The sequence below is a fragment of the Nicotiana sylvestris genome, chromosome 6 (assembly GCF_000393655.2).
Source record: "Nicotiana sylvestris chromosome 6, ASM39365v2, whole genome shotgun sequence".
NCBI lineage: Eukaryota > Viridiplantae > Streptophyta > Magnoliopsida > Solanales > Solanaceae > Nicotiana > Nicotiana sylvestris.
This window is the reverse complement of record NC_091062.1, coordinates 159,241,716-159,313,804: the sequence shown is the minus strand read 5'-3', so window position 1 is coordinate 159,313,804 and position 72,089 is coordinate 159,241,716. Positions and strand designations below refer to the sequence as shown.

Below are 72,089 nucleotides of genomic sequence, written 5' to 3'. Positions count from 1 at the left end.
ATAGCCTCTCTACCCTTCCGGGTAGGGATAAGATTTGCGTACACTCTACCCTCCCCACGCCCCACTTGTGGGATTTTACTGGGTTGTTGTTGTAAACATAAAGTAATTGTATTTTTCACTCATTTGTTCATCACTATTTTTATTTTTGTTTCAACATATGGATGATGTTTTTAAACAATAATTAATTTAAGATTATGCACAGTGGAGGGAACTTCATGGCCCGCAGGATTGTGAGCAAAAGCAGTCGAACTTTTACTGTTTTATTGTGTTTGAAAATGTTTAGGAGACGTGCTTATCCATTTCCGATTTCTGATATTAGTATCAAGGCTTTTGATCCTTGGAGATAAAGTAAGGGTATAACTGGAATATTGTGTGGTAAAAACTGGAACCGCCCCGCCGTAATTATCTGATAGTACAGAGGTAACCGCTCTCCTTTTTCTCTCACAAACTGTCTACATAAGGAAAACTAGCCATTTTCTTCAAACTTTTTTGGTCAATCTTCTTCTTCTTAGGAACAAATAGAGATATGGAACACCATGCTAGCACTAGTTCCAATTCATATCAATCTCTTGCTTTTTCAAGTAACTTTCTTCTTGATCATCGTCAACCTCCAATAGAAGAAGAAAAACCATCAACATTACCCATCTTTAACTCTACTACAAATGTCCCTTCAGACCATAATTTGCACACAAGTGTAAGTTACCAACCCCACAATAATAATAATAATCCCAAAAAGAAAAGAAGTAGATTCCTCAAGATTGGTAATTCATTCCCAATTACAAAGTCATCTTCTTCTTCTGGAGTTATTAAGCCTAAATGTACCAAAAAGCCTCCAGACCCAAGTGCACCAAAAATTACTCGGCCTTGTACTGAATGTGGTAAGAAATTTTGGTCATTGAAAGCCCTTTTTGGTCACATGCGTTGTCATCCTGAACGCCAATGGCGCGGCATTAACCCTCCTCCTAATTTCAGGCGACACAGCAATGACTCTTCTACTTCTGCTCCAGAATTTAGCCCTAGACGAAATGAAGTTTCTTCACAATCCCCCAAATCACTTTCCCATATGATTATGACAGACGAGGACCACGACATTGCTTCGTGCTTGTTACTATTAGCCAATGGTGGGTCAAAACCTGATGATAACAACGAGCGTGAGAATGTTGTGAGGGACAGGATTATAGTGGATGCATCAGCAGAGCCTTCAGCTTCTTCTTCAGGAGGAGGTACAGTCAAGTGTTGTCGATTCGAGTGTTCAAGTTGTAAGAAGGTGTTTGGATCACATCAGGCTTTAGGTGGACACAGGGCTAGTCACAAGAATGTTAAAGGTTGTTTTGCATCAGCTTCAGGTTCAGGACTAACACAAGCTCCTCTTATTCTAAACCCTAATGCACATGATCATATTACTACTAATTTGGATCTAAACTTTCCTCCTCCTGTTACATTAATATCAGGTGAAGATCAATATGATTCTTCGTCTTCCTATTCTTCTGCTTATTCAGGCTCCGCATTGGATTTAAGGTTGAGGCTATAAGGACTTCAACCCTATTACATAACTAGTCCTATATAGCTATATAGTAGCAACTGGCATATTGCTATAGTAGAAGCTGCAAATTTGGGGACAAATGAATTTACAGCTGTGATGTACTAATGTTCAATACACATTTGTGGTTACTAATGATATAATAATACTAGCTAGTAACTTCTTATGTGAATAGTAGTAGTAAGTTTAATTCTACTTTTTGATGTTGTTCATTTGGAGTACAACTATTTTGCTGAAAGCTTCAAATTATATGTACGGTCGCATATGGGTTTAACTTTTGTTTACTGAGACGTAAACCTTTTTTATACAACCAGGTTATAATTGCAAGTAACTATTCATAATAAATGGAATTGGTAACCTCGAATTCAACTGAAACTGTTAGATTAACTGGAGAAAGTGGAATCTTCTATAATATTGAATTGATCCTAATTTCAAAAGTTCGGAATTAAAAAAGGAGTGAGCTTGTAGAAGAGAATTAAATTATATAAAAAAAAAAGTATGAGAAGGCGCAGAGCAGAAGCTATGGGACATGAAATGGTCAAATGCTATTGAATGAGTCAACCTCATAGAAACAGTTCGTACGAAAGTCGTTGGTACTTGACTTTCATTTTATCCATTTAGAGGTCAGTTCGCAATCCTACCACATGTCCTCATTAATGACCATCTGTTATTTGTTGCCCAATAAACAACATTAACTATGAATTGAAAATGATAGGCTTAACATATGAGTTAAACACAAGGTGTGTCATTCCATAAAGTAAGTAAAGTAATCGTTTTAGGCCTCATATTTATGGGAGCTTTATTTTTTTAAACCTAATAGATTATGTATAAGTTTAAAAAGAGTTCTGTAAAGTGAAAACGTTTGATTTCTTTCTTTAACAAATACAGAGAAGAAAAATTTGCAACTGCTATAGTTTCTACCAAGGAAATTGCATTTGAAATGAATATTGAACCTGAATTTCGTAAGAAACGTGTAATATATAGGAAGTAACAATTTGATGCGAATGTTGATAATGAAATCTCAAAATCTTTCGAAGAGTCCTGTAGAGTTGATTGTTGGGGGTTTTATGTATTTAAGTATATTAAATACTTAAAAGAGGGTGAATGGGAAATGGAGGGAAATGAAATTTTTGAGCGAAATTTTAAGTTTCCCCCCTTGACAAAGGGACATTGTCCCATATTGGAAGAGGGAGAGGTTTTTTATGGGTATATAAGCAATTGCTCTTCTTCTAGCTCTTAAAGAGTTGAGAAGAAGGCAAGCTTCGCGTTGTCGTCGTCGTCACTCGGCTTCGACTTCGGTCGAAAGATTGATTGATTAATTTTTTGGACCAAATTTATTTGTTAATAGTAAAATATTAACAGAAATGTTATTAAATATTTGTTTTAATAACAAAATATTAATATTAAAAAAATATTAATATTAAATCCTCTAATCCGTTTTTCAGTGTGTAACTGAAAATTAAACTACCCTCTTCAATCTTCCCTCTTTATTTTCTCTCTTTATTGTTAAGTAAATAGCCATTTATGTTATGACATTTATGCTGTGGCCGTTTTGCATAAACAGCATTCTGAAGAGTTGCACCTCTTCATATTTCAGCCCAACTTTGGCTATAAATACAAGTCTATTCTGCTCAGAATTTCTATACGATTTTATGAGTTTCTCCACCTTCTTCTGCATAGTTTTAATATCAAACAAATCAATAGTAAGTGTGATTTGCTACCGAACTTTGTGTTTGCTGAAACACTGGGGTTTGAAGTACCACTACACTAGTGTGTAATTCGTTCTATCCCGGGAGGAAATAATCCATAACCTTGGGTATTAGGAGGGGATTAAATTCCTTAAGGAAATACTGTGAATTCAGTGGACTCGGATTAAAATTTTGTTTCTGTTTTTTATTTCTGTTTATATTCATTTATATTTTCCAGAATTATTTTATAAATACAGTTTACTAACAAGCTTAAGGAATTTAATATATTTTCTGTAGTTGTACTCACTGTTTCTAGAGAGTAAAACATTTGTGGTTTTGTGCTCTATTGGAGATTAAAATCTACGTGATTTTAACGTTTGTGTTATTCTTTTACAGAAATGACTAATGATAATGTGAACCAAGTTGTTCTAATGGTGATTGTCAATGCCTCAATGATCCGAACAACACCGGCAGCATTGGCACTGGCGGAGAAATCTGAAAAATTTTCCGAGATTGATTTCAAGCACTGGCAGCAAAAGATGTTCTTCTACTTGACTGCTCTAAGTCTTCAGAAGTTCATCAAGGAAGATGTTCCTGTGCTGTCCGATAAAACTCCAGAAACTGAACGCTTTCTCGTGATTGAGGCGTGGAAGCATTCAGATTTTTTGTGCAAGAATTATATTCTAAGGGGGCTGGACGATGCTTTGTATAACGTCTACAGTGGCGTGGAAACGTCAAAAGAACTATGGACTGCACTTGAAAAGAAATACAAAACCGAAGATGCCGGGTTGAAGAAGTTCATTGCTGCAAAGTTTTTGGACTACAAAATGGTAGATAGCAAGTCTGTTATTACCCAAGTCCAGGAATTGCAAGTGATTATTCACGATCTCCTTGCTGAAGATATAAATCAAATTAATACTGATATTGAAAGTAGTAATCTTAGTATTTTTACTAACAGAAATTTCATTGAAGGTCTTGTCATCAATGAAGCATTCCAAGTAGCAGCGATGATTGAGAAGTTGCCTCCTTTGTGGAAAGACTTTAAAAACTACTTGAAACACAAACACAAAGAGATGTCCCTTGAAGATCTCATTGTTCGATTGAGAATTGAAGAGGACAACAAAGCTGCTGAAAAGAGAGGCCGTGGAAACTCAACAATAATGAGAGAAAATATTGTTGAAGAGAACAAAAAGAGGAAGAAGGCTTCTGGACCAAAATACAACCCAAGCAAGAAGCGGTTCAGTGGAAATTGCTACAACTGTGGAAAAGCCAGACACAAATCTATGGAGTGTCATGCTCCGAAGAAAAACAAGAAGAAGGGTCAAGCAAACATGGTTGAAAAGCATGATGATGTTGATGACTTGTGTGCCATGCTTTCCGAATGCAACTTGGTGGGCAATCCTAAAGAGAGGTGGATTGATTCTGGAGCCACTCGCCATGTTTGTGCTGTTAGAGAAGATTTTGCTACTTATGCTCCTGTTGGACTCGATGAGACGCTTTCTATGAGAAATGCTGCAAAGGCCAAGATTGAAGGATGTGGGAAGATATTTCTCAAAATGACTTCCGGCAAAGTGGTGACTTTGAACAACGTCCTTCATGTTCCCGAGATTAGGAAGAACTTAGTCTCTACTGGACTTCTTGTAAAGCACGGTTTCAAGTGCGTTTTTGTATCTGACAAGGTAGTGATTAGTAAGAATGAAATGTTTGTAGGAAAAGGTTACCTTACTGAGGGCCTTTTCAAGCTGAATGTAATAGTTGTTGAAACTAATAATAAAACTTCAGCTTCTTCTTACTTACTTGAGTCAAATGATTTATGGCATGTACGTTTGGGTCATGTCAATTATAAAACCTTGCGAAAAATGATTAACTTGGAAGTATTGCCTAAGTTTGAATGCGAAAAATCAAAATGTCAAATATGTGTGGAATCTAAGTATGTTAAACATCCTTATAAGTCGGTTGAAAGGAATTCAAATCCTTTAGACTTAATTCACACAGATATTTGTGACATGAAGTCAATACCATCTCGCGGTGGAAAGAAGTATTTCATAACTTTTATTGACGATAGTACTCGATATTGCTATGTTTACTTACTTAATAGTAAAGATGAAGCAATAGACGCATTCAAGCAATACAAAAATGAAGTTGAAACGCAACTTAACAAGAAAATCAAAATGATAAGAAGTGATAGGGGTGGTGAATATGAATCTCCTTTTGAACAAATATGTTTAGAATATGGAATTATTAATCAAACAACGGCCCCTTACACGCCCCAATCCAATGGGATTGCAGAAAGAAAGAATCGTTCATTAAAGGAGATGATGAATGCATTATTGGTAAGTTCTGGTTTGCCACAAAACTTGTGGGAGGAAGCTGTTCTTACGGTTAGCCGAATACTAAATCGAGTACCCCATAGCAAAACACAATCCATTCCATATGAAAAATGGAAAGGAAGGAAGCCCAACTTGAATTATTTTAAAGTGTGGGGTGTTTGGAAAAAGTGCAAGTTCCTAAACCCAAAAGGGTAAAAATAGGACCGAAAACCGTTGATTGTATTTTCATAAGATATGCGAATAATAGTAAAGCATATCGATTTCTGGTTCATAAATCAGAAAATCCCGACATTTATAATAATACGGTTATAGAATCAGATAATGCTGAGTTCTTTGAATATATATATATATATATATATATATATATATATATATATATATATATATCTGTATAAAAAAGAATGTGAGTCGACGGGTGAAGGATCTAAATGACCTCGGGAAGAAACAAAAGAAAGTACACTTAATCAAGAGGATCCAAGACGTAGTAAACGTCAAAGAACGTCTACTTTATTTGGACAAGATTTTGTGACTTTCTTATTGAAAAATGAGCCTCAAATATTTAAAGAAGCTATATCTTCTTCGGAATCATTATTTTGGAAAGACGAGTCAATAGTGAAATAGAATCCATACTGAACAACCATACATGGGTATTGGTTGATCTTCCTCCTGGAAATAAACCATTGGGTTATAAATGGATCTTTAGGAGGAAAATGAAAGATGATGGCACTATTGACAAATTTAAGGCAAGACTTATGGTCAAAGGGTATAGACAACGAGAAGGTCTTGACTATTTCAATACATACTTTCCAGTTACAAGAATTACGTCCATACGAACGTTAGTAGCGTTAACTGCAATTTATGATCTTGAAATTCATCAAATGGATATTAAGACGACCTTCTTAAATGGAGAGTTGGAGGAAGAAATTTACATGGAACAACCTGAAGGGTTTGTGGTTCCAGGTGAAGAAAAGAAGGTATGTAGACTTGTTAAGTTCCTTTACGGACTAAAACAAGCACCCAAACAATGGCATGCGAAATTTGACCAAACAATGTTGTCAAATGGTTTTAAAATAAATAAATGTGATGAATGTGTGTACATTAAAAATGTTCCAAATCACGTAGTCATTGTTTGCTTATATGTGGATGATATGCTCATAATGAGTAATGACATTGCCAACATAAATGCTACTAAGCGTATGCTAACTAGCAAGTTTGATATGAAAGACTTGGGAGTTGCTGATTTAATTCTGGGAATTAAGATCCATAAGACTTCTTAAGGTCTGGCATTGTCACAATCTCATTATATTAACACAGTACTTGAAAAATTCAAGAACTTGGGTTTTAAAGTTGCAAAGACTCCAATTGACGTGAATCTTGCATTAGCAAAGAGCAAAGGCCAAAGCATATCACAATTGGATTATGCTCGTGTGTTGGGTTGCTTAATGTACATCATGAATTGTACACGACTAGATATAGCTTGTGCTACAAGTAAATTGAGTCGATATACTAGCAATCCATGTCAATCTCATTGGATGGCCATGAAACGAGTTTTGGGGTATTTAGTACATACCCAGGACTTTGCTTTGCACTACAGTAAATATCCTGCGATCATTGAGGGATACTGTGATGAAAATTGGATCACCAGATCAACTGATTCCAAGTCCACAAGTGGATATGTATTCACTATTGGTGGAGGAGCGGTATCTTGGAAGTCGTCCAAACATACTTGTATTGCCCGCTCTACAATGGAGGCTGAATTCATAGCCTTAGGTAAAGCCCGTAAAGAAGCTGAATGGCTCCGAAATTTCTTGGAAGATATTCTATTTTGGCCCAAACCGTTGGTACCCAATATGCATATATTGCGATAGTCAAATGGCAATTGGAAGGGCTGAGAGCATTATGTATAATGGTAAATCTCGTCATATACGACGAAGACATAAAACCATTAGGCAATTACTCTCTACAGGAATTATCACGATTGATTATGTAAAATCAAGTGATAATGTGTTGGATCCACTTACAAAAGGCCTAACTAGAGAGGTAGTTGAGAAGTCATCAAGGGGAATGGGACTGTGGCCAAGAACAAGTCATAGTGACGGTAACTCTACCTAGAAGACTGGAGATCCCAAGATATAGGTTCAAGGAGATCAAACAAAATCATTAATGACGGTTCAACATTGTCAACTAAACTTTTGGTCCATTCTCATGATAAGACAGTGTTCAGTACCAAGGATAAAGCATTAAGGCTTTTTAATGATTTCTAAATTTGATACGGGGTATATCAAATAGTGTATCTACGGAATGACACTTTTAGGAATCACCTATGTAAGTGTGAAGTGTTCGCCGCTTCAAGGAGAATCTTACAAGGCCAGTTCTCTATGCACTTATGAAACCAGGCGGTGTTCATGGCTAAAACGAACACAACAATGAGAACCAAAGATGGTTACGGGTTGGTTGTGTGACTTGTGGTTTTCTAGGTATACACCAAAGTTTGACGGTTCAAAGATATCAAATCTACCGATTGATCAAGTATATCCGACATAAGTTCACTACGGAAAGTTCAAAGAGAAACCTACTTATCCAGATGCAATTAATCCTTGCTAGCGAATCACACAGTTTTTCATGCATGTTTCCGTGATATAGCCATTCCCCATTCATATGGGGGATTGTTGGGGATTTATGTATTTAAGTATATTAAATACTTAAAAGAGGGTGAATGAGAAATGGAGGAAAATAAATTTTTTGAGTGAAATTTTAAGTTTCCCCCCTTGGCAAAGGGACATTGTCCCATATTGGAAGAGGAAGATGTTTTTATGGGTATATAAGCAATTGCTCTTCTTCTAGCTCTTAAAGAGTTGAGAAGAAGGCAAGCCTCACGCCGTCGTCGTCGCTCGCTCGGCTCGGCTTCGGCTTTGGATTCGGATTCGGATTCAAATTTGGATTTGGATTCCTCCAATCCGTTTTTCAATGTGTAATTGAAAATTAAACTACCCTCTTCAATTTTTCCTCTTTATTTTCCCTCTTTATTGTTGAGTAAATCACCATTTATGTTATGGAATTTATGCTGGGGCTGTTTTGCATAAACAACCATTTCTGAAGAGTTACACCTCTTCAGATTTCAGCTCAACTTTGGCTATAAATACAAGTCTATTCTGCTCAGAATTTCTATACGATTTTCTGAGTTTCTCCTCCTTCTTCTGCATAGTTTTAACATCAAATAAAGCAACAATAAGTGTGATTTGCTACCGAACTTTGTGTTCGCTGAAACACTGAGGTTTGAAGTACCACTACACCAGTGTGTAATTCGTTCTATCCTGGGAGGAAATAATCCATAACCTTGGGTACTAGGAGAGGATTAAATTTCTTAAGGAAACACTGTGAATTCAATGGGCTCGGATTAAAATTCTGTTTCTGTTTTTTTATTTCTGTTTATGTTCATTTATATTTTTCAGAATTATTTTACAAATACAGTTTACTAACATTGATTACTTTTATACATAATAGACAAGGCTATTTTTTCACTTCAAAATAGATTTGAACAATTCGAAGCATATGAAAATATTTTTGATTTTCTATTTGGCGGTAAAACCTAAGATCACTAGACGTTGAAAATTTAAAAAAAATAGTGCCTTAATCTTGAATGTTCCTTGAAGCATAATAATCAATTCGATATTGATGTTTTAGATTTATTTTCTGAATTAAAAGTATTAAGGAAAATAGTACAATTAGAAGATAACATTTTAATTGATACACTTAATCAAATAGAAAGATTTAATTTTCCAAATGCCTAAATTGCTTATGGAATAATGTTCATAGTTCATATTACCGCTGCTTCAACGAAAGAAGTTTTCAAAATTAAAATTGATAAAATCTTACCTAATAAGAACAATGTCACAAGAAAGATTAAATGGATTAGCTATATCGTCAATTGAGAAATACTTATTAGAAGTTATTGATTATAAGAAAAGTATTAATACCTTTGTATCTAAGAAAAGCAAAAAAAATATACTTCAAATAAAAAATAAAAGAATTAAAAAGTTAAGACCCTCATAAAGTTTGACTTTAGGCCATAAAATTCATCGGGCCACCACCTCAATCTTGTATCTTCAATGCTTAATTAGGCTTGAATGGAAAAGAACATGATTAAAGAATAGTACAAATGATAAGCCCACCCCAAAAAAAGGGGCAAAACTTATTCATTTTCAAGAAAAATGATAACAAAGTTAGCTGATACTTTGATAAACTTATTCATTTTCAAGAAAAATGATAACTAAGTTAGCTGGTACTTTGTAATTTGTATCGTACAAGTAAACAGTTTTATACATACCGAACTTTTCTCCTTCCTCCTAATACAAAAAGGAAAAAAGAAAAAAGAAAAAAAATTAAGATAAGCATTAATGTTATGAAACAATAAAAGAAGAAGAATAGTATTGCAGAGAAAAGCAGAGAGAGAATTCTTATTGATATTGGGATGAATTACAATGGAATAGAACCCTCTATTTATAGGGAGAGATTGGCTTAGCCACCAAGCAATAAACCCTAGAATCTCTCTAAATATAGACATTCATCTTAAATAGAATTCTATTTATAACACTCCCCCTTTAATGTCTATTCAACAGATAATGTGCCTCGTTAAAACCATAACAAAAATAAAACCCAGTGGAAAAAAATTCTAGAGAAGGAAAAAGAGTACACATATATAACAATACGCTTTTTGGTTGCCTCATTAAAAACCTTGCAAGGAAAACCCAGTGGGACAAAATCTTGTAAGAGAAAAAGAGTGCAACGTGCATTAACTCCCCTGATGAGAGTATCAATTTATATCCTTGAGTCTTCACATTCCAATCTTGTGCACCATCTTCAGAGATCGTTGCTAGAGATTTGATAAATAAATCAGCCATATTAACTTGAATGAATATATTGCATCTTGAAATCATCATTCTTGATAGAGATGTAATGTCTTCATAAACTTCCGTAGAATGGCCTTTTCGATATCTCCATAGAGGTATTCTCGCTATCACATTATCATGCTTATAGTTATAGCAAGATACATATGTGCACAAATTGCACTTAGGATGTGGTACTTCAAGACCAAGAATTGTATATGATTTAAGCGACTTAAATCCTTCATGGATTGTCATATAAGTTAAGTCATATAAGCCGTATAATAGACTTTAGATGCATATCAAGTTTTTATGTCATGCTAGATATATAAGATAAATAAAAGTGATATCACATACCATTGACTTTATACTTTTAAGTGTTTGAACTGCAAGTCCAAATACTTGTCTTTCATATGAAACCAATTCTATTCGAATTGCGTCTCTTCCATTTGGCCAAAATTTTTATGTCTATATTCGATAGACTTAAGATCCTCATCTATACTTAGCGCTATGATAGATGTCATCGACGAACATTTTATATCGATTCCAACATTTTTTCATAAAGACATAACATAGAGATCTCTTCATTCATATTTTCAGGTACCTGAATCTCTCATGAGATTTTATGAAGTGTTATGTCATGTGATCTTCTAGATCACTTTACCTCCTTATTATGATCACTTTGATCATTTGCTCATCTTCTTTATTAAGAAGTTTTATTTGAAACCGATTTGTCTATATGGTTTAAGCGTACCATAGACTTTGTCCTTCTAGGACTTAATAGGAGCATTTGCAATGAGAATATAGTTACTTTCTTTGGGTTAGCAAATGCGTCTAGCATACTTTGCAATATATTGCAGATGAATTATCTTTTATGAACTTCAAGTTCATATTATCGTATACAAATGATAATCAATTCCAAGTAACTTTTTTTCAACTGTTTATCATGTCTCCCCCTCATGTTAGAAAAACTAACTTGCTTCCTCAACTTTGAAAGTCCATCTTTGTGTGTGATGATGTTAATCAAAATATACACCGCACATCAATAATAATAAGATGGAATTATTTGATTCCTGACCCCGAACCACTTGTGAAGGGAGAATATAATATATTTTCGTATATGACCTATATCAAACTGATATAGATAACTTTGTTCTCATCAACAACAATTTAGCTATTAAGTGGAGGCACTCAATAAATTATTTTGCTAAACCAGCTGTGATGTAAACCAACTTATCAAGATGAACTTCTTGAATAAAAAAATCTGGAAATTATGCTCTAAATCAAATTATTGAGCAAGTTACCTCGCAAACACCATATTGCGGGTTAATAATAATCGCACATGTAACCATCTCATAGATGCATCTTATGTGGTATACATGGCAGGTGAATGGACCTATATTCACCTTTGATATTTCCAGAATTAATGGGATTCAATCCCAACTTTAGTTGGTCAATTAATTAATGAGAATAAGCAATATAAGAGAATTCGTAAAGAACTTTCTAGTTCTTTAATATTTACCCATGTGAATTCTCTATTATTTTTGCACATCATACTTAAATTGATATGGCTAAACAAGCTATGCCAACTAGATATCAATAAACTCCAAATTTATTATGATATGGATTTTATATAAATAAAGTTCTATTTTATTGTCGTATTCTTTTATTTGTGTAGTACAAACTGGAGAATAAAACGGGTAATTTTTCACATAAATATTATCCCACTACAAGTTGTAGTAATAGAAGATATTAAATCTTCCTTTATTTATAGTCTCGATATAACCAACCGCTTTCGCGAATACTTTAGAAACTGAATAAGTTTCTTTGAGACTTACTACAATACAATACCTTATTGGTAATCAATTGTGTTTCTCCAAAATAGTATAATTGGCTCTTCCAGAGCTCTCAATTAATTTTGTACTACCACATATTCATCAACATTCATATGGTCATATATCTCTTTCAAGGAGAAAGTTATACCATTATGGTCATGGTCAAAATTATATGCAAGATATGTTTCTTGCATTATTGTTGTCCTTTAATAATCACATTGCCAAAATATTTTGGCATACAATAGGTACGTGACCAATGACCATTCATGCCATAATAATGACATTATTTTCTTATATCATCTTAAACCTCCTTCTAAAGGTGAGTATGGTATATTCACTACCACTAGCACGTTCATATTCTTCCAAGAATGAATATGTATTCATAAATAAGATGTTGTCACATTCACATCATGAATGGACCATAATCATCTATATGTGCTTTATAAAATCTCATGTCAAATCGATGGAAAACATTACTTTCACAGAGTGAAGGATTATTTTGAGAATCCTTATTATTCTCATTACTCAATGATGACGATTATAATTTATTCGTCTATTGCCACATCCACATCAATTGATACATTCATAGTAGTAATTTTGTCTTCTTTCAGACTTATCACATACTGCTATCACATTCTCTAAAGGGATTGAGAATGGAGCAAATTCAATGGGATGAATTTTCAATTCTTTGCCCACAATCATACATGAATTTGATCATGGCAAGACACATAAATTTTACCACTTTGGGTGGTTATAATTTCTTTCAAACTCCATTAGAGTTGCAATCAAAATTTATCGTCTTTGCTTGTATTTAAAATCAAAGTATAGAATGTCAAGAATTTGAAAGAGAAAAGTAAAATACTTACCTTAAATCCAGAATTTAATCATGAAAGAAGTTCAAAGAACAATTGACAATCATTATGCTCAATCCCAAAGCTTCTACTCAATTGGTTAGAGTCTCGTGCTGATAACGTGTTATGAAACAATAAAAGAAGAAGAATAGTATTGCAGAGAAAAGCAGAGAGAGAATTCTTATTGATATTGAGATGAATTACAATGGAATAGAACCCTCTATTTATAAAGAGAGATTGACTTAGCCGCCAAACAATAAACCCTAGAATCTCTCTAAATATAGACATTCACCTTAAATAGAATTCTATTTATAACCATTAAAACTTTATTTCCTCATCATTGAAAACCCTACACATTTGTTGAATCATAAGCCCATGCACGCCAATGCACGAGATTCACTTGATTTCTTTTTAATATTGAGTTAAAGTAATATTTTATTTGTACATTATCTAATAAGGTGATACCAAGGGTGTGTTTGGTATGAAGGAAAATATTTTCTGAAAAATATTTAGTAGTGGCTTTAATGTTTTGAAAAATATTTTTGTCATGAACTCATTTTTCTCTAATTGGGGGAAAATATTTTCCCTACCATTTTCAAAAACTCTTTTTTCAACATTACTCATCCTATTCTTCAACCCCACCAACCCCCATTCCACCCATCACCCCATTACCCACCCACGCCTCACTCCTATAGTGTTTACCTATATTATATATTTTTTTTAAAAAAAATATTTTCTACTTACTAACCAAATACTAAAAAATATTTTTCGAAAAAAGTTTTTCACTTACCAACCAAAAATGAAAAAATAAGTAATAAAATCACTTATTTTTCAGGAAAATATTTTCCTTCATACCCAACACACGCTAAATGATAAGAAAAAGGTGAAAAATTACGTATTATATTAATTCTATATTCTAGAATTTGAGTACACTTGCATTGTACATATAAAAAAATCTCAAAATAACACACAAAATTCTAAAATGTTATTTTCTTTTATTGTAATTGTAAGTGGTCATATAAGACATTTCATTATTGTTTAATTAAGTGTTTATTGCTAGTTCTACTTCCGGAATTGCTAGGTCAACAGGTTAGTTAAGTAAGACAATTTTTTCGTAATTTTCTCATGTTTCAACTTTCACATCAATTCACTTAACCAGAAATTAATCAGTTAAACATTTTAGCTGATTTGATCTGGATTTTAAATTATGGTTTTTATTTTGTTCAACGCTTAAGATCACATCCAGCTATGGTTGGAATAGCTCGCAACTCCAACTACTATGCCATTTCATTGAGAGAACGTTTGCTCCAAATTTTGATTTATAAGTCACAAAAAAATGAACAAAACTCTTATACTTAACTAACACTAAACAGCTATCCAAATCTGAAGTTCTTTGGACTAGCTTTCTATATTCCAAAAATGCAAAAATAAAAATTTCGATGAAGTCACATATAGAACTCGCAGTAGTCTTAATCTGTTTGATCCATGCATTATGATTTGTTAATTAGGTTTATTTCAGCTCCAAAGTCCACATTGCAATTTTCTACAGAAATTTCTTCCGCGAGCAAGGCATTAAATTAACAATGTATATACGTACTATGTACCAACCATCTTGAAAATTTTCTGCCTTCCTAAAACCAAGTTTCAATTTTTATTGAACGACCTTTGACATTCTGTTTTTTATTGAACGACCTTTGACAATGAGGTATTTAAAAGCAGGATAATTATGAAAGAATTAAGGTTAATAAATCCAATGGACTAAACAGGCTAGTTTTTGCGTCAAAACAGCAAAAAGTACAACTTCAATTGCACCTCATACAACCACCCGTAGCATGATGTAATAACTTGAAATGCCAAAATTAAATATAAAGTAATTTTCTACTTAAGTTTTGTTACTTTTGGATTTCTGTCATATCGATATGGACTCATGGAATTAAGCATTTTTAAATCATTGTTTTCAAACCTTGGACACTACTGATACGGTATTATTTCATTTTATTTTCTTATTAACACGATGATATTTTTTGGACCCTTTCTTCCACTCCCCCCCCCCCCCCCAAAAAAAAAAAAAAAAAAGGGAAAGGCAACGCTTTACATGACTTCTTCTTCAGTTTTGTTAAAGAAGAAGTCAAATAGTAGTTGGGTTCTCTTTCCCTCTTGTGCTAATGACTTGTGTTACTTAATTCATGTCCCAAGTTGAAATATTCAAAGAAAGTGGAGGAAATTAAACAGAACGAAAAGAAGTGAAGTACTCTAAAAAGCAAAAAAATAAAATAAAAATAAAAATAAAAAATTAAAATAAAGCTTCATGCATGAGAGAACAAAGCCGCATAAAATTATAGCTAGGATATATTCTGCTGTTATTGGAGTTAATCATTCCATAGCCATACAATGGGTGAATTGATCTAGATTTTAACTACATATATGAAGAACCCTAACCAAGAAAATCAATGGGTTCTAAAAATAGGGTCTCTCTTAAGTAAGTCCACAAAATACTTATCTGAAGCATTAGGGGGAAAAAGAACAAAGATAATAAATATATATAGCTAGGATATAAATGTATACTCACTAGTGAACCATGTACAAATGAAGAAACTTCAAAGATTTTGAAGGGAAATCTTTTATTTTTTCCTCTTAATTTGTCCCTTCAATTTCTCATGGCGCGCGCTGTTTGAAGCTTTAGAGGTTGATACCATTGTGCCTTTTGGAAGGAGCAGAAGGTGGAATAGGGATTCCTTTTGGCAAAGACTGAGAAAATGATGTATGCGGAGAATTATTGTGGGAATTAGGCAAAGGCTTAACATTAAAAAGTTGTGAGTTCTTTGTTGCATTTGCATGGTGATAATCAGCCACGAAAATCAAAAGAAGATGAAGAGAAAGTAGTAAGACTAATATTGTTGTGTTTTTAAACCTTTTCAACATCTCGAAAAGCTCTTGTAGTTGCAGTTATGGTGAAAATAAAAGGAAAGGAGTTGGAGGGCGGCTAAGTGTTGAAATATATAGAAAAGAGAGGTGATGTTTGTTGTGGAAATTCTTTTTTTTTTTTAATAGTAAGTGGAAATGTCTTGTTTCGTTTTATGTGTATGTTTTTCTTTTGTATGTGTGTGGGGTTGATAGGGGTGCGATGTCGGGTGGGGTGTGACTTGTGTCTGAAGTTTACGGATTTGGCTGCTTTAGTAATTTCTCTTTATTTTCCTACTTAAAATTTAATAGCCAAATACATTTGCCAACATAATAAATGTCCATATATAGGATAAGGTCTGTAGTAACTAATGCAAAAGTAATTAACTTTATGCAAGCATATAGTACTTGCTAATTGATAAGTCAAACGAATATACAACACTAATCTTGATATAATAAATGATGATCTCACTAAAGCATCGTTAAATACATCTTTCTGTGATATTCAAACTATTATATATGCTACGGAAGCACAATGCAATAATATACTTATGTTAACTTAGCTTATCCTTCCGTGTTTATTTTGTCATCCCTACTAGCAGATAGGCTATTAGGTTATTATAATTATAAGGTTTTTTTTAGAGGTAAATCAATATTGTCGAAATTGCTTCTAGTTAATTAGCAATTCTTATGGTTGAACCAAGATGTTGCTTAATTAACCCATGAATTACGATATGTCTAAGAAGTTCTTTTGATATTTCTGTCACGACCCAAATACCTAATCCGTGGTGATGGCGCCTATCGTGGTACTAGGCAAGCCGCCATTTTGAAAACAATTTCAACATTTAACAGAAATGAGTTAAGACATTTAAAAATAATTGGAGTTTACATAACAACGGGGTAAACCCAAATATAAGTGCAGAATAATAGCCCGACATCGGGATGTCACTAAGTCATGAGTATCTACAAGCAGTCTAGAAACATAGTTTACAATAGTCTGTGCCAAAAGTTAAAACAGAAAAGAAAAGATAACAAGAAAGAAGAGACAAGGACTGCGGACGCCGGCAACTACCTCGTAAGTCTCCGATAGTCAACCACGCACGAGAACAACACCCTCTGTGACCGGGCTCACCTGGATCTGCACATGAAGTGCAGGGTGTAACATGAGTACAACTAACTCAGTAAGTAACGGAAACAAATAAGGAACTGAGAAGCAGTGACGTGCTATGCAAATATAGTTCATTTCAAAAATTTCAGTAAAGAGTGAACATGCTTTCAAATCCGGCAGTTTAAGTCAAACCAGTTCGAGCTCAAGTAAACCAGATATAAAACCTTTTAGAAATTTGTACAACAACGACAGATAACAACTAAGCGCAACAATAATTGAAAGCAAGTACAACCTCTCAAGGCAACATTCAGTCAACAGCTCAATCACTCGGCTCTCATCCCTCAATATTCACACTCAATAGGTGCCTACGCTAACTGGGGGTGTACAGACTCCGGAGGGGCTCCTTCAGCCCAAGCTTTATATCGCTGCGGCGTGTAGCCCGATCCAATATATAAATAGCCATAAGGCTCGTTGCAGCGTGCAACCCGATCCAATATAGATAAATAATCCTAAGGCTCGTTGCGGCGTGCAACCCGATCCAATATAGATAAATAGCCCTAAGGCTCGTTGTGGTGTTTAACCCAATTCATATGCATTCACATAGCTCACAGCTTGGCAATCAGCCCCTACCTCAGTCACCAACCTCTCCAGTCCCTCTAGCTCTCAGAAATCATATAAATCGGCCCAAACAGAGAAAAAAACATGTATCAACAAGAAACAAAAAGAGACGGAGGTATGACACGCAAGTAATATCATGACCGAGAACAAAATAGCAAATAACAGCTAATTCAACAAGTAGACGACCTCAACGGGTCCCAACAATGATATAATAAGGCCTAAACATGATTTCTAACATGAATTGCAGTCAAATTTCCATAAAACATAGAGAACATTTAGTTATACAGTCTCACGGGACGGACCAAATTACAATCCCTTCTGTGCACACCCATACGCCCGTCACCTAGCATGTGCGTCACCTCCAAAATAGTTATACAATACAAAATCTGGGGTTGCATCCCTCATGACCAGATTTATAACTGTTATTTACCTCGGTCCGAGCAAAACCCTACTCCAAAATATCCTTGTCTAGCGAGTCGGTCCTCCGAATGTCCTGAATCTAGCCACAAGCAATACAATACAATTAATATAGGCTAAATGAATCAATTTCACAAGAAAACTACTAAATTAGACCCCAAAATCCGAAATTGGCTCAACCTAGCCCCCCGATCCCACGTCTCGAAATTAGACAAAAGTCACAAAACCCAAAAGCTCATTTATTCACGAGTCTAACCATACTAAATTTATCAGAATCTGACACCATTTGTTCATCCAAATCTCCAAAATTCAGGCTCCAATTCTTAAGCCCTAAACTCCCAAATTTCACTTCAAAATCTCATTAATTAGGCACACAAACACGACCATGCATCCTCAAAACTTCATCATCTACAACAGTAACCTACTTGGCAGCACCTTGCCGCATTGTGTTCCTAAGGACAAGCAAATAAGGGTCATAATATTGCCTATCTCTTATGCGCTCAAACAAAGAAGATCGAGCAATTGTACAAGCTAGAACACAGGTGGGATCAGAAGCATCCAACCTCACGAACTGATTGGCCAAGGCCTGAATATCTAATGCAATCCGTCTCTCACCGACGAGAATGTACGCAAGACTGCTCATACTAGCTGACTTCTTACTCAAAGCATCGGCCACCACATTGGCCTTCTCGGGATGATACAAGATGGTGATATCATAGTCTTTCAATAGCTCCAACCACCTCATCTGACTCATATTGAGTTCCTTCTGCTTGAAAAAATACTACAAGCTCCAATGATCTGTGAATAACTCACACGACACGCCGTATAGATAATGCCTCCAAATCTTCAGCGCATGAAAAATGGTTGCCAGCTCTAGGTCATGAACGAGGTAATTCTTCTCGTGAACCTTCAGCTGCTGCGAAACATATGCAGTTACCTTGACATCCTATATTAACACCGCATCAAGTCCAATACGAGATGCATCACAATATACCGTATAAGATCTTGAACCTGTGGGCAACACCAACACGGGCACCGTAGACAAATCAGTCTTGAGCTTCTGAAAGCTCGCCTCACACTCTTCTGACCATCTGAACGGGGCACCCTTCAGGGTCAGCAGTCACAGCAGCCGAGGTCCTGTTATACTTGTGGTGATCCGAGGCACATTACTAGATTTTGCCCTCGTACATCGAGCAGTTCTCAACATCAAGGTTCTCGTGCCATGGTCCCGCCACCGGGTTCTTCACGGCTCACTCAGCCAGCTAGAGGTAGGGGTCAGACAACCAGAGGTGGTGGTCAGTCCATTAGAGGTGGAGGTCATACTGCTAGAGGTGGAGGCCAGCCAGCTAGGGCCCGTCTTAGAGATGCAGTCCAGAGTGGTGGGTCCCAGCCCCGATGTTATACTTTTTCAGCCAGGCCTTAGGCTGAGTCTTCTGATGCCGTTATCACAGGTACTGTTTCAGTTTGCAGTTGAGATGCTTCAGTTCTATTTGATCCGGGTTCTACTTATTTGTATGTGTCATCCTATTTTGCTTCATATTTGGTTGTGCCCCGCTATTCTTTGAGTTCCCCCTGTGTATGTGTCCACACTTGTAGGAAATGCTATTGTAGTAGACCGCGTTTACCGATCGTGTGTGGTCACCTGGGAATTGTGAGACTAGTGTGTACCTTTTACTTCTCGATATGGTAGACTTTGACGTTATCTTAGGTATGGATTGACTGTCACCTTATCACGCTATATTGGATTGTCACGCCAAGACGGTGACCTTAGGCTTGCCAGGGTTGCCTCGATTAGAGTAGGGACTCCTAGTCATTCTACCAGCAGGGTTATCTCTTATATGAAGGCTCGGCGTATGGTCCATAAGGGATGTCTAGCTTATATGGGTCATGTCCGCTATTTTAGTGCGGAGGTTCCTTCTATGGATTCGGTACCAGTTGTCCGTAAGTTCCATAGGTATTTCCTGCAGACCTGCCGGAAATACCACCCGACAGGGATATCGACTTTTGTATTGACTTGGTTCCGGGTACTCAACTCATTTCTATTCTGACAATTTCTCTAGGCAATATTTGGGCACTGTAATGCTAGTGAAGGACTCACGACAATATCCGAATATTCTAAATAATTGACTCATTGGCCAGGCAAAAATCTAGAAAATCTTCCCTGGTACGAATACCTAAAAGCTAAGGTGTAATTTGTTCACAACTTTCTAAGGTGTAAAAGCTAAGGTGCCCAAGAAGGGCACGTAAAATAGAATTAAAAAGAAGTGCAACTTTTTATCAAGCACAAAGATAGAAAAAATTGTTATTTGCGTCATATTAGGCTTCTGTATATTCATGTATGTATATTTTATCTATGTAGAGTTTTTAAATTAATGAGAATGATGTAGTTTATTATTAAGTATTTAAGATATCTTCGTTTAATTAAATCTAAATTAATAGTATGATTAAATGACTTACCAATAAATAAATTGACCAAAGAAAAAAGGAAAGGAGGAAAGGGAAATGCGAGCATTGAATGCAAGATATATATAGCAATAAATGTGGAGAGGTATGAAAACACGGAGCATTAAATTCAGGGAGAGCAAGAACACATGTTTTCTTGGACCAAGTTGCCTTTGAATCTGGTGGAAAAAAGAAATTCCAAAAGGAGTATATTCACATGAGTAATTGGAGTTATAATAAAAATATGTAGTGTTAACTTTATTATCTTTTCAAAATATGATATTCAAATTTTCCAAATGATTTTACTTGTATTTTATGCCAAGCATAAGTATGTAAGCAGCAAGAGTGTGGGAAACCAGGAGCAATAAATATTAGGAAATCTGTTGTATTAGCTTCGACATATTGTCCCTTCCATTTTCCTAACCAAATTTTAAAATTGGTTCCTGATCGAAAAGTGATGATAGAACCACTAGAAAATACAAATCACAAACAAACAACAAGGATCCAATTATTTGGAGTCTTAGAAATGGGAAGAGTCGGGTAGACGAAAGCCCTAATTAAACTGTATATAAGCTCATAAAAGAAGAGGCAATGATAAGTGCACAGAAATTTATATGCATCGGATGTTTACACCAATAGCTTAGTTGACCTCAATTTATTTTAAAAAATATTTTTTTAAAAGTGCCTTTGAAAAGGTATTTTGGTTGAGAACAATTTATATTTGGCTAATTAATTTGAGAATACTTTTAAGCAACAATTAGTGTTTGACCAAACTTTTAAAAGATGCTTCTAAATCTATTTTTCTCAAAAATGTTTTCTAAAAGGTGGTTTTTGGAGGAAAACAATTTTTTTCTGCTTCTCAAAAACTATTTCTGCTTCTACTCAAAGAGACTTTTACTTTTTCTAAAAGTTAGGCCAAATATCTTAACTTTGAAACAAAACATTTTAGGACAAAAAGATGCACGACCAAATAGGCTATAAACCAATGAATGTAATATATGTATTTTGATGCATATACACATTTATCGCTTAATTATAATCAAATAATATATATTATCACTTTAACTTTAACTGTTAAGCTAAGGTTGAATTGTTTGATTACTAAGTGCTCTCTTTGGAGTATTAATACGGACTGGTCCAAAGTTTTTTGTTAATAAGGGAACTTGCAGCCACTATCCTTCGGGTGCACATAAGGTAAACCTTGCACTTGTGTAATAGCTCACAAATCATACGGGAAGATAAACTTAGTCCAAATTTACGAGTCTTGTAGGGTGGTTTTCTTTACTAGTTAGTGGAATTATGTTCTATCAATGTATGATCACTGACTCAGCGGCAAAATTAAAGTTTACACATATGTGAATTCTAAGTTAAAAATGTAAATGGTAAAACATAAATTTGACTTATTTTTAATTGTGTAAATACATAGTGTATAATTTGACCCAAAAGTCGCAACCAAAAGTTCTTATAAGATTGAAAGCATTTGTCACAAGTATATCTATAAGTCGGTCTCACAAGATTTTATTGTAGGCAAACTATAAGAACTTTGAAACCTAAGAAAATGGAAAAAATATAATAAAAGGATAAAAGAGAAGGGGCCTAGAGACAAAGGGGCAAAGCAGAGTGCTAAAATGTTGGAATATATTTGAAATGGAGGAAAAGGGGGAGAGTGTAGTAGGGTTTGGTAGGCAAGTGGAACCCATTGAAATAAATGGCCGACTTGGGGTTAAACTAAAACTACTCAATAGTTGTTTCTTGGCCCTTTCATCTATTCTTCACTGTAATTTGAACAGGGAATGTTGTCTATTTGCTTTATCTGAGCTTCTTTCGTGCATTGTCTCTTTCACATATTTAATGCTGACATTTAATGAAGTTTGCAACCAATCAACAGAGATTTGCTAACCCTACCTAAATTGACTTCGTCGTTGCAATTAATATATCACTTGTTCTCTTTCTACCACAATGGTTCGACTAGAAATTGCGTATAATATATAGTTCAATGATTTTAGCAGGAAAAAAAGAAGTAATTTTGATGATCATTTAGGAAATTAACCTCAACTCTCAGATCAAAAAGGGGGAATTGTCTCTACATCCTTGAAACGATGAGAGGAAAATGATAGGTCAAATTGTCCTTAAGTTGTATTTCAGTGGTATGCACTATGCACCTTTTCTCATACAAATTGAAAATCAAATATTTTGTGAAGAAGACATTTAAATTGCATGTTATAAAGGAAAATTATCTTCATAATTCCGTTGTAAATTTTAAGAAGAACAAACAAACCAAAAAGAAATGTGATAGGAATAAATTACTTTACCAAAGAGCTGACTCTAACTCGATATTTTGGCATGCAACAGACTGAAATAATGAATGAATATTACTGTTTGACCACAAAATTTTAAGCCCTTTTAGTTAAACTAGTTTTGTAAAATAGACAAGGGATGAATCCGAGTTATTAGTAATGAATTCCAGATCTGAAATTAAATAACTTGGACGATGCAGGACCGTGTTCAGGTCAGCAAACACCGAGTTAATGCTCAATGACTATTGATAAATATGAGGATGAAAACATGCAATAAATGTGATAAATGACATTGAATGTAATAAGAAGGAATTTGTCACCCAAATATTGGATGAGATGGATGATTCCTTCCTCTGACTACAACGTGTGATAGCAGACAATGGAAATGAACTATGTGTTCTTGGATCTTGTGAACTCAAGAGGAATGTTCTGTAATGGAATCAAACAAAGGAGACAAGACAAGCTTTTTGTATATTCTTGATAGTCAACTCTTTACCAGGATCTTTCATAAAAGTTCCGAATCCCCTTTTGTTTTCTCTTTCTCCCTATTCATAAGGGATATCTCTAGAAAATCCTAAAAAAATACAATATGGGGGAATATTCAATAGAATATCCCTATTCATAATCCTAGGAATATTCTAATAGTTGTAGCTGTTTGCTCTCTATTCAACCTCAATACTGGTCTCTCCCTTTGAGCGACTCCTCGCCACTGGACGTGCTTGGTTTCGACCTCGGCCTCAGCTCGTCCGTCTGCATTCGCTAAACTAGACCAAATTTTGACCTATACAGTTAGTCCCTCCGCTTATTGAAGTTGTCCTCTTGGGAGTCCTTGATGAGCGAATTTTATCTGTATCTAATCACAAGATATTTCGCCGTGGCGAATGAGCCGAATTGGTCGGGGTCGCGTTGATGATGGGTCGACTCAAAGGTTGTGGTTGGCGTGGCTAACATAGGAGGACGTCATGGCCACACGCGTCATCATTATGCATCTTCCCGATGCAATGCACCATTTCCAGTGCCTTTGTTGCTTCGATCTTAGTGTCAATGACAGTTTCTTGCATCGATTTGGGTGCTATAATACCTTATAAATAGGGGAAGGGAGATTCAAAAATGAGACTTTTCGAAATTCATACTCCTTTGGTACTTTGCTTGTTCTTCTGCTTCTTCTCTAACCCTTGCTTCCGATTTACTTATGCTTTTCAGCTCTAGCTTTCTTGTTGATCAAACACTTTCTCATTGATACCCTTCTTCCAATTCTACTATATACATGTCTCTTGCAAAAATGACAAACTCTCCTTACACTTCTAATATAGTTTCCGATGACATCCCTTTATCGGCAGCTATGCCTTCTGGTAGTGGCGAACTCACGGTTGCGGAAGACGAAAGTTTTCCCACGGTGGAGGAGATAGTTCCTCGGAACCCGTCGGTTAGAAATGACTTTCAGAAAGAACCTACCCCTGCTCCTGAGCAGGTACTATCAGTCATGGAGTCGAAGAAAATATCGGACCTGCTGTCTAAATTCCGTATTCCTGCTCACGTCGATATTGTCCCGGCGGGGAGTGACTCAATACAAGTTCACTGACCTGGGTATTGCGCTTTCTACCAATACCCGTTTTTGGTGGGTTGCTCTCTTTCTCTTCCCCCATTCGCTGAGGCGTTCAGCCGCTTTTATGACATCTGCTCGGCACAACTTTCCCCTTACCTATATAAAGCCTTTTTGATGTTGGCAAAGTTCGCAGAGTTAGCCGGTTGCGAAGTCTCCATTCGTCATCTACTGCATCTCTTCTCGCCCAGTTTCTACAGGGGCACGCTGATTCATCTCCGTCAGCGTGGGACTAAAGGATTGGTGACAGGGATGGATGACAAGGCGAACTGCCAGTTCTAGTGCAATTACTTCTTCGTCAGGACCAAACACGTAGTGGCGGACCCAGCCGGGTTCCCTGGGCAGTGGACCTTTAATCGTAAGGGCCTTTTACCGTTCGTAATATATTTTGTTTATCTCTCTTCTTTTTGTTTCTGACTTGCTCATGTCTTTCTACTTTCAGCTGGTAAACGTCCACCTCCCTTGGTTCCTGATATCGAGGACTAGGTAACTCGCGTCTTACCTTATACTATGTGGATTCGCGACTGGATGTCCTTTAATAAGCGGTTCGGTCCCAAGCCTTTGACTAGTGAGTTTGATTCCCATTTCTACGACCCTTTCATTTTCATTATAGCTTACCACTGTCTTGTCATCATTCTTTGTTAAACATGATTTTCTCTTTGCACTGGTTGGCGAGCTTCCAAGAAGGCGAAGGCTCCGGTGCCCGCATTCCGCCAGGCAGTAACTTCGGCTGGAATGCAATATACTGGCTGAATCTATACGAGAGGGTCAAACTCTAGCTCCGCCGTTGGGTGATTCCGCCCTACAGGCAGGCATCACGTCGGTTGAGACCTCTGATCGCCGCGTCGTGCACCTAATTGATGAGTTGTCTTATGACGAGGGGGAAGCAGTATCGAGAAAAAGGCGGAGGGTGGAGACTAGAAGGGTTGGTGCTGCCGATACCGAGTCATAAAGGCCCATTGTTTTGGATGTGGCCCCCTTACCAGGCATTGAGACTGCTCCTGTGCCGACTATCATTTCAGAGAAAAGACCATCAGAGGTTGAAGGGACCTTCGATAGAGAACCTGCACAAGCAGCCAGGGTTGGCTCCTCATCAGCAGGCGGAAGGGATAAAACCATCCTCGTAGAAGATGATGGGTCGAGCTCCAATGTCGACCTTGAGGAGGTGCGGGCTTTTGAGGAGAGGTTCTCTCGAGTGGAGATAAGGACAGAGGGGCCTGCTCGGCACATAGTCATCCCCGTAGATTATGACCTCTTGGTCAATTCTGAACGAGCGGTGCTGACCTTCGCTCCTCTGTGTACGGATTCTAAGAATAGGATGTTGCAGACGCTGAAGGATGCGGATCTGTCGCTGGGTATATCTGGCATGGCCTTGCGAGTAAGTTTGCTTTTCCCATGTTAAGTTAGTTTATTTCGTATGTGTAATTTACTTCTGCTGACCTGTCTTCTTTCGTGTGTCAGACCCTCATTATGGAGATTGAGCGTGATCGATAATCGGGTCGATGCAGCTTTTACCCGAGAAGGTCGAGATCGAATCCATAGGGAGCTAGATATATTTGGAGTTGGATTCCTATCTAATCTAGAAATGTGTAGTGCTTTTAATTGCACTTCCAATCATTCTTGTTTGTTTGTTACTTCTAAATTTAATACTATTGATGTAAGAAATTAATCTAAATGGATATTTTTGTAGGGTTTTCTAAATAGGTAAAGAGGCACTAGGGAAGTGACTTACTCCTATGTGAGTATCTAACGGGATCTCAAACTTAGGGCAATAATGTTATAGCTGGGGTCATGATATAGCCAATGCACGAAGCTACTCACTCTACACCTCTCGGTAGTAAGAGTGACTTTGCCCTAATTGGCTTTCTTAAGCCCAATTGGGTGTTCAATTTGTGCAAGCAATGTTGGCTCAAGTCGGGTATTACTATCTCTAGGTTTAACCCTTTAATTGAGGCTATCAATCTCTTGAATACACCCCAATTCCTTGTTGGCCTGAAATTCCTAGACTTAGTCTCTCTTTCTCAAGAAGAGCCTAAGTCAAAAAGGCACAAATTAGTGTTTGCAACCACTAATCAACATAAAAAACATAAATCAGGCCAAATATCCATCACCCATAAACATCTAAGCCCTAAAATAAGAGACCCATTAAATACCCACACTAGGGTTGAGCTACAACCCTAGATAATGGGTTTAACTACTCATAATTGAAGAAAAAATCATAGATTGAGATGAAGAATAACCCATAAAATGTAATTACAAGATAAGAAACTAAGATTAATTGCTAAACTAGCTATAATATTTCTCAAAATAGGTAAAAGTCATCGTTCACGTGCTCACTACTGATAAGATGACCTAAAAATCTGAAAACAAAGTATTTATACACAACTAAATTTTCCGGACAAAAATGCCCCTAATGGAGGTACCGCTGACAGCGAAAAATGGACCGCTGTAGCAGTGAGGCTACCACAGCCGCATAAAATCCATCGCGGACCGCGGTTTTCAATATTTGGCTCAACTGCAGGTTCTCTGAACTCCTTTAAAGTGATCGCTGTGGCGGTGGAGGCACCGCTGCCGTATAAAATCACTGCGGACCGTGGTAGCTTGAATTCCAAAAATGTCAACTCTATGAATCCTTGACACTGTGGACAACGATTGTGGTGGGTCTTCTACGTCTGCGATGGATATTCGGCTATAGCGCTGCTTTGACTTGGTTTTGAACTTGTGCAGGTTTCACTCCTTTTTTGAGCTGGTTATGACATCCTTGTCCCTTTTTGACCAAACACTACAAACAAACACAACAAGTTAGCTTTTGGGGAATACTTGTACACATTTTAGTCCAAAACTCAAGCAATAATGAGCATAAACTAGACTAGAATCCCTAGTTATCAACTCCCCCAAACTTAAGTTTTTGCTTGTCCTCAAGAAAACAAAGTAATTCCCACCTCCTCAAGATAAAAGAAAGGAAAATTCAGCTGTCCTAAAGTAACCTCATCAAGAATCAATTGGGACTAACAATTACCCTGAACTCAAATGCATTATCAACAATACACAACCTTTTAGCACCCTGGCTATAGTACGACATAAACGCATCAAAAGTTGACTCAACTCATCAAGAAAACTCTTTCTGTTACATTGGTCACTGTGGAACCCAAACTCATACTCCTCAACTCTCCACAAGCAAACTTCACTTTTGGATTGTAGCACTCACAACGAGGATTGTAGAAAACACACTCATCTCTCTCAAAGGAAGGTCACAAGTCTGGCTCTAAGTACCATAAGCTTGCCCCTTATGTGAGTCACCACTAATGTAAGCTCACTCAACTCAAGATCATATTGGGCTTTTGTGGGAATGTAATGAAGGCTTTTGGTTCAGGGTAGGATATATTGGTCTAAGAAGGTTTCATCTTCCCTTAAGCACTTCATTTTCTTTATTTTGGCACACATTTTCTTGATTCTTTGAGTCATTTACTTCTTCTTCAGGGGCTAGAGAGACACACTGTCACTCTTTCTTGTTCATTTCAATTCTTTTTCTCCTTTCTAATGTTTCCATGCCTTTCATCTTTTTCTTTCGTTGAATCCCTTCATTTCTTCTACATTGTTCATTTGCTTTTTGAATTTTTGGCTTTTCTTTCTTTTTCTTTTTCTTTGCCTTTCCTTTTCTTCATTTTGTACATTTATCACTTTTGCATTCCTCATATCTCCCCCCAAACTTATTCTTTTGCCTTGTGCTAAGGAAAGATAGGGTGCCAAGAAAGGTTCATTTTAGAACGGATAAATGTTTGTACCATGGTTATTGAAAGAATGAAATCTAAGACTTAATAGGGTTGTCTAGGGATATCATCATTGGTAGGCTATGGACGTTTTCAAGTTTCAATTGGGATCAAAGAGAGCCTATAATCACTTCTCCAGCCGAGCTACACTTAAGATTTCGCCTAGGCAAACATTCAGGGAAAGTTCTAGACTCATTAGCACGGGACTTGGACTTGCAAAACAATACCTCACCACACAAGCTATAGGATTACTAAAGAAACAAAATCGGGGGTCCACAACAACCTTAGCTAAGATTTGAGCAACACACATGTTTCCGAGAAACCACTCGATAATTGTTTAGCCAACACAAGAGTCTTAAGGTCACAACTATCACCATCCTATACACAACAATTTGTTTTTAACCATAAGGTCAAAGGTAAATATGTTAGGCCCAAGTGAAGCTTTGCCTGAGGCACCATTGCTCACTAACTACTATTTACACAAAAACAAAAAGAAAAATAGACTCAAACCCTTAAGAAGGTTGTCATGCCATCCATAATCGAGAAGAGCCACCCGATTTACACAAACTCCACCTTTGGAAAGAATCGTGGCATTAAGAAAACCAAAACGTATTGATCACGCAAAAATTGTAAAATAAGAAGCTACGAATCGAAAAAGAAGCTATTAAATGAAACAAAAAAGCTATTAAGGAAATTACGAAAGAAGCTATGAAGTAAAATACGGAAAGTAAACTGAATATGTACAAAATGCGGGTTTAGATGAATATACATAAAAAGGGATGAATATATACATAAGAGTAATTTTATATACAGACCAAGATAGAACAACAACAACAACAACCCAGTATAATCCCACTTAGTAGGGTCTGGGGAGGGTAGTGTGTACGCAGAACTTACCCCTACCCTGGGGTAGAGAAGCTATTTCCAAATAGACCCTCGACATCCTTCCCTCCAAGAACTTCCCGCCTTGCTCTTGGGGAGACTCGAACTCACAACCTCTTGGTTGGAAGTGGAGGTTGCTTACCATCAGAGCAACCCCTCTGATAGAACAATAACAGAAAGTAAAATAAAAGGTAAAGTTATATACATACCAAAAGTGAAAAATAAGCATAAAGACGGAAAATAGTGTCATAATTACAATCTAACTACCAAATCAAAAATCAAGGTAGGGCCACCCCCCTCAAATGAAAGATAGCATTGTCCTCAATACTAACTAACCAAAAATAAGCTCAAAAAGTAAGATAGAGAGTGAAGTAACCTCCCTATGGATCCTCCGTCTGCATGGGCTCCTATGGTAGCATGGGCTCCTATAACTGAGTGGGGTCCTGTGTTAGCACAGAATCCTATGGCTGGGCACCTGGATCATCTGTCCCGGGGGCCTGTGGCTGGCCAGAAGTAGCACCCTCCGTCTCCTGCAACTCAATCTCAACATCATCCACCTGGGGGATCATCCTTCTCCTCTTTGGAGCTCTCTCAATCTCCCGCTCCGGAACTTGCTTTGTCTGAGCTGCTGGAGGCTGATCGTGCAATAATAACTCCAAAGGCAAATGGTCAGCTGCCTTCATCTTCTCCACTCTCCCCTCAGTTCCTGAACCGACTCCTTCTTGGCCCGCATCTTCTTGAGCTTCTTTGTGTACTTGCTCAGCTCCTTAAGTGTTTTCCCTTGATCAGCAAGAGCATCCATTATCAACTTTTGGTTATCAAGGAGCTTCTTCTGGTTGTCCAGAAGCTCCTTGAGAGTTTCCTATACCGAAGCTGACACCTACGGCTGTGAGGGCACTGACTGAGCTGCTACTAAACTAGAGAGTACAGACAGCTTAGAAGTTGCTGCCTGCATCCAGTTGTTGATACTAGAGAGTGTTTGGCTCAATCTGTGGGTAGTCAATAGGTATGCTGAGGAGGATGGAATATCTGGAGGAGTAGAAGTAGGTGGTCCGGGGGAAGGCTCTGGTATGGAAGTAGGAGACTGAGAAGAAGTGACTACTACTACTGGCTCTTCAGACTGACCAGTAGAAGTAGTGGCTTTGCCCTTGGATTCTTTGGCTTTGGGGTTGTCTGGACACTTGAGGCTGTACCATGAAAAGGGCATTTTTGGTTTCACCTTCACATCAAAGTTTCTTTTCTCCACCTCCTGATCTTCGAAGTACATTATGAGGAAGTTTGGGAAGGGATACGATCTGTCACCCTTATTGACCACCCTGGTGATCACCCTAGACATAACATTACCGATATTGATCGGGAACCCCGCCATAATAGCTGCCACTAGTATTGCCCTGGAGACCGACAAGGTGTTTTCATGGGTGGTGGGGTCTAGCTTGCTATACACAAAAGTCTCCCACCCTTTTGCCTCAAAGTTCATGGTTTTCCTCAAGATAGGGACCCCTGCTATCAACCATGCTGGGGTGGTGCCCGAGAGAGTCAAATATGATGCCAACCACGGATAGGCTGCCTCATCAAGTGCCACCTTCTCCAAGTACAATGCTTTATCTTCCTCATTAAATCCCAGGTATTCATTTATTGTCTTCCCATTAAACTTCACTTTCAAGTTCCGCACTTTAGTCACTTTGGTATCCTTCTTGATGTGGGAAGCATTGGCGTAAAACTCTTTGACTAAGTGCTCGTTTGCTTCTGACACCCTGCTGGTGAAGTAATCCCACCCCACTCATTCATTGAATTGTTGTTTCACGTTGGGGTTGTGTGGCAGGAGATCCCTCTCTATGAACTGGTGCTCATGAATAAGTGACCTTAGAGGCCACCACTCCCAGAACTTGTGATAAACCATCTCACTGACGAACCTCTTTAACAAATATCGAGGTTTCTAGTTCTTTCCACACACCCAGTTTGAGGCACACCCCCTCCCTCTTAATCCGGTATCCTAACATCTACATCCTATCCAGGTGACGAAGGTGTAGGTGAGGTTGAAGCTGAACTATCATTGCTTTCTGCTGAGCCCTCAAACGACTCAGAAGATACATGAACTGGAGCACGAGCAGTAGGGGAGGCTGGAGGTGTGGGTTCATCTCTCAACCTACGTCTCTCTGGGAAGTTGGGTACATATTCATGCACCAAATCAGACTCTGATGCCTCCCGGGAGGGCAAGTACTCACTTCCCTCAGAATGCGAAGCAGCTCTATCTACAGCTCTAATGGTTTTTCTGGTTTCCCTAATTGTTTTTCGAATCGCTGGGGTCAATTTAATAATGCCTCGTCCCCTACCTTGGAAGGACTCTGCTCTACCCTTTTATGTGTCACCAGCTCCTCTAGATTTAACCATTATTTGCAAGTACAATCAGTTGAAATTTGTTAGTGCAAATACTAGAAGAAGTAGTGTAGAATATTAGTTGACTGTGCAAGAACAAAATAGCAGACCGCGGACCGTGAAAAAGGATCGCGGCCGCAAAGGCTGCATTGCGGACAACAAAAAATCAACCGCGGCCGCGAAGATGTGGGATTTAGACTACCCACTCTCTAATTTAGTTGCACTGTAGACCGCGGAAAAACCTTCGCGGCCACGGAGAGGCACCTCTGCCAGCGGAAAATGCCACCGCTGATCACGGTTATCAAGATTTAATAATCTCACAAAACAAAGATGACTGCGGACCATGGAAAAACAACCGCGGACTGCGAAGGTTAAATTAGGGCTCAACACTTAGGGTTACTAAATTTTCATACATTTTGGCATTAATCAACATATTATCAATCCCGCTAGGTAGTTAATAACAATTTAAACTAATTGAAACATAATCTAATTAACACTATGGAACCCTAAGTCAAAATTGAAAGAAAAAGGATGAAGAAGAAGTAATAACTATCAATTTAAAAGAAAATAAAAACATAATTAAAGACTAAGGGTTGATTGGAATTACCAGATGTGAAATGTGAAACAAATTAAGCTCAGTTCTTGTGTTTGTGCAAATTAGGGCGTGAGTGAGCAGTAGTCTATGTTGTTTGAGAATGCAAAGAGCAAAAAGTGTAAAAGGGGGCCCTGAGGTTCTATTTATAGACACGCCTTGGGACCCACACATTCTTACCTACCACGACAGCGGTTGAATCTTTAGAGAACCCCCACTTTGGACTATTTAGCATTACTGACCGCAATCAAATTTCGCCCCCGCGATAAGGCCACATCGGACCGCAAAAAATGAAGCGCGGTCGTGGTCCAAAATTCAGAGTGTGACACATTTTTGCCAGCATCAAACATCCCTATTCATATCTTACAACCATTTAGTCCAAAACAAATCCTATACTAAAAGAAAAATCAAAGAAAAACAAGAAGAAAAACACATGGGTTGCCTCTTAAGAAGCGCCTGATTTAACATCGCAGCACGACGAAGGTTACCATCAATCACTTGAGATGGATCACTGCCACCACGTGGTTGTCATCAAACTTGCCAAGATAGTACTTGACTCTGTGCCCATTAATTCTGAAGATCTCACCATTTTTGTTTTTCAAATCAAGAGCACCAAACGGAGTCACAAGAACCATCTCAAAAGGTCCATTCCATTTTGACTTAAGATTTCCAGAAACAGTCGTAAACGGGAATTGAACAAGAGAACCAAATCACCTACTTTGAACTCCTTGCTACGAGCATATTTGTCATGTAAGTACTTCATCTTGTCCTTATACAAGGACGAGCTGGAATAGGCATGGAACCGAAACTCATCAGGCTCATTAAGTTGCTCCACCCGAAGATTTGATCCAACATCCCATTCAAGATTTAACTTCCTCAAAGCCCACATGATCTTGTGCTTTAACTCAACCGGTAGATGGAAAGCTTTCCCAAACACCAACCGGTATGGAGACATACCAATCGGAGTCTTCTAAGCAGTCCTGTAAACCCATAAAGTATCATCCAATTTCTTGGACCAGTCGGTCCTATTTTCATTGACGGTCTTCGACAATATGCTCTTAATCTCCCTATTGGAGACCTCAACTTGCCCACTAGCTTAAGGATGATGTTGATACCCAATTTTTCCCTATATATTTTCAATATGCAAAATATCTTCAAAATAGCATATATATGCATATATAAGCATATCCAAATATTTTATTATTTTTCCATAATTTTTAAAGATTTAAATTGATTTATTTTTCCCTCTTTTATCCACAAAATCTCAATAATTATTTCCAAAATTATTATTTTTGATGATTAATTTATTAAATTCTTATATTTATGCCAAAATATGGCTAAGGTGATTTTTTTACATATTTTTACAAATTCATTTAGTATTTTTAAAGCTAATTGCACATAATTATAATATTAGCCATTTTTAGGTTTAGATTTGTCTCATGTTTATAAAATGGGATCCTATATTTTTAAATTGTCAATTATATATTATAAATCATTTTAGTATCTTCAATTTGTTTTCAGAAATTTATTTACTATTTTTTATAAATTAAAAAGGGAAAAGTGGCTATTTAAATTTTAGCCCAAAATCCCAAATTAAACCCAATTTTCCCGGCCCAATTTCATTTTAAACTCGACCCCCAACCCAATTAAACCAACCCAACCTGGGCCGTTGATCATTCAGATCAACGACCACCATTACCCCTTACCTAAAATAAACCTAAATGACCCCTTACCCTAATTCACTTTTCACCAAACGCCGCCTCTTAATCCCTTCCCTTTCAATTCTCTCTGCAACCTCACATGAACCCTAGTCTCCACCATCTAATTCCACCTTAATCCACCTCAACCCCTGCCTAATCCATGGCCTCTCATGGCCATTTGAGATGTGTACCAGCCTCCTATGGCTCTTGGGTATTTGTTTCCGTGATTTCATGGCCAGACCTCAAAGAGATCTGGTCTAGTCCTTGCTCAACCTTTATCTCTGGTCTTTCTCCGGCCAGCCATGGCCATTCAAGTAAGATCCCTGACTTTTCCGGCTAGATCAGTAACTTTTCAAGGTCTTTCTCACCTTTTCTGGGTTCGCTGAAACCCTAGCTTTAAAATCTTTTGATTTTATTTTAGATCTATCTTAGATCTGTGCTTACTACGATCTTTTTAAGTGTTTTTGTTCTGAAGGTTCTTCAATTTTCTTTCAAAATGACTCTTCATTTTTTCAACGATTAGGGTTTCTCTTAACTTCTTTTAAAAGATCTCTTCTCTGATTTTGTTTTACGATTTTACTATGTTCAAACAACTTGTTATGCTTTCCTTCTACTTGATTCAGCATGTTGAAAACCTTAGTTCCTTTTTGGTCTCATCCGAGTTCTGAAACTGTTTGTTTAAATGTGTACTTGTTCGATTAAGTTCTTTGTTTCTGACTCTCTTCTCCTTGTTTGACTTAACTGATTTGAGTTCTTATCATCTCTTAAACTTGACTACTATCGAAGCCCTAATTTTTTAAAAGGGGTTTTCCTCACTTATTACTACTGTGAGACCTTTACTTGTTTTTAACTCTCTTACCTGTTACTATGTTCTTCTTCACTATTGATTCTATGTGACTACTTGACCTACTTGACTACTGTGTTTCGAATATTTTTCTTACTGCTGAATCCTAGCTTACCCTTACTGCTACTGTATGTTTGTGTTGCTTCTTTTTGTCAACATGACTGTTCATTCCTTGCTATTTATATGATGAGGTGCAAAATTAAGGCCCTTTCTTGATTGATTCCGACTCCCTCAATCTTACGACTGATTGCAAAGGGTTCCCTTATAAACCCTAATTTTTTACTCATTGGTTTAAAATTAATTGATTCCTTTCCTTTACTGTGATGTTTGATCTTGCTGAATCCTCTCCCAAAACTAAGCATATTTTGTACTTAGACTAGATTATTTACTTCATGCTTTTACTGCCCCTTATATGGCAATAATCAATCTGTCTCAAGCTGATTTCTTGCCTCAATTAAACCTGTTAGTATCCGTTAAGCAGTGATTCCTTAATTAAAGGGAATCACTTATGTTAATTGATTCTGATTGTAATTATTTCCATGTTTGTTTTAAGACTTTACTTATTACCTTATTTTTCACTCGCTTTCAAAACTATAAATACCCTCACTCTATTCTTTCAAAGACACGAACAATTTGAGTTCATAACACACACTTACACTCAAAACTCTCTCTTTTCTCTACTACTACTTGTGCTACTGCTTTGTCTAGCCGGCTAAAAGCCAAGGCTAGACCGTAGAATCTTGCTTACTTTTCCTTTTTGTACTTTGCTTCTTTACTGGTATATCCTAGTTAATTTTCAAGCCTCAACAACAACATGTTTTCTTTAGTTGCTCCAATTTCTTTCATTCTTGTCTACTCCTGCTTATGTTTCTGCAGTCAAGTTGCATTACTAGCATGCTTTAATATTCTCCCTTCCCTTTTAAATTAATTCTTTCCTATGTGTACTCTATCAGTCACTTGTTATGTGTTTGGTGAGTTATGAATCCCAAACCCCCATATCCCCTCTATGTGTTTGTATTCTTTGGCTGGTTTGTGGGCATGCCAGCATCAGCTATTGTTGTGTATGACCAAACCTGACCCCTACTGGGGTCATATGCTTCATGCAATGTATCCCCAAAACCCCTTGAACCCTTTGTGTGACTACTGATTCTGTGTGTTTGAGTTTTGTTCATTACCCCAACTGATTTCAAACACTTCTGCTCCTGATTACTTTCAAAATAGACTTGCCAGCCCAGTTTTAAACAAACTCTTTTTTTTTTCAACTATGTTATGCACTTCCACTATATTCTTAGAACCTAGGTTATGCCCCTCTTGTGTGAACCTTTCCTTGGGACCCTTGAGCTCCATCTGAACTTGGACACATAAGGGCTGGCCCTTTCATACCGTACTCATTTCTGTCTGATTATGCAAATCTGGGTGTACGCACTGCCTGAGATCCCATGAGGTCCTTAGGGAACTTTGACACACCCAAGTATGAGAAAACTTTGAAATTCTGGTACTGAAGTGGTTCATTACATAACTCGAACAGGAAGTCAAGATCAGGCTTTCCTTTCGGTGTAATTTTTGTATTTCTACACTTCTTTTGTAATTCAATCATTTGGGCTGTAATAATTTGTAAACATTATTGGGGATGGCTAATGAAAAGGGATGGGGTAATTATGCATGCTTTAGCTATTAGAGGGTAGATAACATGCATATAGGTGTATTTTTGATATGATTTGTTAGAGAACATGCCTATAGGATTTGCTTTGGTTTAACAAAATTCTGCCTGCTTTCACATAATTAGAAACCATGTCTATAGGATCTAAATGGCCTTTAATAGAAATCATGCCTATAGGAACTTCGCTTTGATCAAATAAATCCTGCCTACTCCACTTCATGTTCAATTAAATATCATATCTGTAGGATTTAAAATCAGTTGTAATAGAAATCATGCCTATAAGGTCTAAAACCAGTTTAGTTAAAAATATTTGTTGGATTCGTGCCTGTCTGAATCAGATTAAGTAACCTACTCTTTTCCTGTTAATCAATATCATTATAAAGCATGCATATAGGACCCAAATCGTCTGTTTAAAATTAATCACTACTTTACTAATCAATATAGACATCCTGCTCATAGGACATCACTATTACGCCTAGGCAAGCCTTAGGTAATTACTTAATAACAACTGGAATTGCCTTTGTTAATTACCAACTGCTACAACCAGTAGGTAGGCTTGATTCAGACTTCTTTTCTGAGTTATATAATGAATCTGGTTCTGACTTTAACTCTACTTTAGGATTTTAAAATTCAAACCTTAACTGTGTTTAAGCCGTGCTATTTATGTGAGTTGTTTGTGGAGGTATACATGAGCCTTATAACTTCTTACATGTTTCCAACTAAATGCAGTCCTACGTGTTTTGTATGTCGCCTTAGACTTTTACCTTTAAACCTAAGAGTCAGCCTAAAACCCTCCCTCTTATAGGAATAGTAGTCCTAAACTCCTCCGGGACTGATAGGAATGGGACGGGTAATAGCATGCGATAGAGGTCGAGACCAATCTACGCTTTAATACCTTAACGGGGTGGGAAGGGTAGATATGAATATGATGACCGGTGCGCTAATACCATGTGGATCCCCTCTTCTGAGGAGTATCATATCAGGTATTGCATTGAGGTGATCCATATTATAAACAAACCTAGGACCCCCTTTATTCTTTTTTACAAACATGTTTAGCTTATAACTCTTTCAAACATTGCCTTTCAATAATTGTTTTCAAACGCTTGTGTGTTTAACTTAAATCCCCTCTTACTTGAGCCTTTATTTGTTACTTGCTATTTGTACAAATTCACAAAAGAACTATCTGGCTGGGAACCACACTAGTGGATCGTGAGGGGTGCCTAACACCTTCCCCTTGGGATAATTTCAAGCCCTTACATCTCTGGTTATCAAACCTAGTTGTAAATATACTCTATAAGTGTCCTAATTCTCCTTAAACCATTAGGTGGCGACTCTCCAAAATACCCAATTCTCAAAAAGAGGAAATGAGTCACTACACCCCATGAATATCGAAACCCGAAAACTCCTCTCCTAACGGAAGAGGGGAAAAAGGGGGCGCGACAGATGGTAAGGGATAGAAACTTTGTGATTGACACCATACTTTGCAAGCAAAGTGTCAAATTCCTTATTGCAAAAATGAGACCCTCCATCACTAATGATTGCCCTAGGAGTGCCAAACCGAGTAAAGATACTCTTCTTGAGAAAAGCCACAACACTCCGAGCCTTATTGTTAGGTAAAGCCACGGCCTCAACCCACTTAGAAACATAATCAACGGCCACCAGAATGTATGTGTTACCACATGAACTTACAAAAGGTCCCATGAAGTCGATGCCCCACACATCAAATATGTCAACCTCAAGAATAGTGGTATAAGACATTTCATCCTTCTTTGAAATTCCTCCAGCTCTCTGTCACTCATCACATCTCTTCACAAGATCACCTGCATCCTTGTACAATGTAGGCCAATAGAATCCATAGCTAAGAACCTTTGAAGCTGTCATTGCCCCACCATGGTGACCACCGTAAGGAGAGGAATGACAAGCATCAAGAATACTCAGTTGCTCATCTTCCGGAACACATCTTCGGATCATGCCATCATTGCAAATTTTGAACATATAAGGCTCATCCAAATAGTATTCCAAGCTATCCTATTTGAGCTTCTTCCTTTAGTTAGAAGAGAGCTCGCACAGAATAATATCGGTCACAAGAAAGTTGGCAACATCCGCAAACTAAGGCATGCTATTCACAGATATGGAGAGAAATTGCTCATCAGGGAATGAATCCTTAATTTCAAGGCCATCACAAGGCCTCCCCTCCTCATCCAAGTGGGACAAGTGGTCTGCCACTAGGTTTTCACTCCCGTTCCGATCAACAATCTCAAGGTCAAACTCTTGAAGCAATAGAACCTATCTCATCAATCTCGCCTTGGAATCGTTCTTTGTCATCAAGTAGCGAAGTGCTGCATGGTCAGTATGATCTATCACCTTGGCCCCCATAAGATAAGACCTAAATTTCTCCATTGCAAACACAATTGCTAGCAACTCTTTTTCCGTCACCGTATAGTTCACTTGAGCATAATTCATTGCCTTGCTTGCATAATACACCAGGTGAAACATCTTGTTGACTCTTTGACCCAAGACCGCTCCTACCGCAACATCGCTTGCATCACATATGAGCTCAAAAGTTAAGCTCCAATTAGGTGCGGTAATAATGGGAGTGGTTGTCAATTTTTACTTGAGAAGTTCAAAAGCCTTCATGCATTCATCATTAAACATGAACTTGACATCTTTTTCCAATAACTTGCACAAAGGGTTCACTACCTTAGAAAAGTCTTTGATGAATCTTCGGTAGAACCCCGCATACCCAAGAAAATTTCTAACCCCTTGACTGAAGTAGGAGGAGGAAGCTTTGAGATCACTTCAATTTTAGCCTTGTCCACCTCTATCCCATGCTTTGAAATCTTATGGCCGAGGACAATGCCCTCCTCGACCATAAAGTAGCATTTTTCCTAATTAAGCACAAGATTGGTCTCTTTACACCGGGCCAACACCTTGTCAAGATTTTTCAAACATTCATCAAACGAGTCACCCACAACACTGAAGTCATCCATGAACACCACCAAAATGTCCTCCACCATGTCAGTAAATATGGCCATCATACATCGCTGGAATGTAGCAGATGCAGTACACAAACCAAATGGCATCCTATAAAAGGCAAAGGTTCCATACAGACAAGTGAAGGTTGTTTTCTCCTGATATTCCGGAGCAATCAAAAATTTGGTTGTACCTGGAGTACCCATCCATGAAACAATAGAAGGCCCGCCCAACAAGTCTATCTAGCATCTGGTCAAGAAAAGGCAATGGGAAGTGATCCTTACGGGTCACTTTATTCATCTTGCAGTAGTCCATGCACACCCTCCATCCGGTGATAGTCCTGGTGGGAATCAACTCATTTTGTGCATTAGTAACCACCGTTATACCACCCTTCTACGGCACACATTGCACCGACGAAGTCCAAGAGCTATCCGAGATAAGGTACACAACCCCTACATCCAACCACTTTATCAACTCCTTTTTGACAACCTCTTGCATAGCCTCATTCAACCTCTTTTGATGTTCCATGGAGGTCTTGGCATCATCTTCAAGAATAATCTTGTGCATGAAAAAGGCGGGGCTTATCCCCCCGATATCAGCTAGAGTCTATCCAATTGGCTTTTTCCATTTTTGGAGCACCACCAATGTGGCATCTACCTGCATGTTAGTAAGATAAGAGGAAAGAATAACTGACAAAGTTGAACTAGGGCCTAAGAATTCATACCTGAGGTGTGGAGGAAACGGCTTTAACTCCAACATGGGAGGTTTCTCGATTGAGGGCTTTGTTGGTGGAGTCTTTCTATTCTCAAGATCCAAAGAGAGCTTCCAAGGCTCATAAGAGTAAGAGCCCATTCCATGTAAAGCATTGACACACTCCACCCGACCTTCATCCTCATTTACATCAAGGCTCAACAACATTGCCTCTAGAGGGTCCTCCACATTGATCACTGCACTAGTATCATCAACTATCACTTCCATGACAAGATCTACGAAAGAGCACACTTCAGTACTGTTGGGCTGCTTCATTGACTTGCACACGTGAAAGACCACTTTTTCATCACCTACCTGGAAGGTGAGTTCCCCTGCTTCCACATCAACTAAGCCCTTCCCAGTTGCAAGGAAAGGTCTTCCCAATATGATCGGAACCTCATAATCAACCTTGCAGTCCAAGATCACAAAGTCAGCGGGCAAAATGAACTTGTCCACCCGAACAAGAACATCATCAATAATACCAAATGGCCTCTTCATTGTTCTATCCGCCATTTGTAACCTCATTGAAGTAGGTCGTGGTCGACCAATACTAGAGTTTTGAAGATGGAGTAAGGCATCAAATTGATGCTCGCTCCCAAGTCACTCAATGCCTTTGCAAAATCTGCACTCCTAATGGTGCATAGAATAGTGAAAGCGCCGGGATCTTCAAGCTTTGGAGCCATCAAGTACACAATTGCACTTACTTGGTGAGTTATTTTGATGGTCTCACAATCCATGGATCTCTTTTTAGTCACAAAGTCTTTCATGAACTTGGTGTAAACCGACATTTGTTCAAGAGCTTCCACTAATGGAACATTGATTGACAAGCTTTTCATCATTTCTATGAACTTCTTAAATTGGTTCTCATTATTTTGCTTCGCAAGCCTTTGAGGGTAAGGTGGAGGAGTCCTTGGCAAGGGAGCCTTAGCCTTGGGCACTACCATTTCCGATATGTCTATTACGTGTTCCCTAGATGGGTTCATATCATCTTGGGTTTTCACCTCATCATCATGAATATCAATCCTCACTTCCGCATTCACATTCTCTTCTCTCACTTGCTCATCAACTAAAGGAACATCATCATCTTGCACTTGAATCTCATCACTCACAATTTCCTTTTGCTTGGAGGTATTCACATCACCACCTAGACCACTTCTAGTAATCACTGCCATTGAATGGCTGGTGTTGTTCCCACCCTTCGGTTTTACTATCGTATCACTAGGTAGAGCCCCCTTAAGGAGAGTATTCAAAGGCCGTGAAATCTCGGCAAGTTAAACCTCCAAATTCTGAATTGAAGTATTGTAGGATGCCAACTGGGCATCAAAGTCGGCGTTCTTCTTCATCATTTGTTCAAACATCATCTCGATCCTTTCCATCTCATTGTTTGACGAGCTAGGACCTTGGGACAAAAATGAAGGTGGGTTGTTCGGTTGTTGATACAACGGAGGCCTTTGAAAGCCTTGCCCCCGATTCCCTTTGATTGCCATTGTTCAACCCCCTTGGTTGTTGTTTCCTCCCCAATTGTTGTTGTTGCCACTCCAGTTGCCCTGATTGTTCTGGTTGCCCCAATTTTGATTGTTGTTCCTCCAGTTGCTGTTGCCTTGTTGGTTTTGATTCCCCCAATTTCCTTGGGATCTCCATTGTTGTTATTGGTTAGGAGCATTGGCCCTTTGTCCTTGGTAATTGTTCACATACTGCACTTCTTCATTCTACTTATGATAGCCCTCATCTTGATTGAAACCACTGCTACCTTGGTCATATTGATCCGGACTACTTTGACCTTGTTGACCTCTTTGTCACCTCTTGTTGACCAACATGTTGACACCTTCCATAACATTAACTTGTCTAGGGGCTTGAACTTTTTGTAACTGAGCTTTTGCCAACTGGTTCATTGTTGTAGTCAACTCTGCTATTGCTTGGCCATGGTCATGGAGCTCTTTGTGCAAGTGAATGTCAGTGGGGTCACCCTATGGCACATTAGTTCGACTTTGCCAAGATGAAGAAGTATCAGCCATCTCATCAAGAATATCACAAGCCTCAGCATAAGGCAACTTCATGAAATTACCCTCTGCTAACTGGTTCACCACACACTGATTGGTCGTGTTTATACCCCGATAAAATGTCTGTTGAATCATTGCCTCAGTCATATCATTGTTGGGGAATTCTTTGACCATAGTTCTATATTGATCCCAGATTTCATGAAGGGGATCATTTGGTTCCTGTTTGACTGCTAAGATTTCATCCCTCAATGACGCCATATGTCCCGGTGAGAAAAATTTGGCTATGAACTTATCAGCCAACTCATCCCATGTAGTGATAGAATGGTTGGGAAGCCTCTCGAGCCAGTCCAAAGCTTTCCCTCTAAGTGAGAAAGGGAATAATCTCAACCACAATGCATCCTATGGCACATTTGTTTGCTTGCTTCCCCAACACGTATCTACAAAGCCCTTGAGATGTTTATATGCATTTTGATGGGGAGTACTTGTGAAATACCCTCGCTGCTCCAACAAGGTCAGCATCACATTTGTAATTTGGAAATTGCCCGCCTGGATTTGTGGTTGGACAATTGCACTAGCATATCCTTCGTTTGGAAGCACTCGAGGAGCGACTCTTGGAGGAGACGGGGGAGGGTCTGGAACATTATCATTGGCCTGGCAGCCTCTCCTTTGAGCTTGAGGCACTATAGGTACCTCATCATCAATATTATCATCTACCTCCTCCCCAAGAATAACATTTCTAAGATTATCGTTGTTCGCCATTTTGTACCTAAATTGATGACACACACAAATTAAACACATAAGGAAATAAAAACAAAACATAAAACTAGTCAAATAGATAGACAAAACCGTTTAGCTCCCCCGGCAACTATACCAAAAAGTGATCGGGTCCAACCTATTTATGGTAAAATCAGAGGGTCCAATCTTTCACCGTAACGACACCTCAAAAGCATGGCTCGAAGGCTCGAGATCACGGTCGAGTCTCATCCCTTTAGGGCTCGATGCCCGACCTCGGGGCAATAAAGTTCAGCGGGTAGGATAAAAAAGTGGGAAGTTCCTAAGGCATGTAGCTAGAGCCGACAAAGTCTGTCAGGCTAGTCTGAGCCCACATCATGGCATTAACTAGCTGTCCCATCTCCATATCTTTGTAATAAATGTATTTGTACTATGTTAGGAGTTTCCCTCATATATAAAGGGGATCCTTGTCATTTTGTAGACATCTATTGCACAATACTAAATACACAAGAACATTCTCTCTACTTTTTAACATATTCTCTTGGTCTTATTATTTCATTTATTCCTTATATTTATTGTGTTCTATCCATTTTTCTTCATTTATTGCTTATTATTGGCCATAAGAGCCATTATTGATTTTATTATAACTGTTAGTCATCCATCGACTATCCTCAATAGCACCAGCCGAGCATCAGACTCTACCCCGAGGCCCCCGAATAGGCAAGCTCGAGGCCCCGATTGTTGACCATTCGGTTTGATTATCACCTTTCTCTTAAGCTCTTATCTCGTTTCTAGGTCTTTCACATAGCATCAATTTCCTAACAACTAGCATAAAAATAGATCAAGTATTTTTAGAACCACTAAATCAAATTTAATTGTTATTACCATTTTCATGGTAAATAGTTTGGCACCCACCGTGGGGCTAAAAATAATAGTGATTATTTTCTTGCTGGTTTAACTACATAACACAAGTTATATTTCACACTTTTCCTTATCCAAGATCTTTGATTTTATGTCAAAATGTCTAACTCAGTCAACAACAATCTCGAGAACCATGAAGAGAACGGTGTGGATGTTCTAGGTGTTGGTGTACCACTGCTAAACCCTGAGAATGCACCAGAACCAATCCCTGTGGACGTAGTCTCACATGACACCCAGCACATTGATATCAGCTCCCACACTAACAGGAGCGTGCAGTAGGGAGACTGACAAGCGGATCAGAGAACCCCAGCTAGGGAAGAATGGGAGGTTAGCCTTCACATTATTTTTGAAATGTTGCAGGCACAACAACTGGCTATTACTCAGCTGCAAAGTCAACAGAAAACTCCCAACACGGTAGCACCGGGGATGGTTTCCCCAACCGAGCAGGTACCGGAGAGATCAAGTGAAAACGGGTCAGTAGCCGACCCCGCTATCGTAAAGATGCTCGAGGACCTCACAAAGAGGATCGAGTCGGGCGAGAAAACGATAGAAGCCAACGACAAAAAGGTTGAGACCTACAACTCCAGGGTCGACCAAATTTCGGGCGCACCCCCGATCCTAAAAGGTGTGGATTCGAAGAAGTTCATACAAAGTCCGTTCCCAGAGGAAGCGGCTCCAAAACCTATTCCAAAGAAGTTCAGAATGCCAGACCTTCCGAAGTACAATGGAACCTCAGACCCCAATGAGCACGTTACTGCCTATACTTGTGCAGTGAAGGGTAATGACCTAAAGGATGACGAGATCGAGTCCGTCCTGTTGAAGAAGTTCGGAAAAACGCTTTCTAAAGGGGCAATGATGTGGTATCACAACCTGGCCCCAAACTCAATAGATTTATTTGCCATGCTGGCAAATTCTTTTATAAAGGCACATGCTGGTGCCATCAAAGTAGCAACAAGGAAATTCGACGTCTTCAAGATCAAGTAGAGGGAGAATGAGATGCTGCGAGAGTTCGTATCTCGCTTTCAGATGGAACGAATGGAACTACCTTCGGTCTCTGACGACTATGCAGTGTAGGCCTTCACTCAAGGTCTGAATGAACAAAGCTTGGTGGCTTCAAAGCAGCTAAAACATAATTTGGTTGAATACCCCGACATGACCTGGTCAGACGTCCACAATCGATACCAGTTGAAGATCAGGGTCGAGGACAACTAATTAGGAGCCCTCTTCGGGCTTGGTGTACCCAAGCAGGCTTCTAGCAAAAGAGTCTAAACAAAACAAAGAGAGATACCAACCATACCCTAAAGATAAAAGAAACGCCCCTAGGCGCAATATACCCCGCAATGACCGAAGAATGGATCGAGGTCAGAATCCTCGGGGACTTGTCAGCAGAGTTGGATTTGAAAGGCACACAGGGCCGTCGGAGGCACCTTGCTTGTTAGAATACAACTTCAACCTCGATGTTTTAGACATCGTATTCACCATCAGTAAAATCAAAGACACCAGGTGGCCTAGGCCTGTGCAAGTAGACCCTTTGCAAAGAAATCATAACTTAGTGTGTGAATTTCACAACACGCACGACCACAGGTTCGAGGATTGCCACCAGCTCCGGGAAGAAGTAGCCCGACTACTCAGCAAAGGTCACCTCTGAGAATTCCTCTACGACCAAGCCAAAAATCAGTTCCGAAAAAGAGAGGCGACCAGGAAGAACGAAATGGATGAGCCACAACATGTCATCCACATGATCTTGGGAGGCATCGATGCCCCAAAGGAGCCCTTGATGAGAAGAACAAAAATATCCATCACCAGAGAAAAACGAACTCGGGGTTGCATACCTGAGGATGCTCTCACATTCAGCGATGAACACATCGAGACCTTGTCTCAGCCTTACAACGACACACTGGTAATCTCTTTCCTTGTAAATACATTTCAAATTAAACGTGTACTTGTGGATCAAGGTAGCTCGACCAAATTTATTAGGTCAAGGGTGGTAGAGCAGCTCAGACTGCTTGACCAACTCGTGACCGCTTCTCAAGTCCTCAACGGATTCAACATGGCGAGCGAAACAACGAAAGGGGAAATCACCCTCCTAGTGAACGTGGCTGGCACAATCCAAAATTCCAAATTCCATGTCATCGAAGGAGACATGAGGTAAAACGCCTTGCTCAGAAGGTCGTGGATACACTGGATGAGAGCAGTACCATCTACCCTCCATCAAATGATGAAATTCCCGACAAATGATGGGATAAAAATCGTCTACAGGGAGCAATATGCAGCAAAGGAAATGTTCGCAGTGCATGATGTAGCACCGACACCAATAACTCCACCACCAAAGGATCCAAAGGATGAGCAAACAATAAAATAAGAAGTTACATTCTCAGCTACGCCCATCTAAGCAAAACGAAGGACCGTACCGAGTCCTCATAACAAACGATTGAATCACACCAAGATCTGAAGCGCCGTCAGCACTAAGGTATGGTCATCTCCCTTTTTCAATTACATTTTACACCAACCTGAGTGTAGGTATCCGGTCGAAACGGCCAAAGCACTTTCCAACTCGAAGACTTTAGGTCCCAAAAGCATACGTTGCACTCTTTTCCTTCGATCGGTTTTTTATCCCGAAAAGGGTTTCACCGGCAAGGCTTTTAACAAAGAAACACCTATGAGCTACCTAAGGAAGGTTCAACAAGTATTCAAGGCTTCCTTCTCAATCAGCCTCAAATACTGGGGGCATCCCCCCGGAAGGTCACCTACTCGGAGAAGCCAAGATACGCCAAATGGGGTCTCGATAGGAAAATGATGTACCGGGCCAAATGGTCGAGCAAACCATATCCGTATAGAGTAGCCAGGCCCCTGGCAGCAAAAACATGTATGCTTGTACCAAGCAATCGAAGAATACTTTCTATCAAAACATTTCACGCTTCAAAAGAATTCAGTATTTTTGCAAAAAACGGATCCTCTGTCAAAACGTCCTGAACACTCGGGGACTAACGCTAACAACTCAAAACAACACGACCCCCAAGTCGGAGCTCCTAACTTGTAAGCCCTCGATAAGGCAACATCGAGATCACAAAATAGCTCCAGAGCCAAAAATGTCCCGAACACTCAGGGACTGGCGTCGAAAACTCAAGGCCACATGACCTTCGGGTAGGAAACTCCGAAACGGTAAGCCCTCAATGAGGCAATGACAAGTTTACAAGTAATGGCTCCCGAGCCGAGGAAACCTCGATGACTCGGGGACTGCCATCAATCGCCATCTCCAACAACAATATCTATAAGACCTCAAGCAAGGCACGAACCATACTTGTGCCAAGTAGCCAAAACTGTAAGACCTCAAAGGCATGTAAAACTTGTAAGACCTTACTAAAGGCATAAACCCGATCTTAATGTTTGGGCTATATATCGAACTTGTAAGACCCCTAAAAAGGTATACTCTCGATATAGACACCGAAACTACTTCATTCAGGACTAAAAGGCTCTGGACAAACACAAATAACTACGGTCAGAAGGCTGTACTAGCCAAATTAACGCAACTCGGGGATGCCCGATCGTCGCTATAAAATCATAGGCCTTCAATTACTTCGAAAGAACCGATTAAACAGGCCACCCTCGACATAGGCAAAAGAGCTTCGACCATGTTAGATCCTAAACACAGGCTTCGAGATACTCAGCCACTGAGCCAAACCTCCCGAGGTGCTCGATCATCGCCATATAATGACTCATAATCTAGGTTTTTATTAAATCGTCGAAGAGTGAGGCAAACATTATTTCAAAAAATCCTTATCGAGGGAAAAATAAAGCCTATACAAGGCATAAGAGCCACTATCTCCAGCCCACAAGAGCTACTGTCGCCAGCCCACATAAAAGGTTGCATCGACCCAAGGCGTAAGAGCCACTATCGCTAGCCCACACAAAAGGTTGTACCGACCCAACGCGTAAGAGCCTAAGGGCCAACTTGAAATTCAAAAACTTAAGGGTCGAATGAGCTCGAGTCGATACCCGACTCGGAGACTGAGCCCAAAATAGTTGACTAAATGTGCCTAAGAGCACAAGTGTAAGAGCTCAAACGCCGGCTTATACTAAAAGGTTGCATCGACCAAGCGCGTAAGAGCCTACGGGCTAGTCTAATAAGACCCAAGGCCAAACAACGAATCTAAGGATTCCTTTCAACTCAAAGACTTGTTTATCTGGCTAAAATCAAGGAGAAAAGAAATGCAGGAGAAATAAAACCGCAAAGTTTTCCTTTTATACATGTGTTTACCGTGAAAATGGTAATAACAATTAAATTTGATTTGCAGTTCTAAAAATATGTGATCTATTTTTATGCTAGTCATTAAGTAGTTGATTCTATATGAAAGACCTAGAAACGAGATAAGAGCTTAAGAGAAAGGTGATAATAAACCGAATGGTCAACAATCGGGGCCTCGAGGTTGCCTATTCGGGGGCCTCGAGGTCGAGTCTGATGCTCGGATGGTGCTATTGAGGATAGTCGATGGATGACTAGCAGTTATAATAAAATCAATGACGACTCTTTATGGCCAATAATAAGTAATAAATGAAGAACAATGGATAGAACATAATAAATATAAGCAACAAATGAAATGATAAGACCATGAGAATGTGTTAGAGAGTAGAGAGAATGTTCTTATGTATTTAGTATTGAGCAACAGGTTATTTACAAAATGACAATGATACCCTTTATATATGAGGGGGCATTCCAGCATAGTACAAAATACATTAATTACAGATATATGGAGATGGGACAACTAGTTGATGCCTTGATTCAGGTTTAGACTAGCCTGACAGACTTTGTCGGCTCTAGATGCACGCACGCCTTGGGAACTCCCCACTTTCCCCCCCGTAACCGTCGGTTTGTACCACTCTGAGGTCAAGCATCGATGGCCCTCGAGGGACGAAACTCGACCGTGATTTTGAGCCTTTGAGACATCGTAACGATTTAAAATTAGACCCTCCAATTTTACCGTACCTAGATAGTCCCCGCATTTGTTAGAGTAGAATGATAAGAAACGACCTTGAGAACTAGCTTTTCGAGTTTCTGTGATGACGTCATACTGATGACGCAAGTCTCCGCGATAACCGAGATGTCCCGTCGTTTTAACTTTCTAAAATCATTCACAGTATTACCGCTTCTTATTCTTCAACGCAATAATGTCGCCGTTGGTCCAACTCCCAAGGATGCATTGAATGCGCCTGCTGATTGTCTTTCAAAGACAATAATGGCATTGTCGGTTATGCTATCGCCCTTTCTATAAATGGGAGCCTCATGGAACCAACTTTTTATTCAAGTGTCTTTCAATATCTTTCCATCCCTTTTTTCTCACCATACTCATCCATTGTTACCCATCATGTTTGAGGCCCATGGCCTTAAGGTTACATGGCGGCATTCTCATCGGCCACACCATGGCCTTTTTCCTAGGCTTTTCCTTGCCGAGCGAGATTACACCATCTTGATGTTGCTGTTGTGTTGTTGTTGTTATTGTCGTTGGCTCGAGACGACGAGATAGGGGAGCTTATTTCCCCCGGCTTGGGAAAATATTTGGACTTTACACCGCTGCTCAGGGAGGTGTTCGGACTTTACACCGCTGCTCACCTCCCCGACTACCCGGTACAGCGCCTCACTCCTTTTGCTTTCCATGGAGTGAGGCGGTACTCTCTACTAACTGTTGCATCCCGCACCGGTGTGATGTCTCAAGAAGTAGCTTCACAATAGTAGTACCAGCAACATCCATACTAGCCAGATTTTTCACCCAGCCACTTCTTCATTCCTTTCTGCTTCTTCTGCGTCACTTTTCTATTCTTCATCTTCTTCCTCGAAGATACTGCTTTGGAAGACCGAGATGAGACCCCGAGGATGTGTAGCTCGAAGATGCTGCCACCGAGGATGCTCCCCGGAGAATAGGGTAGGCTTTAGGCTTCAATTGTATATGCACCTTTTTGCTTATTTGTTTCTGTGTAAGGACCCCTTGAGGGCTTCTATAATCATATGTAAGAACCCCTTGTTGGCTTTTGTAATCACGAACTTATGAATATAAAGATGTTCTTCCAATTTTGTCTTTGATTTATGATATGTTTCCTTTTATTTGCGTTTGTGGAGATTCTGAATGCATGAATCTATCGGTTGGTGTGAATGTCGAGCTCGGGTACAAGTGTCTCTCCGGCTCTTGACCGGTTAACCTGATTCCCTGTGGAATCATTTGCCGTCCCTTAAGTCGAACCTTGGTTGGATCGATAAACTTGGATCGTTGGGGACCCCTGACTCCGAGTTGAATAAAAGTAAGGATTTGAACTGTCGGAATGAAACTTAGCTCTTTTAAATCCCGTGATACCCCTCGAGGGGGAGTGTCTGAGAATAGAGATAGCTTGATCTAAAGATGAAAGGTATCCCTAAGGCTTTATCGGTAGCTTTTGAACGGAAGTTAACTCGAGCTTAGCTAATTCGTGTTCCGGAGAATCGGGTAGATGATCCGTACTTGCAATAGCTAAAATTCTCGGAGTAGGATGCCACCTCGAGGTTAAGCTCATATACGAGCGGCTCCTTTTAGAGCTCAATTTCTTCCTAAGAGAGGTCCTCGAGATCGGGTACCATCTCGGGACTTGCAATAGTGGCAATGGTTTTCTGGAGCCTATCTTCCTTTGGATGAAGGTCCTTGAGATCGGGTACCATCTTAGGACTTGTAGTGATATTAATGGCTTCTTGGATCCTGTCTTCTTTTTGGTGTAGGTCCTCGAGATCGGGTACCATCTCGGGACTTGCAATGATGCCAATGGCTTCCTGGAGCCTAACTTCTTTTTTATGGAGGTCCTCAAAATCAAGTACCATCTCGGGACTTGGTTTGTGTGGGGGTCTCCGACCCTAAAACATCACATGGATTCATCAAATGTACGACACGGCTACAAAGTGACCGGGGCGATCCCGCCGACACATCTTCCCGAAGCGATATCGGCCAGTATTTTTAATTGAACTTTGAGGCAGGCAGACCGTTGCCGCTTTTTCCATATATAGGGTTGTCTCCTCCCTTCTGGAGATTTCGTCACTCTGAGTGGTTAGTCTCGCTTCCTGCGTTAGGCCTTCCATTATGTTAGTATTAACGCTCTTGCCTAAATTCCTGCTCCAGTTCTCTAATTTTTCCACAGTCATGACTGCTACATCAGGATCCATTTAGCAGGGAGGAGAGAGTTCCGGCTCCGTTTCTCGCCTCGTTGGCGGAGCGCCACTGATGCTAGGCGAGCCTAACTTGGGGCATTTTGCTTCAAGAAGGAGACGAGAAGTACCCCGATGCTCAAGATCAACGGGAGCATACCTTGGAGTTTACTTCTTCGATAGGAGAGGAACACCTTGGGTTGGTGAGAAAAGACTGCAAATGGGGGGAAAAGTTAGTATTGTAGATACCTTCCCTGGATAAGGGCTTCACGGACCGTGCCGATAGGTTTTTGAATGTGTACATGTATCCTTTCACGTTGGGCCCTGTTGATGGGGTTGTGCTCGACTTCTGTCGAAAGTACCAGGTTACCTTAGCGTAGATTCACCCATCATTTTGGCGGACAGTATTGATGATGAGATTCTTTGCAGAAGACGCAGGTCTTGAATTTACTGTTAATCACCTCATCAGGCTGTATCGACCCTTTCATCATCGAGGCCTGGTGACCTTGTGATGTCGATCCACTACACCTTTCGTTATCGATGACGAAGAGGATGGAGATCGGGGGTGGATGAGCCGATTCATCCGGATACGGGTTGTCGATATTATTCCAGTAGAGTTTCTTCCATTTCCCGAGCTATGTAATTTTACACGTAAGTGGTACACTTGTGCCTTCTTAGTTTTGTTTATGACAAAGGTTGGCTTCGTAAATGCACCTTCTTTTCTTTTTCTACAGCGATTTTGTGGATGCTGGGCGAGGTTCCCGATCTGTCGAATTGGGTTCGAAAGTTGGTGACCCACTCGACTTATAATGAGCGTAAGTGGAGAGCTTTATCTAAGGATATGTGGGAGGCAAAACACCATGATACGTGCTATGTGATTCGCTCCCCCCTTTTTTCCTCTCGGAAGGGCGCCTTTTCTTTCTGCATACTAACTCTGTCATCTTAGGCATTGAAGAGTCCCTCAAAGCAAGGTCGTGCCCTTTAGGAGAAGGAGAAAGATTGCCAGCATCCAGGCTAAAGAATGATAACAATAAGCGAGAGATGCCTCTGCAGGGCGACAACGCTCAAAGCAAGGCGAACCTGGACTGTGGGCCCGGAGTGGAAGCATTGACTGAGCCTGCCGCACCCGTAATTCCTGGTTTTGGAAAGGTGGTTTCTCTCCTCCTCCGCCATCTTCTTTTTCCGTCGAAGGTACTTAGAGGGACACTTGAAACCACGGGTGGTATGCACCGAGAGACCGTGCCTCGACCAGGGTCGACTCTTTCGGAGCCGAGAAAGCTAGGTTAAAAGATGTGTGCTCGACCTTCGAGGAAGCCCATTGGCTTCACTCTATGGTGAATTTTGGCACAGGCCTTTCGAGTTTCGCGCCTTCCCTTCCTTATTGAGTTCTTTTTTGCAGGCCTTCGACAAGCTTATGTCTGAGCTACTTCGCCGTGAGGTCAGGATGCGGAAAGCTATGGATGAGGTGAAATCCCTTAGTCTCCTTTGAAATGAAAGGGAAGTCGAGTTGGCACACTTACGATGTGAGGCGAGTCGGAGCTTGAATTATGAGAGCTACTTGAAGGAGCAGGTAGTTTTTGTTCCGAGTGAGTGTGTGTTCCTCCTTCTAGCTCCTGAGGCTAATGTTTCATTTATTTCAGTTGTAGAAAAAGATGGAGGACTTGGAGCGCCTTAGGGACGAGATTGGCCGAACCAAGCGCGAGTGTGGTGAGTTAAAGGCTTAGGCGGACGCTCAGGCTTCGACGGAGAAGGCTGCTCTGGCTAAAGCTCCCGCCCTTGAGGTTCAACTTCGCTTAGCTCGTGATAATATCTTGATTCAAACAGATATGATTACGAAGCTCGAGTCTGAGCTCTTGAAGATAAAAGCTGAGGTTGTGGATGCTTGGGCTGAAGCTATAATGAGTTGAACTAAGGCTAACCAAAAAGTGGCAGTCTTTTTGAAGGACGCTACCGATGCCCAAGCTGGGCTGAGAAGGACTCTTGACTGCGAGAGCAGGAGCAAGGAATATGCTTGGTGTAAGTTTCGAGGGGGAACCTTCAAGGTGATTCATGCTAGGGGCTTTGACCTCTCGGAACAGGTAAAATGGGCAAAGGCGGACGGACATAGTGCTTAGTCTCTTTTGTCCGACATCGAGGATATCGAGGATGAGGCCGATGGGCCACAGTCCCCAAGGGGACGTAGATTTCCTTTTCTGATTCTGTACATAGTACTTTCGAAGTATGTTGTAAATGGAGCTTGTATTTTCCCACATGTATGTATAAAGGAAAGCCTCGCAATTTCATTTCTTCTGAATTTCTTTTTGCCTTGATTTTATCCAGATGAACTGGTTTTTGAGTTAGAAGGAATCCTTAGATTTGTGGTACGACCCTAAGGTTCATTAAGCTGGCACGTAGGCTCTTACGCGCTTGGTCGATACGACCTTTGGTTTTAGTGTTGGCAATAGTGGCTCTTACACGTTTGCTCTTAGGCATATTTTGGTCAACTATTTTGGGCTCAGTCTCCAAATCGAGTATCGACTCGAGCTCATTTGACCCTCAAGTCGTTGAATTTTAGGCTGGCGACAATGGCTCTTACGCCTTAGGTCGATGCGACCTTTTATGTGGGCTAGCGACAATGGATCTTACACTTTGGGTTGATATGACCTCTAATATAGGCTTTAATTTTGCCTCATTAAGGACTTTTTGAAATGATGTTTGCCTGACTCTTCGACAATTTAATAAAAAACCTCGATTGTGAGTTGTTTTATGGCGATGATCAAGCACATCGGGAGGTTTGGCTCAGAGGCTGAGTATCTTGAAGCTAGTGTTTAGGAGCTGACGTGGTCGAAGCTCTTTTGACTATGTCGAGGGTAGCCTATTTATCCGGTTCTTTCCGAAGTATATTCAAAGTAATTGAAGGCCTGTGATTTATAGAGACGGTCGGGCATCCTCGAGTCTCGTTAGTTTGGCTGGTACAACCTTGTGACCGGAGTCATTTGTGTTTGGCCAGAGTCTTTAATTCTCGAGTGAAGTAGTTTCGGCGTCTATATTGAGGGTATGCCTTTTTAGGGGTCTTACAAGTTCGATATATAGCCTAAACTTTGAGATCGGGTTTATGCCTTTAGTAAGGTCTTATAAGTTTTACATGCCTTTGAGGTCTTACAGTTTAGGGTACTTGGTACAAGTATGGTTCATGCCTTGCTTGAGGTCTTACAGATATTGTCACTAGGTACAAGTGTGGTTCATGCCTTGCTTGAGGTCTTACAGATATTGTTGTTGCCTTATGTAGGTCTTACGAGACCGAGTCTACCCGCTTGGGGTCTTATGGCCTCGGGTTTTTAATGAGCGTTAATTGGCGATAGTCCCCGAGTCATTGAGGGTACCTTGGCTCGGGAGCCATCACTTGTAAACTTGGTATTGCCTTACTGAGGACTTATGATTTCAAAGCTGCCAACCTAGAGATCATGCGGTTTTAGAGATTTTGACGCCAGTCCCCGAGTGGTCGGGACCTTTTTTTGGCTCTAGGCCATTTCTTGCAAAAAATGTCGAGCTTCCTTGACACGCAAAATGCTTTTGGGAAATATTATTTGATTACTTGGTACACGTATATATGTCTTTGATGTTTAAATGCCTAGTTGTTCTATATTGGCACGGTTCACTTGGTCGTTTGGCTCGGTATATTATTTTCCTATCGAGACCCTTCTTGGCGTATCTTGTCTTCTCTGAGTCGGTGACCTTCCGGGGGGGGGGTGTCTCCCAGTATTCGAGGTTGATTGCAAAAGAAGCCTTGAATACTTGTTGAGTCTTCCTCAGGTAGCATATGGGTGTTGCCTCGTTAAAAACCTCACCGGTAAAACCCTTTTTGGGATAAAAACCTGGTTGAAGGAAAAGAGTGAAACACATGCTTTTGAAACCTAAGGCCTTCGAGTTGGAGAGTGCTTTGGCCATTTCAATCGGATACCTGCACTCAGGTCAGTGTAGAATGTAATTGAAAGAGAAAAGAGACGATCATACCTTAGTGTAGTATGTGCCGGCGATGTTTCGAGCCCTGATATGTTTCAGTCACTTGTGATGAGGACGCGGTACGATCCCCTACTTTGTTTAGTCGGGGATAGCCGAGAGTATAGCTTGTTATCGCTATTGTACTGTTTACTTATCCTTCGGCTCTTTCGAAGGTGGAGGTACCGGTGTGAGGGCCACATTGTGCACTGCGAACATTTCTCTTGCCGTATGTTGTTCCCCTAAACGGTCTTAATTCCATCCTTTGTTGGGAAGTTCATCATTTGATGGAGGGTGGAAGGTACTACTCTCATGCAGTGTATCCATGGCCTTCCGAGCAAGGCATTGTACCTCATATCTCCCTCGATGACGTGGAATTTGGCATTTTGTGTTGTGCCATCCACATTGACTGGGAGGGTGATTTCCTCTTTCGTTGTTTCGCTTGCCATGTTGAACCCGTTGAGGACTCGAGAGGCGGGTACAATTTGGTCAAGCAGTCCGAGCTGCTTTACCACCCTCGACCTGATAATGTTAGTCGGGCTACCTGGATCCACAAGTACATATTGTCACACCTCCTTTTTCCGCCCCGCGAGGGTGCGTGGGAGTTTTTCCAATTAAAGGACAGTCGAAACGGGATTTATTTGTTTTGTTTCAGAGTCGCCACCTGGGAATTTTAAGGCGTCCCAAGTCACCAATTTTTAATCCCTGAATCGAGGAGAATATGACTCTGTTTGTTATTCTGCGAACCAGAAATCCTGAATAAGGAATTCTGTTAATCCGGAAGAAGGTGTTAGGCATTTCCGAATTCCGTGGTTCTAGCACGGTCGCTTAACTGTTATTATATTTGACTTTGATTTATTAAATGCATATTTATTGCCCAATTTTATTGTTACCGCTTCTATTTAGACTGCTTGTAATTAAGGACCCTTCTTCGAATCGAATCACGCATACGTGTATCCGTTTTATATATTATATATTTTTTAACGTGAAAAATCATGTTACACGTACGTATACACAATGATATTGATAATATAATTTATTTATTTTTTTCGAAATTTTTATTTATTTATAAAAATAGACTTAAGTTCGAAATTGTGCTTAAAATAAAATTAAGAACGTCTGTCGCTCTTGTATGATTAAATAGTGAACTGCACATCTCAGGTTATATGAAATTAATTTGATATTCTCCGAAGAACCCCTTTTTAATAAAAATTTGCTCGAAGTTGTGCGAACGCATAATCCGAAATGCCTTTAGAAGTATAATCAAGTCACGCGAACGCATCCCTAATTATGCAAATTAGTTTGGGTCGCATAAATGCGTACCCTTGTTTAAGAATGGAATTATTATTATACCGCGCCTAAAGCAATTAGCGTTTTATTTACTTTGGGGAAGGCCGTGAAATTTGTTAGACGGCCCATCCGAAGTCTAAGTAATCAATTAAACAGTTATTGAGGGCCCCGCAATTAGTGTGTTTTATTGGGCGAGGCTCATCTCATTTTATTAAAAAAAAATAGTCCTAAAATGCCTACATTTTCTGTTGAAATTTTTCTTTACAAAATAAAGAGAAAATGTCTTAATTTATTTACATGTTATTACCTAGTTACATTATACTAGGCATGTTCTCAATTTGTCAAATTAAAAAATAGCAATCCAATTTTAATCCTAGACCATTTACATGCTGAACTTAACCAATATTATTTAACTAAACAATATTTCTACCAAATTCTTACTAGATGGCCTATTCGTTTGATTTTTACTTGACGAAGTTACTACACCATTTATTTATTTTTTGCAATATATAGGTAGTTCAATCGTTAAGCTATCGTCGGATATTCCACTATATGTATTAAATAGCTACACGATTCTGATTTTTTTGCAAACTAAATAAATTATACATACAAATAAAATTCAGAATATAATTAAAACTAATTCAAAATTTCAACTATTTATTTTTTCGTATTCATGCTTCATATTCGGATTACAATAACCAGCTTTCAGTTGTGTACCTGATATCGGAAGCAAAAGAAAATGATGATGAGAATCAGCGACAGTAATAACAATACAGCAACAACAGTCCAGCAGCAGTAACAACCTAGTGACAGACCGGTGGAGTAGTAATCCCAAAAAACAAAAGCTTTAAGCTTTAAATGAAACAACAACTATTAATACTAATTTCAAACAAAGAAATAAAGCAGTAGATTTTTTTTTAGTTTTATTTTTATTTTGAAAGCTTAAATATTTTTCGGAATTTTTCTCTCTTCTATTCTCTGTCCGTTTTTTCTCTCTATCTGTGTGTGTATTTTTTTCGTATCTCTCTCTATTTCTGTTCTTGTCTTGTGTTCAAGACTTCAGATATATATAATCCCATCCCATAAATCTTTTAATCAATTAAATCAATACTTTTTCTCTACCCAACCCATTATCTTTCCACTCATCCCCATTACATTAAATAAACATATCACACCACCCCATTATATTTTGTCCCCCATGCTTCATTTAAAATAATGCAAGATTCCCCCTTTAAATTAAATCTTGTCCCCCCTTTATATTAAACAACTATATCACAACCCACCCCATTTCATTTTGTCCCCCATGCTTCAAATAAACAATTTCAAAATGTACAATTCCTAAACTACCCCTCACGACCTTACTAAAATTACCAAACTACCCCTGAACGTACTACAAATTTACCAAACTACCCATCAGCTATAACACATCAATTAATCAAACTTAACCAAAATATAGACAATATGATCAATTTCTAACAATGTTCAAACAACAATATGAACACGGATGAACATCATAACAACAATATCACATGAACACCATTTTAACAATATTTCAACAACAAATCACATGAACACAAATTGAACAACAAAGAACAACTAAAATTTGATTGAACAATATTTTAGCAACAAACAATCCTATTTTCGGATTCAACAACTACAACAAACAAGTATATTTAGATTTCTAACTTCAATCATATTGAACTTAAAATCAATTCTAACAACATTACAACCAACAATTCCTATATTAAACTTTATGAGATAAATTCAAGAAATAATCACAAATGGTAAACAAGAAATCAAGCTATACAAATTTCGGATTCAAGAACAAACAAACATAATATGAACATGAATTAAATCTAAAAATAAAAACGATGGATTCAAATGATTAAAACCAACATACTTCCCTTATTACAACTAAATTCTTTAGACAAATAACAAGATCGACGAAGAAACAATTATGAACTTAAACTTGAACTTAACAATATTAACAATTTCTAACAATACATAAACACATGAAACAAATTGAAGAAATAGTTAATTAAATTTCAATTTGAATCTAACAAACATCAAACTAACAAATATTCACTTAAACAATAATACAAACATGAAATGAATATGAAAACAACTAATTAAACTTCTATTTTGAAATCTGAAAATTAATTTAACAAACAACATGAACATGAACAAAACCAAAAATCAAATATCTAAGCATAGACATGAACAAAACAAACATTCGCCGATTTTAGATTCGAAAAATATCAAAACAAAATACGGACAAACATAAAACTCAAAATCTACTAACCGGATCGAACGACATACGTACGGACTGTTTTGACGACCCAAGCATCGAGCGAATGACGATGAACTTGGATGGAAACAATCTGTCCGGAAACGAATCTCGCACCAAGATAACTTGACGCCGAAGATGACCACGAACGGACGACCAAAGAAGGTGGTCGTTTGGCATCGTTTAAAAACGAAAAATGGCAGCCCGTCACAAGCAGAAGGTAGCAGCAGCTCGATTAGCGAAGAAGACGCATCTACGACAGCCATGGATGGAGGTCGAAGCTCGAGCTTTGACGAAGAACGGAGAAGATGAAAGCAACCACCATGGATGACGATGGCAGAAGCTGTGACGGGCAGTCGCGGGGAGCTTGGTGTTGATGATGATGAGCGCGATGCAGCAGCTCGGAGACAGAAGTAGTCGCGGAAATCTCAACTGTGAGCTTTCATGGTGGAGCTCGACGGATTGGTTGTTGGTTCGGTCGCGTTTGGAGGTCGTTTGGTTGAGCCGGGGTCGTGAGGGTGACGTGCGTGTGTGTGTGTGTGTGAGTGTGACGTTGGGCAGCCATGGTTGAGCTTTGAGGGGGAATCCATGGATGACCTTGGAGAAACTTGAGGAAGAAGAAGAAGATAGGAGGGGGGCGGATGACTTCTTAGTCTTTTTAGGGTTTTTTCTTCTTTTTTTCTTTTGTTTTGTGTTGTAAAATGTAAAACAAAGGGGTTTGGGTCTTTGGGATTATGGACTGGGTCGACCCAGTTCGAAATGGACTGGGTCATAGGGAAGATTGGGCCATTTTTTGGGCCGGTGGCTTGAAATCGAAGAAGAGGCCCAATTCCGACTTTCTTTATATTTTCGCTCTCTTTTCTTCTTTTATTTCTCTAAAACTAAATTATAAAAAATACTTAAACTATTATTAAGAACTAAATTAAGTTATAAAAGCGCAAATTAACTCTCAATAACAATTAACGCACAATTAAGTAATAATTAAGCATAAAATTGTATATTTGGACATTAAATGCTAAAAATGCAAACGATGCCTATTTTTGTAATTTTTAATTTTTTGTAAACAAATTTAATTAGTAACAATTATAGAATTAAATCCTACATGCAAATGCGACATATTTTTGTATTTGTTTTTATTAATTTAGCAAATAAACACGCACATACAAATACAAATAATTATTCAAAATATCACAAAATTGCACACCAAAGAAAAATCATTTTATTTTTGAATTTTTTGGGAGTAATTCTCATATTGGGCAAAAATCACGTGCTTACAGCTGCCCCTCTTTGCCCGAAGACACGAAGGGTTTTCGTGCAAAGATAAAGCGAGCGATTTTTGCCCATCCGAGTACTCCGTTGAAGCATTTTTTTTTTGAAAAAGATTTGACCGAACCTTTGCTTCAAAGGTTTCCTACATATCCTGGGCTAAACAGGAATCAGGTCAATGTAGTTCAGAAACTTTGGTAGCTGGGACTACCGTTGGACTGCACTGTTACTGTTGTTGCATGCTATTACTACTGCTTATCGATCTCGTTGTTACACCATGCTTAAAAGAAAACAAGAAGTTAAGCTATACTGCAATTTTTCTTGTTGCCTTGCTTTCTTGTCTGCTTGCATTTTTTCCGGTGCTTTTCTTCTTTTTGACACATGCACTTGAGTTTGTGCTGTGACCTCTTGTTGCAACCTTCTGCTTCCCGGTGCCGGGGAATTTTATTGTTTCCTGCTGGGGATTCCTATTGTTAACCCTCTGTTTTATTGTCCTCTGACTTGATCTTGAAATGTATGCCTCTGTTGTATGGGCGGGCTCCCAACTTCAATACTTGAAAATTTAAAGACTGAAATGTATGCCTCTGTTATCTGGGCGGGCTCCCAACTTCAAATAAACAACTTTTGAAATAAACGTCATTCCTTTCTTCAAGCGAGCTCCTGACTTCAACAACAACTTCTAAAATAAAATGCCTTTCCTCTCTTCAGGCGGGCTCCTGATTTCAACAACAACTTTGAAAATAATCGCCATTACTCTTTTCAGGCGGGCTCCTGACTTCAACAACTTTTAAAATAAAATCTTATTCGAGGGCAGATGAACCCGAAATATCCTATTCGAGGGCGGATGAACCCTACAATATCCTATTCGAGGGCGGATGAACTCAAAATATCCTATTCGAGGGCGGATGAACCCATTATATCCTATTCGAGGGCGGATGAACCCAAAAATATCCTATTCGAGTGCGGATGAACCCAAAATATCCTATTCGAGGGCGGATGATCCCATTATATCCTATTCGAGGGCGGATGATCCCATTATATCCTATTCGAGGGCGGATGAACCCAAAATATCCTATTCGAGGGTGGATGAACCCAAAATATCCTATTCGAGGGCGGATGAACCCATTATATCCTTTTCGAGGGCGGATGAACCCAACAATATCCTATTCGAGGGCGGATGAACCCAACAATATCCTATTCGAGGGCGGATGAACCCGAAATATCCCATTCGAGGGCGGACGAACCCAAAGTATCCTATTCGAGGGCGGATGAACCCAAAATATCCTATTCGAGGGCAGATGAACCCAACAATATCCTATTCGAGGGCGGATGAACCCAAAATATCCTATTCGAGGGCGGATGAACCCATTATATCCTATTCGAGGGCGGATGAACCCAAAAATATCCTATTCGAGGGCGGATGAACCCAACAATATCCTATTCGAGGGCGGATGAACCCAAAATATCCTATTCGAGGGCGGATGAACCCAAAATATCCTATTCGAGGGTGGATGAACCCAAAATATCCTATTCGAGGGCGGATGAACCCAAAATATCCTATTCGAGGGCGGATGAACCCAAAATATCCTATTCGAGGGCGGATGAACCCAAAATATCCTATTCGAGGGCGGATGAACCCAAATATCCTATTCGAGGGCGGATGAACCCAAAATATCCTATTCGAGGGCGGATGAACCCAAAATATCCTATTCGAGGGCGGATGAACCCAAAATATCCTATTCGAGGGCGGATGAACCCAAAATATCCTATTCGAGGGCGGATGAACCCAAAATATCCTATTCGAGGGCGGATGAACCCAAAATATCCTATTCGAGGGCGGATGATCCCATTTTCAAAATCTTGGAATTGTCTTACCTCCGACTGTTTTTCTTCGAATCGTGTTGTCTTGCTATCTCTTAAAACTTGAATTAATTTCCTAGTTCCTCCGAGAAAATTTTCTACAATGGCAGAAAATTTTCTGCCCCAGTTTTGGTGCTTTTCCTTGTTCTCCAGGTGGACGCCTGACTTCTGATATTTCAACTCTTCTTCCTTGTTCTCCAGGTGGATGCCTGATTGCTATTTCAACTGTCCTTCCTTGTTCTCCAGGTGGACTCCTGATTTCTGATAATTCAACTGTTTTCCCTTGTTCTCCAGGTGGGCGCCTGATTTCTTCTTCAATTTTTCATCCTCATTCTCCAGGTGGACGCCTGACTTCTTCTTCAATTTTTTTATCCTCCGCTCTGCTTTGTTCTTGCTTGCTGGGGATAATACCACTGTGGGAGTCTCCTTTCTTCCCCTCCTTCAAATTTGTTTTTGGTTTTTTTTTCTTTTTTTTCAACACTGCTGGGGATAAAAGTGTTATTTTCTTGGAATAACGTTGTTGAGGATAACGCTGCTGGAGAATTTTATCCCTTCAAATCGATGCTTCATTCTTTTGGAAGCTACTGGGGATGATAATGGCTCTTTGCTTTTCTGAGCACAAGTGTCATCCCTTTATTCTGTCTGCTGGGGAACAACTTCTCCATTGAAACTTATTATGTTGGGGAAACACTGGTTCAAAGACCATTTCCCTTGAGACTGGTGTTATCTTTATTCTTCCTCGAATGGGTACCTGACTTCCAGAAAATTTTCCAAATGAAAGGAAAATTTTCTGCCCCAGTTTGACAGTCTCCCTTATGGCATGCATTTCTGTAATCAATGCCATTTCCTTTATCTGTTTTAAATTAAACAAAATTTGTTAGTTTAAAACGCGGTGGTTGGTTGTGATACTCCTACTGGGATGGCTTTTCCCTTTCTCCTTCCCTGCTCTGCGTTCCAAAACTTGTTGGGGATGATATTATTTGCTGGGGATAATCCTTTTCTGCTAGGGATATCCCTCTTCTTTCGTGGCATGGCTCGGAGACTTGCATTTTTCCGACCTTTTAGTCTCGCATGAATTTTCCAAGTCATGCTTATTGCTCTCCTTGTTTGTCCATGGGCCTTGGCCTTGAGGTTTTAATAACCTCTGATTTTGGCAAGGATATCCCTCTTGACACTCGTCAATCCTTTTGTCAATTCCCTTTTGCTGGGGATATCTTTCTTGACACTGGCCTTGTGCTCGTTCCTTGCTGACTATACCACTTGGATGTACTAGCCATATCTCATCTTGCATAATTGGAAAGCTGATGGCCTATTTTGAAGTCATTTCCCACTGGTTCTGACCAAACAGACTCTACTGGGGAGTTTTCTATGAAAGGAGAAAGATAAAAAGGAACAGAATAAAAGACAAAGGAAAAAGATGACTCTTTAACAAAAGAAATTATAAATAAAAACCTACCAAACGCAGACACCGACTCTAATGGTCATGACATGCATATGTGGCCTATCCTCCGTCGTCAATCGTCTTTCAAGATCTTCCCTTGACTATCCTCCATCTGATTCCCAATCTTATTCGACTTGTAGTGCCCAAAAGGTTTTCACCATCAAGTCTCTCTCATTTTGGTTTTTCTCTCATCTTTCATCGCCTTATGGTGTCCGTGAAGATTTTCACCGATAAGACTCTCTCATTTATATCACTTTCCAGCTGGGGATTTGGAGTGTTGCCGGTATGACTCTCTCTGCTGGAGATTAGAGTTCTTTCTGCTGTGGAACAGAATGTTATGTTCGCCGGTACGACTCTCATTTGTCTGACTTGACATCTTTTGCAGACTGGTCAGAAGGTCTTTCTTTGGACCGTAATGTGGGATTTTGGACAGGCTAGAAAGAAAGGTATTAAAGGCTCAAACAACAAATCAATTTGGGGTTCAAAATTACAACATTCGGAACCAATTTTTGCTTACCACGAGCGCAACCCTTGCCCCAGTTTCTTGCTTGGGGATTATTTATTAATTTTTTTTATTTACACCATGCATACCATGCACATTATGCACACTATGCACCCTATGACCGAGCCGTGAAGCGCCTACGTATCCTCTTTGAGGAATCAAGTCAAACGTAGTTCCCAATTCCTCTTTTTTCATTTGACTTTTTTTTTTCTTTTTCTTTTTCGTTTTTTTTTGATTTTTTCTTTACCTTCCAGGCTCGTATTTCCTAGTCGTTGCTATTGATTCCGAATGAGGGGTATGAAAGAAAATAAATAAGGCTCAAAAGGGGTAACGAAGGATAAAGTGTTTAGGTAGCAGAACAAAATGCCTTCGTCATTCCAGTCTTCAAAACATGCCAAGTGCAAACAACACAATTGAACATAGATTTATAGTCTCTTCCGATGGTGCTGGACTTGACAATTATGTTAAACACTTGCTTTTTCATTTGTCATTTCTAAAGCACTGCTGGGCGACACTCTCACTCTCATGCACGACCCTCATGCCAATTTGGCGAATCTTGCATTTAACGGTTTTCTTTATGTTTTACTTGCCCCAGTTCCACATGACTCGGGCTTCAAATAATCTCAAACCGTTCTTATTTCCTTTAAATGCTTTGATCACCTTCCCAGGGTTTTATGATTAACTTTATAGACTAGGCCCAAAATGTGCGCATGTCATGTCACGAGAATCGGCGCTGAACAAAAAATGATAAAAGGACTAAACAAAAGATGACTGGAAACAACAAAAGACCGACTTTTGTATTAGACTACTGGCGAAATGGTTTGAATAATAAAACAAACAAAACAACCAGAATAAAATCCTAACACAGCCTTGACAAAACTTAAACAAATTGATATGACAAACTGGAAAGATAAGAAGGTTTGACACAAGACAATATTCGGATTACAACCCTAAGAATAATCCGGACAACAGAAATGACAACAAAATAAGACACCACCATCCTATCGAGGGCGGATGAACCCGAAATATCCCATTCGAGGGCGGACGAACCCAAAGTATCCTATTCGAGGGCGGATGAACCCAAAATATCCTATTCGAGGGCAGATGAACCCAACAATATCCTATTCAAGGGCGAATGAACCCAAAATATCCTATTCGAGGGCGGATGAACCCATTATATCCTATTCGAGGGCGGATGAACCCAAAAATATCCTATTCGAGGGCGGATGAACCCAACAATATCCTATTCGAGGGCGGATGATCCCATTATATCCTATTCGAGGGCGGATGAACCCAAAATATCCTATTCGAGGGCGGATGAACCCAACAATATCCTATTCGAGGGCGGATGAACCCATTATATCCTATTCGAGGGCGGATGAACCCAAAATATCCTATTCGAGGGCGGATGAACCCATTATATCCTATTCGAGGGCGGATGAACCCAACAATATCCTATTCGAGGGCGGATGAACCCAACAATATCCTATTCGAGGGCGGATGAACCCAACAATATCCTATTCGAGGGCGGATGAACCCGAAATATCCCATTCGAGGGCGGACGAACCCAAAGTATCCTATTCGAGGGCGGATGAACCCAAAATATCCTATTCGAGGGCGGATGAACCCAACAATATCCTATTCGAGGGCGGATGAACCCATTATATCCTATTCGAGGGCGGATGAACCCAAAATATCCTATTCGAGGGCGGATGAACCCAAAATATCCTATTCGAGGGCGGATGAACCCAAAATATCCTATTCGAGGGCGGATGAACCCAAAATATCCTATTCGAGGGCGGATGATCCCATTTTCAAAATCTTGGAATTGTCTTACCTCCGACTGTTTTTCTTCGAATCGTGTTGTCTTGCTATCTCTTAAAACTTGAATTGATTTCCTCGTTCTTCCGAGAAAATTTTCGACAATGGCAGAAAATCTTCTGCCCCAGTTTTGGTGCTTTTCCTTGTTCTCCAGGTGGACGCCTGACTTCTGATATTTCAACTGTTCTTCCTTGTTCTCCAGGTGGATGCCTGATTGCTGATACTTCAACTGTTCTTCCTTGTTCTCCAGGTGGACGCCTGACTGCTAATACTTCCATTTCTCTTCCTTGTTCTCCAGGTGGACGCCTGATTTCTTCTTCAATTTTTCATCCTCCGCTGTGCTTTGTTCTTGCTTGCTGGGGATAATACCACTGCGGGAGTCTCCTTTCTTCCCCTCCTTCAAATTCAATTTTTTTTTTTTTTTTTCAGAATTTATTTTCTCTCAACACTGCTGGGGATAAAAGTGTTATCTTCTTGGGATAACGTTGTTGAGGATAATGCTGCTGGGGAATTTTATCCCTTCAAATTGATACATCATTCTTCTGGAAGCTGCTGGGGATGATAATGGTTTTTGCTTTTCTGAGCACAAATGTCATCCCTTTGTTCTGTCTGCTGGGGAACAACCTCTTTTATTAAAACTTGTTATGCTGGGGGTAAAACTGGTTCAAAGACCACTTCCCTTGAGACTGGTGCTATATTCATTCTACCCCGAATGGGTATCTGACTTCCAGAAAATTTTCCAAATGAAAGGAAAATTTTCTGCCCCAGTTTGACAGTCTCCCTTATGGCATGCATTTCTGTCATCAATGCCACTTCCTTTACCTGTTTCAATTTAAACAAAATTTGTTAGTTTAAAACGCGGTGGTTGGTTATGATACTCCTACTGGGATGGTTTTTCCCTTTCTCCCTTCCCCACTCTATGTTGTCCGACCCTCTTGGAACTTGGTCGAAAATCTGTCGGGGATGCTCCTACATCTCGATGATCTGCCGGGGGCCCTCTTGGAATTAGGTCCACAATTTTCTCAACTGTTGTTTTCCTGTTTTTCTCCAACTTCCCTTGGAAATTTGGTCGTATTGGGATCTAGTCCCCTTTCATCATTTGGTCTTGCGACCAACTTCTTTTCTCTTTATCGCCTTGTCTTTGGCGTGTCCTATTCGCATTTTGCTTTGCATCATTTTGGCAACTGGTAGTAAGCTCTGAAAATCCTTTTCAAAAACAAATTGCTGGGAAGGTAAAGTTTTTTAAACCAAGAAATGAAAAAGTGATGATTTCAAAAAATAGAAAAAAGAAGAAGTCTTTCTGAACAAATGCTAGGGAAAAGGAAAGAAAAGAACTTATCTAAATGATATAACCGATTCCAACGATCATGTCGTGCATTCCGGATTAATCAACCCAGTCTATTTGTATCAATCAACCTTCCAGACGGCCTCATGTTGCTGGGGATAAACAGGCACTCAACTCTTTGCCAAATGCGGATCCTTCCCGCCAATCTTGTCTTGTCGCCTCATAGTGCCCTTCGAGGGGTTTTCACTAATAAGACTCTCTCATTTCTCTCAACTCCCGTCGCCTTATGGTGCCTCTGAAGGTTTTCACCGATAAGACTTTCTTATTTTATTTTATTTTTCAACTGAGGATTGGAGTGCTGCCGATATAACTCTCTCTGTTGGGGATTCTTTCGGCTATCAATTCATTTTCAGCTTATGATCTTCTTCTTTGCTGGGGATCAGAGTGTTATTCCCGACTTCCATTTGAATTGACTTAGCATTTCTCAGATACTGATCGGGAGGTCTTTTTTGGACATTAATAGGGGTTTTTGTGTATGGCTGAAAGTAGAAGGGGGTATCCAAAGTTCAAAAATAATTTTTAGGGGTAAAATAGTACAACTCTTGGAATCAAACTTTCTTGACAAAATTACAAGCGCCAACTTCTGCCCCAGTTTTTTCTTGCTCGGGGATTTTTATTTTGTCATACTATGTTACCTTATGCACACTATGTTACACTATGACCGAGCCGTGAGGCGCCTACGTATCCTTCTTTGAGGAATCAGGTCCAACGTAGTTCCCATTCCTTTGTTTTTTTTTTTGACTTTTCTTTTGTTCTTATTATCATTACTTTTTTCGTTTTCATTACTGATTCCAAAAGAGGGGTATGAAAGAGTAAATAAGGCTCAAAAGGGGAAGCAAAGGTCAAAGTGTTTGGATAGAAGAAAGAATTGCCTCCGTCATTTCATTCTCTGATAAATGCTAAGTACAAACAAACAACAATTACAATTACCAGAAATCATAATATCTCTTAACTGCGTCAGAATTGATAGCCATGTCGACGCATTTCCCTTCGATATCTGTGGATCATAAAGCGTCATCGGGCTTGCTCTGTTTAGATTGCGATGATCAACACATACCTCGGATTTTCCGTTTTTTTTTCTGGCACCACATTAGCCCACCAATCAGGATATCGAGCGGCCCGAATAACCTTAGTATTCAGCTGTTTGGTCACTTCTTCCTTAATCTTCCCACTCACGTTGGTTTTGATCTTTCTGAATTTTGCTGGACGGGGGGTAATGCCGGGTCAGTGGGCAATTTTTGAACCACTAGATTGGTGCTTAAGCCTGGCATGTCGTCGTATGACCATGCAAAATGTTTTGAATTCAGTAAGTGCTTTGATTAGTTCTTCCCTGATGTTTGGTTCCATGTGGATGCTTATCTTAGCTTCCCTGATGTCATCCGCATCCCCTAGATTGACGGCTTCCGTGTCATTTGAGTTGGGCTCTTTTTTTTTCAAATTGGCTCAACTCTCTGTTAATTTTTCTGAAGGCTTCATCCTTATCGTATTCCGACTTATCATCACAATCTTGTACTATAAGTTCGAAATCAGATTGATTGATTTCTTTTTTTAGACTAGGTTGAAGATCCGTCGTGCATGCCATGTCATTAGAACCAGTAGAAAGAGAACTGTTCAGAAGAGAAAAATAAGAAGAAAAATTAAAACAAAATAAGGAATGAGGAAAAAAACTTTCACTTTATTAAAATACGGGATAGCAAGGTTTCACACTTTGGCGAGCACAAGAAAGATCTGGATTACAACCCTGGAATAATCCAGACAACAAAAAAGAAAATCAGAGCCCACTACCAAGACTCCCTTCGTATAGGAAGAGGAGTAGCCATTCAATTGTTGATTTTTGCTTTCAACCCCACAAACTGTACATCTGCCTCATTGGACCCTTTTCCCAACACCATAACTGGCTTGTCATCCACCTTTTCCAACTATACCACCATTTTCCCACTGGTTAACATTTATTTTGAACCGACACGGATCATCATCACTGTTTGTGAGGGTTTCTTTAGCTTCCCTCCTTCGTGCATTAGCTCAATCATGTGGGTTTCAAGGTGTGCCGGCAACGGGTTCTGATTGATGTTGGGTGCCTCTGGTGTCTGAACCTCAATCTTGTTGGTGTCAATAAGATTCTGTACTGCATGTTTCAACTTCCAACATTTCTCGGTATCATGTCCGAGAGCCCCCGAACAATACTCACAGCTTACCGAGTGGTCCATATTTTTGGGAAAGGGATTTGGCAATCTGGGCTCAACAGGACTCAACAAGCCTAACTGCCTTAATTTGTGGAACACGGCAGTATAGGTTTCCCCCAACTCAGTGAATGTTCTTTGTATTTTTTCATTTCTGAAAGCCTGATTTCCCCGGAAACCTGCCCCTGGAGGGTTCTTGTAGGCTCTTGGTGGTGAATAGGTGTTTTGCAGTGGTGTATGTGTGTTCTGGGGAGCCGGTGCGCGCCATTGCGAGCGAACCGGAGGCTGAGTATATGTTTGGGCTTGGTTAATGGAAGAATAGCTTAAGTAGCTGCCTTAATTGCTGAATAGCTCATAATTTTATTTGTCTTGAGGCCTTCTTCCACCATACCTCCCATTTTCACTACCTCGTTGAATGATTTCCCTACCGCTGAAACCAAATGGGCATAGTAAGTTGGTTCCAAGACTTGGAGGAAGTAGTCTACCATTTCACTCTCCTTCATAGGAGGATCCACTCTTGCTGCCTGTTCTCTCCACCGGAAGCCATACTCTCTGAAACTTTCATTGTGTTTCTTCTCAAATTTTGTCAAAGATAGTCGATCTGGGATGATTTCCAGATTGTATTGGAAATGGTGTGCGAATGCCTGTGCTAGGTCATCCCAGGTGTACCATCTCCCATGGTCCTGGCGTGTATACCACTCCAAAGCTGATCCGCTTAAACTTTGACTGAAGTAAGCCATCAATAATTCGTCCTTTCCCCCAGCTCCTCGCATCTTGCTGCAGAAACCCCTTAAGTGGGTTACTGGGTCGCCGTGCCCATTGTATAGGTCAAATTTAGGCATCTTGAAACCAACTGGTAATTGTACATTTGGGAACAAGCACAAATCCTTGTAAGCTACACTGACTTGCCCGCCTAATCCCGGCATGTCTCGGAATGATTGTTCTAGACTTTTGACCTTTCTGAACATTTCTTCTTGTTCAACATTTTTGGCTGGCTTGTCAATTTCGGTTGGGATATCAAAACGAGGAGCAGTTGAATGGATTTCGGAGGCTTTGAGGGTGGGCTCCGGGGGTAATATTGGTTGTCCTGGGCCTGGAATGTAGGCTCACTAGGAGATTTGTGGAATGTAGCCGGGGAGGTGCTACGAAAACAGGAGTCACAGGTGGAGGAAAGTATGAAACTAGTTTTGGAGGTGGAGACTGCGGTGTTTGAGAGGTGGTTCCTCGGTAGTGTTGGTAAATGGGGAAATTTGGGGATAATTCAGTGGTAATATTATCCTGAGTTTGGGTCATTGATGGAGCAGGGTTAGTTGGGTAAGATAGGGGTAACTGCCCTGTAGACCAAGCCTGGTACATTTCAGCCATTTGCTGTTTGAGTTTAAACATCTCTTCTTTCATTTTCCCGACATCCATCTCCTCTAGCTCAATACCTGTGTCAACATCTGGGATAGACATACTTTCGGGTATTCGTCCTTTTGATCTCGTGTGATAATGATAATATGCCAGTATACTCTTTAGAGAAACTAACTGCTTGAATTCTGGAAATGAACAAACTTGTTAGTTTTGAGAATTTAACACATATATAATTACACGTTGAGATGCAATGCTCCTAGACAAATATCCCCTTTCTATTATGCATTTGCTCGACTGCTTGTGTCGTCCCAGTTTTCTTGAAAATTTTATTCACTTATATTTTATTTTATTTTATTTTATTATATATATTTTATTGTGGTGGTCGAATCTTATGGAGATTGCCTACGTATCATGACCCCGCATGAATCAGACCTTGCGTAGTTCGGACCAATAAAAGATGAACAATACTAATCATTTTTTTTCAATTTTCATATTAAAACAAACTGGGTTTCAATGGTTTGAAGATTACCTACAAACTTGAAAATCAAACAACCCACATATTTTAATCAAAAGATTTATACTCTCAAAACAAAAAAGGCCAGCTTCCTTTCCCCGTTTGACAAATGCAACCAAACGACTATTTTTGCAAATGTGGCCCCTTCCAAATCTCACATGAATTTTGAGGCCGGGGAGGATTATTTTGACACTTTACAAACTTGTCCGTTCTTTTACGAAAATAGCCTTTCGACAATTGAAAGATACTCTGAGGCTATTTTGGCAAGAACGGTTTAAGACGCGGCCGAAGCTGGCTCGGCTTATTTTGACCAAAAATCTAAACGGTATTCACCTGACCGTTGACTCTTTGTTTTTTTTTTCAAATTACAATAAAAACCAGGTGTTGCAACATGGCCCTTCAGCGCCTCGGGGACGAAGATTTTTAAGGTTGTGTGGGTCAACTGGACCAAAAATCCTAAACATGACCCAAAAGGTGGTTGTTTATGCAAAGTCAGCCTTCCGGCGTCCTTTTCGGGAACATTCGGCTATGTCTTGATAAAACAGCGTCACCCGACTTCTTAAAAATTTGACATATATATATATTTGTTTTTTTTTGTTATTTTTGCAAAAGGGGAGGTTGGACATTACCCGATTTATTTATGACAAAATTAAAAATTTGACATGTTTTTATTTTTTTATTTATATTTTTGGCTATTTTAGCAAAAAGGGGGGTTGGACCCGATGAGGGTTGCCTACGTATCTCACATCCGGTGAGAATCAAACCCGCATAGTTCTGGCCAATCATGAATAAAGTAAATAAACTAATTTTAAATTATTATTATTTTTGAATTTGTAAAAAAACTGCTTTAAAAAAAAAGGAAGTATATTTTTTTTTTGTATTTTTGATTGATTTTCTTTTTGAAAGAAAGACTTCTAAGAATTCCTTTTCTTTTGATTTGAACTTTAAGAATTTCAAAAGTAAAAGGAAGATATTTTTTTTTGTTTGAATTTTCATATTCTAAGAAGAAAGAAAATATTTTTTTTTGGAATTTTACCTTTAATAAAAGAAATGCTTTCTAAAAAAATATTTTTTGAATTTTGAATTTTCTTTTCAATTTTTAAAGAAGAAGGAAAATATTTTCGAATTTGTTTTATTTTATTATATATATATTTTTTTATAATTAGAAAGACTTTCTAAAGAAGTCAATAATGGAAAATATTTTTGGATTTTTTGTTTTGAATTGGGAGTCTAAAAAAAATTTTTCTAGACTTTTTGGCAGGACAAATATTTTTGCAACAAATAAAGATATATATACACTTTTTGGAAATAAAAAACTTTTTGGATTTATATATATATATATATATATTTGCAACAAATAATAAAACCACTTTCAACGCC

At 39.3% G+C, this 72,089-nt stretch overlaps 2 protein-coding genes across 2 annotated transcripts; one reads left to right on the top strand and one right to left on the bottom strand.

The window, feature by feature from the left end:
- Positions 1-397: 397 nt before the first annotated feature.
- LOC104242885 (zinc finger protein ZAT3-like) lies at positions 398-1,580 on the top strand. The gene has a single exon (XM_070150221.1). The coding sequence runs from the start codon at positions 527-529 to the stop codon at positions 1,529-1,531; it is 1,005 nt and encodes a 334-aa protein (XP_070006322.1). The 5' UTR covers positions 398-526; the 3' UTR covers positions 1,532-1,580.
- Positions 1,581-40,581: 39,001 nt separating this feature from the next.
- On the bottom strand, positions 40,582-41,232 carry LOC138871542 (uncharacterized). The gene has a single exon (XM_070149425.1). It carries the CDS (start codon positions 41,230-41,232, stop codon positions 40,582-40,584), a length of 651 nt encoding a protein of 216 aa, XP_070005526.1.
- Between the last annotated feature and the right edge of the window lie 30,857 nt (positions 41,233-72,089).

Coding starts and splice junctions, on each gene's coding strand:
- LOC104242885 (XM_070150221.1), top strand. CDS start 527: ATGGAACACCATGCTAGCACTAGTTCCAATTCATATCAATCTCTTGCT.
- LOC138871542 (XM_070149425.1), bottom strand. CDS start 41,232: ATGGCAGTGATTACTAGAAGTGGTCTAGGTGGTGATGTGAATACCTCC.